General features: G+C 35.6%; 2 long non-coding RNA genes across 2 annotated transcripts; both read left to right on the top strand.

Annotated features, from left to right (window-relative positions):
• Positions 1-24,760: 24,760 nt before the first annotated feature.
• On the top strand, positions 24,761-28,508 carry LOC102803084 (uncharacterized). Its single transcript, XR_438561.3, has 6 exons — positions 24,761-24,868; positions 26,926-27,014; positions 27,308-27,335; positions 27,430-27,461; positions 27,642-27,663; positions 28,332-28,508. It is a non-coding gene; the product is annotated as an uncharacterized LOC102803084 (long non-coding RNA).
• Positions 28,509-44,208: 15,700 nt separating this feature from the next.
• Positions 44,209-48,834, top strand: LOC144363054 (uncharacterized). The gene is made up of 6 exons (XR_013422661.2): positions 44,209-44,505; positions 46,053-46,087; positions 46,354-46,381; positions 46,470-46,501; positions 46,682-46,703; positions 48,621-48,834. It is a non-coding gene; the product is annotated as an uncharacterized LOC144363054 (long non-coding RNA).
• Positions 48,835-65,745: the final 16,911 nt, after the last annotated feature.

Here is a 65,745-nt window from a genome sequence, read left to right as displayed (position 1 = left end):
AACAATTCGCTAGTAATCAGCTAATTAAGTCGATCTACAGATACGGGCAAACAAATTCATCATACTTACATGAAATTCGAACACGTGCTGAGCGACGACCACCGCCCTTTAAAAATCAACTTGTGCCGACGACCGACTTGTAATTGCGGATAGCTAAAAGTTGTGTCTGTCAGATCGACCTTTGTGAGCGTTGTTGTGTTAAGTACTTGGCATGACTATCATTCGAGAAAAATATTATCACACTATCGTAGTGTTCTTAAATTGTGTGTTGTAGTGTCTTTACATATTTTTTATGCGCATGATTTCTTTGTTTTCAAACCACGTCTATAAATAGACATGTTGTTGACATAAGTGCTAACGCAATAGAAAACAACACTTCATTGCGTAGCTTCTACAATGTTAACCTTCGACTACTTTCGATTTGTAGGCCTAGCCTAGCATTTATTACTTATTTTGTCCAGTCACGAATCGTAACCCCACACACGTTCCAAACCCAACTTTTGTGTGTTATTTTCTTAGCACAGGTAACTTATTCAGTGTAACATGTTTGATGCCTCGTGATCTGTATAAAAGTCTAGAGCATTGACCGAGGCAAAGTCAGGCCTTGGCCTTGTTTAATATTTCTATAATATTCCCCAATCTGTAAAACCTTATTATCGTCAGTAGCACTCATTAGATAAATACGTTTCTGTTCTTTTGTTTTGTTTTAATCTTAGAGCAATTTAAATCATTTTTTTTATTTTAAATCACACAGCATCACTGTCGAATAAGTACATGTTACCATGGTTACGCGATATCACAGACTATTCCACCATAGATGAAGTATTCAATGTACTTGATGACAATTAAATTAATTGATATTGCAATGCCGGCACAATATAGACGTCAAAGTTGTATCTGTATGGCACTATCCTTGACTATTATATACAATATCGGTTATGAAGTTAGTTTTAGTCAGTAAAACCATAGGACTCATCTGAGAATCTCACCTTTCTGAATCATTCAGCCCAGAATTCGTTTTATGGATGTTTTTGTTCGGTCCATCTCGTTTTAACTTGCTGTGTTTAACACGCTAGTACAGTCTGTGACTTATAGTTTCTACTTCTACTTCTGTATTTTGCTAGTACGACCAAATGACGGGTTATGTATATTTTTGTCATTGCTCCAACCATGTACTTCAAATGTTCCAGCAATCCTTGTTCACAAAATATGATTTATTAATTTATTATTTTGTTCATTTTCATTGAGATGTCAAACTACTTGGCAATAATTGTGTGAAATGCAATCTCGATTCAGTACGGGATTTCGTTATACCAGTTACCACCGTCGTCCATACTTTATTTTCCCTTGTTCACGCTAGGCTGACCACGTTTACGACAGTCGTACACTTACAAGTGAGATCATGTATTTACAGCAAATATGAGGCGCTATTACATGGTTGCTGTAACTATGGTCCTTTTTCTTCTCGAATAATCTTTGGCAAGACGTCAATTCCTTTCTTCGCTTTACCGATTATGCCGCGTTCATTATCGCTCGTGAGTAGGCGCTGGTTGAAGTTATATGATTCCTTGCGCTGAAGAGATTCAAAGTTTAAAATATTTGTATTTAGAATATTAGCATTAGCGCTGCTAGTCCATGTCAGGCTAAATATCAATCTTATGGCGTTGTTATAAGCCACTCGCACTGTATTCACATTTTGTGTACGATAACCACATCAAACATTCAAACAATAGATATTGTATAAATAGGATCTAGATAACATACACTTAACGTAATCTGAACTTTTTATACATTTTGGTAAAGTAAATATTTTATAAATATTTTATTTGCCCCAGCATAAATATACCTCAACTGTCACCTAATATCCGCTTCATTATTGCCATCTTAAGACACCATAACCAGATACTGAGACAAAAACGAGAGGATTACCATACAATTATACACTTGGAACCCTTCTCTGTCTCCACGTTTTTGGAAAGAATGACATGCGTTCTGCTTTGCTGGTGTGGATAAGAATGCCAAACTCCTCATCATAACACATAACGTAGATCTAACTAACACTAATAAAATATTAGCATAATAAAGATGATTCATTATTTTACCAGCTAAATGACATCCAACACCTGCTTTTTGTAGCCTAGTACCGAGTAACTCAATAAAAATTGGAAACACCGTCGGAGAAAATGCGTTCTTGTCGAATTCCGTGAAATGGGCGCCGAATCACTTGCAGACGACTTGGGTGTGCATCGGGGTGTCGTACTCAGCAAAGCAGCCGATTCACTGCCATCTATTGAAAGTAAGCCTCGAAGACAAGATTGGATTCGTTTTTTTTATATGACTTCAATGGCAATGCATTATGCAACGCACAATAAATAAAGGTATTCTATATTTAAGTAATTTTTTGAATAACTTAAAATGGTTTACCCTGTCAAACGCTTTTGTTACGTTCATAAAAACAAGCAATAATAATATGTAATATTACAAAATTATTTAATATTCTATTTTAATTTCAACAATAGAAGTGATTTTCTGGCTGGAAAACGGCACATCGCGGAAACGATGCTGCGGCTAGACACAAAGTCTTATAGGTGCTGTTTCATTCAGTTTAGAGGTTAGGGGATTGTAATGCATAACTATTCTAAGGCATAGTTGATGTTCGCTTATTGCCACTTATTATCTGTTGTTTACATATTGATACGATTCTATTAGAAAGATCGCATGTTAGATATCCTTTCGAATATTACATTTTTTATTCAGTTTATTGTAACAAAGTAATAATTTAATGTGTTAATGATTTCAATATTTTTTTACTGTTATTGTTACTTTTGTCATTGTATAAAAGTTCGTTCCCATATTTTTTTTGTTAATACACTTTGTGACGGTGTCTCAAAATACATACATTGTACCACTACGCATGCGTTATTACGAATGAGCCCCAGATTGTAATATGAAAGGACATAGACAATGGAAATGCGTGTATAATCCAATAAAATAATGGAAGAGAACAGTAGTCGAAAAAGTTAGTACCTCGCTATGCCTGAGGGTGCCCTCCCCCAAAGTTTAACTCTCACTGATACCAGAATAAACTCTGTTTTTAAGCGATCTTGTTATTACTAAATTACACCTGAACAACTGGTGTTTTGCCCAGTGGTTGATGCGTAGAATCCTCCAGTCTACCCCAACTTTCAAATTGAGAGAATCCAACGCACGAGCCGAGCTAGGGCCTTACAGCAACGTTATTCATTCAGTAAGGTAAATGTGGGATAATATATCTAGTATGATTTTTATTTTGGGGACAATAAACTGAGGAAAAGTATTATTTAAATACACACGAGAACGATACGGAATACGTTTCATCAACAGCTATTATAGTTTTTACAAGCATCTGCAGTCCAAATGTATGTAGAGATACAGGTAGCAACGTTACCGTACAACGGCATAACCGCACTATTCAGTCAGCATGTTTTGGTCGGACAATAAACTTTTCACCGGATTATACAACCACTACTATACACTCTAAGAATTCGACTGGTATGTGTTGTCTTGACAATATACACAAATAGTAATTACCAAGAAAACTCATAGAGCCTGTCAATCACACCACTCTGCCTGAAACTATCGAAGATTTAAATGTATAAATTATTTACTACCATTCTTTTCACATCTCGTATCCAATTGAATAAGGTAATGTATAATTATATTGCACATGACACGATCGTTCGTGAATTACGTGTCCACATTAGAAAACAAACTGAATTAATGTTTACTAATTTTTCTATCTTTTATAATTGTAGCCATTACAGCAAGCATGCGACCTGCAATGATTTTAGCTTTATTATTCTTACTGGTTATCAATATTAGGGGTAAAGAACCGTAATTGCAAGTAGTCTTGCCTTGCCCATAATTTATATTTCATTATGCAAGGCGATAAACTCTCTAGTTAGAACCAACATCTATTGCACTATTTCAACATGTTTTATTTCACTTCGTGTAACTGGTTTTCGTTCGAATTCGAACACCACGATTGCTGTCCGTTTACTTCAAAAGCTTGATATTACAGTATTGTTGTCTCGTGGCAATATATATTTTCAAATATATGAATGATGATAAATATAATTACTACCAACCAATTTATTATTTTCAACAGAATTTAAAAGGTGAAGCTGTCGGACAAGGTTTGATACATTAAATTTACACATTTTTCAATTCTCATTTCGTAGTTAATTAAACATTTCACTTATCCTGATCTACAATTATTTTCAGACATAAATGATGTTCGAGCAGCTAATTTGCCGGTAAGTCAATAATCATAATAGTAATAATCTTATATTTACTTACTACTTCATAATTTACTTTGTGTATATTTTCCACACACCCGAATGTATTTACGTAATAAAGCGCAGAATTAATATTCATTCCATTGTGTAATGCATCTGTGTTTCTTTCTTAGGATGACGTGACACAGGAAGAAAAGATTGATGACTGGAGTAAAAAGTTTATCGACCATTTGTTGGGAAAGGAATGATACAGTGTTGTATGTTGGCGTAATGAGCAGTAACGTGACATGAGTTTTAACACTTATTTCAACAAATACTAGCCTTCAAATAACTATTTATTTTGAATTGAGTTGAGTTGAGTTTATTCTTTAATTATTTGCATATTCACTGGACGTGTTTGATCTGCAGATTTCATTTGATTTGAGATCGTCTGATTTTTACTTCATTAATTTAAATGTGGAATTAGTGGCATACTAAATGGATTTAATACTTTTAGAAATTTGTTCACTTCTGAAAACCAAATTTTTCTGTGGCTTTGCCAAGAATACATGTGATATAGTTACAAATGTGGGTGGTTGTTATTTTTGCATTGCTTGTTAAAGTTCTTGTACTCATTGTTTTTTCCTGCTTAATTTTTGATATCAGGTGTTATTATGGTGGTTTAGTGCCTAGTGCATAGTATGTTACTAAGCTCTGGCTTTCACCTATTTGTAATCTGTCCAATAATGCCTCCAAGAATTCACATAAACTCGTACAAAATTGATTGTAGAGATTTTTCCTTTTGAGAAGCCGGATACATTGCATAATTATTATATTATGACAGAACCCCACATCCTTCTCGTGGCTTTCGTTTCGTATGCAAGTTATTTTCTTGAGTGATACAGTGTATCCTGTGGTCGTATTTTCACGGGCGATGCGAGGATACACCGCATCACGAGTGAAAATAACTTCCATAGGCAACGAACGGGGAGGCTGTGGAGTTCTTTTATTATTACATATGTTCTATATTTGGTTATTTCATATTAATTACAGAACGTGCAACGCACCTGGATGGAATTTAGGTCGTTCCATGACAGTGTTACGCCCAAGAAACGCTTGTCATTGCACAACGCATCTCTGTGAAAATAAAATATTCAGATGTCTTATCTGAGTCACTGTCCTATTAAACAACTCCTGGACGTTCAGTCGGGGCCTCGACGGAACCACAACTTGAACTGGACGACTGTGATACACAGTTTATGTTGAAGTTAAAAGTTCCTCCATAAATATGTGCTTTACCAAACTGCGGTACTGTCAGGATTGCTTCGTGAAAATACCGATTTTGATTTCAGGGACGAATCAAAATAAACTGCAATGCATATGTAGTAATTATTATTATTTCATATAAACCAGAGAGGGCACATTTTGGTTACAAATTAATGAAATTAATCAGTGTAAGGACATGATGTATACTCGGCTATGCAGAACAAATTTAATTCAAGAGAATCAATACATGTAAGTTCACGAATACAGTTGTTTGGTAAATGAACGAGTTTGGTTATTCAGTGTCTGATGGATGCATGTTATGAGGGTGAAATAAAATATAATAGCAAATAAATTCACTAAATAGTTATCTTGATGTGTACAGCATGTACATGTGTGATTTTCGTTATGAATACATGGTTAACAGTGTTGTCAACTTGTGTTTTCTAGGTAAGGTACCCTTTGGCATGTCCAAATAAAAGAAACAACGAATGGACCAGTCTATCTCCTATTGAAAGACATCATCAGTGAAATAATCAAAGATAATATTATAGCGTGTTCCTATTTAGTGATAGTTAATTATGAGAACAATAGAATAAATCCCATGAACATTGACAGACACAAGCTTAGTTCATATTTGCTTATAAAGTTAACCAAAATATCATCAAAGGTATATTTTTGCCTACAATAGTATTGTGACACAAGCTTCGGGAAGGGCCATTGTCGGGCTATTCCGAATTCAGGAGCTGGGATCTTATCTTCAATGCAGGTCAAATAATAGACGTCTCTGGTGGCGTGCTTATCTTATAAGTATTCTCCCTTCAGTTCGTCCGCTGTCACGGGGTAGAGATCGATTGGTGAAAAATATATCACTTCAACTGAGACAGTGCAGGAAAAGAAATATACCGGATTGGTTGTCTAGAAATAGTGAACAAATCGGTTTATAGAGAATGCCAATTTATTGGAATAAACTACTTTTATTCAAGCTCTACCAATTTAAAATAGGAGAATCGGGCCAATAATATAAAATGTATTTTCATTGTCAACAGCCCTTGCCTTAGCACAATCACCACGCAACTGCTCGAAGCATACTATTATGCCACAACACAAACCAGTGAATGTACTTTAACACCTGCAATTGGTTTTGCTAATTATTCAAACATGTGTGCTTTTCATTCACATACCAAGGTCTCTGTTTTCTAAAAGTACTTACTTTACACATTATGTCCAATTACCCCCCCCCCGAGTTGAATACATCAAGGTTAATTACATAGCATTTTAAACAGTCGTTTAGAATTCGTGATGCATTGGGTGGTAATTATTAACTGAAGCGTATTATCTCAATTAAAAAGATACACACAATCAAGGACACACGTCACAGTTCAAGTTGAAACTGGCTGCCATTTTATTTATCCATTCTCCCAAAATTGCCAATGCTGGTTGCAGCTTAGCAGTAGAAATGGAGTTTTAGAATAGCATGGCAACAAATAAAATAATGACTATATTTTAAGAATACAACAAAAATAAAGAAATAAGGAAAAATAAATATTAATTTTATTTATCAAGGACAATTCATTCCATTGGTTGCTGCTTCATTTGAGAAACCAAATTCCTCTATCCATTAGGTAAAATTATCACCAACCACCAGGATAACTGTATTTCTCTTTGGGTCTCTGGCTATGTTTCCATTATGGTCCAAAGGACATTTCTTTCCATTGGGTACCATGCCTTATACTGCTGTTGATACTCTATGCCTTCAGAGTAAAACACTATTTTTGCACAAAAAGTACACTGCTGACACTGCACACCAGTCTCAAAATCATTTCAATGATATTTCTGCTTTACTCTCTCTGCAGTCCTTGTGATATGCATATGAACTGCAGTTACATCATTATGTAAAGCCTGCAATACCATGTATTTCTGTTTTGGGACAATCAATAACAACCCGATTTTCCATCTTCTGACTCTTCATTTATATATGTAAGCTTTCACGGCGTGCGCCAACCGTGACATCTCCTCCTATTTTGTTCTTATTCTGCATTCCTTTGCCGTCTTTACTGAACCCTTTTCCCATCAGCACCACATGCTTCCTTTATCTGATCACCGCTCATGTCTGGTTGAATGCTAACCACCAGTGCCAGGGTCTCCCATTTCGTGACCTTCACCCTGTTATCCACTATTCATTTCTGTTTTCGTGTTTTCATATACTTTTTTGTGTCCTTCGTGAAAATGGGAATATGCAACTAACTGCCATACTCTCGACCCGGAAGTCACAGCGCTATGTTTCCCCTGCCAACCACATTGCCCACATTGTATCATTGATAATCCGTCAGCATTCCCACGGATTTTCCCTGGCCTGTGATTTACATTATAGTTGTATTCCCCAAGGACTTCAACCCATTTGACGAGTTGCTCTTCTGCAAACTTAAAACTTTTCATCCAACTTAGAGATGTATGATGTAGCTGCCATGATGGTGAATTTCTTACTCTACAGGTACTGAATGTAGTATCTTACACAATTCACAAATGCCAGTAATTATTTCCTTGTGACGCAATAGTTCTTTTTCGCTTAACTAAGCGACCTGCTGCCATGCACAATTTAAATAATAATAATAATTGTGAGGGTTATATCACCCTTTGTTGCCTGCCCAAGGGATGGTGGTCATGACCATAGTATAGATGATGACAGAGCCTGAAGGCAGACAACAAATCGTGATATTGCCCAAAATGACCGTGTTTTATTTATTTTATGACATCGAATAGACATTCAGCATGCACATTTACATGTAAGCGCACCGAATTAGAACTCCACTGGATTGAGTTGCCAGAGCAATATATAAAAAAAATACTATAAACAGAGATAAAAAACGGTTCATAGAGCACGTCAATCGCACCACTCTGTTTAAAACTATCGAACGATTATGATTAAATGCACAGATACATATTATTTGTTGACACTGATCACGGAATTGGCACATCTCATAGCCTACTATATTTTAAACGCACCAAGGGATGTGTTTAAACTTCCAAACACAATTTCCTGTGCTATACCACACACTAATGTTAAGCTTGACAATTGTTGGGTTGAGAGTATAAGCTTCCTACCACAATAACCACTTAAATCACTCACACAATAATCTATACCTATAATGGCTACTCGTATCGCGACAAAACGCGTCACATGACTCATAATGTTTACGACCAGACTGCACAGAATGTATCGACGGCTTAACTAGAATTACATATTCTGCGCAGATGTGCGTGTTCTATAAATGTCTGAATAATCTTCATGAGAAATGAGAAACATATTTGTACAATAAACATTACACCTAAAATATGTTCCCATGTTACAATCATTGTTTGCCCCGTCCCATCTTACCGGTATGTATTTTATGCTTGTCAGGCCCGTAGTTTGAGGGAGTTCGGGGGGTTCAGTCGAACCCTCTAAATTTTGGTAGTGAATATTATTATGGTCGTAAATTAGTACATATTAAAACAAACAGTAATAATTAAAACAATTATCATCGTTTAAATCACTTGACCAACATCAGACTCGGTCGAAATTGCATAGTAATAAGCATTTTGATGGCAACGAGCTTCAATCGTGAAGTTATACCGGCTTTGATTGGCTGTTGCTGAGTTGGGAGGCTAAACATTTGTCAATGCAAAAAAAGTTGTTATAAATGGGCAAGCTGTTATAAATCAGCCAAATGTAGTCAACTTATTGTATTAGTGCGTGTAGCCTGTGTTATTGGAAAATAGTGTACAGCTACGGGTTGAAAAAATAATTGAAAAAAATACCGAAGATTTATAATCAGCAAAATAGTTCGATCATGGGTTGTATAGGTCTAAGAGCCAACAATTTACTCCACATGAATTATACTTTTCAAACATATTTTATGAATAATATTTGTGACCATTTCCATGACAAGCTGCGAGTGTGAGCGCAATTTCTCCACATTGAGAAGATTGAATACATATATGGGGCAAGCTCTAGCTTTGCTCCACATTCATCAACAAATCGTTTTTTAATTTATCGTGTTGGGGATACGTTCGCAAAGTTACATCCAATGAGGATATATTATGTAATGTATTGTGTGATATGCCAAAGTCTGTGTTATCAGAGTAGTGTGCTACACAAACTATTGTCAGTTTTATTTTTACATAAATGAAATATCATGTAAAACAAATTATGTTACAAGAAAATGAAATAAAAACAAGGGGCCACCGTAACCGCTCAATACAATACAGTGAAGCTAGATTGTTTTGTCTGTTTTAGGACATATTACTATTTTTTATGGCAAGCATATATCCCAATATCTTATTTTTTTTCGGTAACATATGATGAAAAAGATGATGAAAAAACAGATTTACAGTGAACCAAAACATTTATATACTGTAAAAAAAAACTTGGTGATATGCCATTGGATAGAGCATTTAATTTGTTTGATGCAATCATTGTGACAGCTATTTGTTATGGTAGCGAGATATAGGGGTACGAATATTCGGAGATCATCGAGAGGTTACGAACTGATAGTTCTACGAATGTTGGATGAATGTTGAAGGCTGCCATTATTCTGTGTTTATTTCAAGCGTTGTATCTCATTTTGGTTGAAATTATTTTAAGTAAAAAAAGAGCCGGTACCAGAAAACATGTCATATAATGTTTAAACAATTAGAGTAGACCGGAAGACTTACTTGGGCAACCCACATACAAAAATCTCCTGTTCAAATTTGGTTTCGACGTTGTCTGATTTAAATAACAAGTTGGGGATACTGCAAATTTCTTAGAGATATTTACTCAATGAATATTGTTGTCAGTAGGAATAGCATGCTAAATTTCACAATCATACAGGCTGTGTACTTACGGAAAAATCTAAGTAGTATTAGAACCTGGGAGATACTTAAATTGACTAGTTTTTGTAATAATACGTTTGAATTCAGAGTGGTAGAAAACGAAACTCACATTGTCTAAGGGCCGATCTTTTGCCAATAACACTATGCAATTATGCAAATAATACTGACAGTCACGAAAGAGTATCACGGCTATGTGCGCTAACACCTGCAAAAAGCGAAAAACCTTAAAATGCATAGACAATAATGCTAAGATACGTACAATCTTGTCGTTTTTTATGTATAGCATTGCCAGAAATGGACAATAGAATCTGGTCAAGTAGGGATTTCCTGTTTATACCATTGCAGTGACTATAATTACATGCAAAATTATTCAAGACAACGAATGATGTAATAGACTTTAAAGATCTATTGTTTAGTAAGTGAGGTAATCTTTTGTTATCTTTGTTCTGTGCCCACTTGTATTTGTTAGCTGATCATATGAAGCCATGTAATAAATGGTGTTAGTTGCCAGAGAACGAGATACCATTAGGTACACTCTTATGGTGGCATTGAAGACAGTCACCCGTTATATACTTAATACAAAAATATGTGAACAGACCAATCTTGTAAATAGCATTGTTTTCGTCAATGGCGATTGGTATGCAAATTACATTTGTCTGACGCATTACAAAACAAAAGTAGAGACTCTCGTGGAACAATACACAACTCACGGACAGACAGTGGGCTGAAACGCCTCTTTTATAAAAAGGGAAAAGGACCGATACAATACTAAGTATATCGATATTTCGGTCTGACCTTCAGCATCAAAAGCAGTATGGCGATAGTGGTTTGCGCTCGAAAAGTGGGGTGATTTAACATGGACTAACCATGCTCTTTTTAACTACATGGACTAACGAACATAAAAGAAATCTTGATTCAGGTTACTTCCTGTTGTTAATTGGATTAAAACAGTTATATTTGCTAACAACTGAATCGTATATCTGTGTAAAAAATGCATGAATTTCAACTCTAATTTGGGCAGCGAATACTGCGTCTACAACTGCGTCAGCTGCGTCGTCGAGTTCATTGAACCAGAGAGTATCCAGAACGAAGCAAACAAACTTGAACAGTCACCTGCGTTAGTGCATTTTCCTATTTTTAAAAATAGAGTCTGGCACACAAATACACATCGTCCATTGGTAATACACTGGACCAGTGTAGGATTTATCATCAGGTTTTACGGCAAGTTGGGCATTTATTGGTGGAGTTTTGATGAAAACGTCTATAACATATCGAAAGCTTGGAACGTCACCTGTCTATTACGAAGCACACAAAAGTGAAAAAATGAAAAATATAAACTCAAAATTAAATTTTGTTTTAATATATGTTTATGCAATGCATTCTCTATGGCACATTCTGTGATGTTTATTTGACTGGGGAACACTGGTCAGGGCGGAAGTCGGCCATCTTGTCCACTCATTTCTGGTGATGCAATTTACCGCATTGGATCTATGGTGTGCGTGTGTTTGTCTGTGGGTGGGGTGGAAGGGGGTAGTGGTTCAGGAACCCCCTCTCTAAGAACGGTGAAATAGTTCAAAAATGTTATGTGAAATAACTTAACAACGTAACACAAAGTAAGCCAAGAATAACAAATTTCTTCAACAGACCTCTAAGATACCAAAGAATTCGCTCTGTTTCCTTTCAAAAATTAAAAGAATGACGTTTCACATCAAATATAATATTGTTGCTTTCGAACCCCTATTAAAAAGTGCTGGCTACGGGCCTACCTGTCTACAATCAGGTTTGTAAATCTATGTGTTCACAGAGTTTACTGAAACCATACGTTGATGAGAGAGTGATGACAGGTAAACTCGTCGCAGATGGCGCTATACGAAACGTGAACATTATTGTTTTCTCTCAGGCCACGAAAGGACTCAGAACAGATTGTGGTCTGAAGTTCGTTACCCGTGTAGTAAAGTTTGGCAGAATTACTGCAAAAAGCACATTTGAAAAATCTTATATTTACGTTTGATCGGAGATATAAGAGGAAAGCGAACACTCGCTAACTTGAAACAATAACTAGTTTTAAATTAACTTCCCAAATACACCGGATAATCTCAATATACGACCCAACATACAACACACAGCAGGCGTTTTAGAAGTGCGTCCTCTCACGTCGAGTTATGGAGATGAAATCACAATGACTGGTAAAGCATACTTGATACGAATCAAAGGCAAACTTTGGCCGAAGATGATAGGTTATTTGTTGATGTAAAATATTGAGTTCGTCGGGCAGACAAACATATTAGCACGGATAACTATTTTTCTTCCCTCAAAGGAAAGCCTTAATATGTGGATAACGATGAAACTGCAGTTTTGCAGGATATACCTTGAATTGAGCGCCACCACACTTATTGCACAAGCTTTGATACACGTATACGTTACATATTGTCGCAAACCCATTTCGAAGGCCTTTAGTTAGTCCTGTAAACTAGTTGCTGAGGCTGGTTCACTTAAAGGGCAGTGGTCGTCGCGCTGCGTCGTGTTCGATATATGAGTCACAGTGACTTACACACGCGTGTAAAATACATTGGTAGTTTACATGAAATTCGAACACGTGCTGAGCGACGATCTGTATAAAAGTCCAGACACTTTATCAGACATTAAAAGTTTAAAATATTTCTAGCCTTTTATGGCTAAAGATCAATCTTATGGCGTTATTGTAAGTCACTCGCACTATATTCACAATTTGTGTACAATAATCACACCAAACATTCAAACAATATATACTGTATAAATACGTTCTAAATAACATACACTTAACGTAATCTGAACTTTTTATAAATTTTCGTAAAATAAAATTTGCCCTAGCATAAATACATGTCGCTTCATATCAGCTTCATCCTTGCAATCTGATGACACCATATAGACCAGGTACTGGGACGAAAATGAATTACCACCCCATTACACGCGTGGCACCCTTCTCTGTCCTCACGTTTTTGGCCATGCATTTTTTTTTGTGGTGTGGATAATAATGTCAAACTCTTTACTATTATTACTTTACTATTACTTTACTAACACTCGTAGATCTAAACAAGCTTTTTCAACGATTTGACAGAAGGTGACACTAACAAAATATCATCAGCATAAAAAAGATTATTCATTGTTTTACCATCTAAATGACATCCATCACCTGCTTTTGCAGCCTAGTACTGAGATAATCAATATATATATATTAGAAATAACGTCGGCGAAAAAAATGTTTCCTTGTCGAACTCCATTGATCACTATAGAGAACGCACATGTTTCTGAAGTAAAAATGTTTGACCACGATACTAATACAAAAGGCAACGCACACTAAATAAAAACATTCTACTTTTGATTATGTTTTGGAATAACCTTAAATGGTTTGACTTGCGTTCATGAAACAAGCAAACACGGGCGAGTTTTGACTTTTATAGAAGTCGAATTTTTTTTTTACCATGCACATCTCTGTTGAATTCTGACGTTTAAACCCAAACTGGTAAACACTATTCCGAATGAACTATTTGATTGAAATACAAATAATTTCGATAAAAGTTACTATAACAACAGTTTATTCACTCTTGTGATACTTCAGTTTTATTTTTAACATTGGGACAAGCATTTCATCCATAAAATAGTCACACAGTATTTCATCAGCAAAAATGGTATGTTTCAAGCACAGTCTGTATTCTCCGAAAAAAATTCCTTTTCCAATTTATTAACCGCCGCTTTGATTTTATTACAGGTGACCAACATATTTTCGTGGTAATTCTCGTCATTCACAGCCGATATCACATGATTCTTGTTTTGGCGATTTGTTAGAGACTGAAGAAGCGATTCATAATCTATTTTCCACATATTGCAAATGCTTGTTTGCCCATCACAACCCTCCATAGTAGATGGTATGGGGCCAACATTGTTAGTCATACTATTAACTGAATTCCAAAAGTTCTTTGATTTCCCCTGCGATAACTTATAAGCTAACGCTAACGTCGTTTCTTCTACACATTTTTTTACATATTGACCGCGTTTTACGCATCAATTCATAAATGTGTCCAGTACGTGGTCTTTCATTAAATACCCTCACATTAAATGCATCCGTAACAGTGTTATGATGGAAGTCATGAACTGTGTCATTCCATCCTGTAATCTCGTGACATCGTTTAGAGTTCACAGTTGGTATAGTATCTTTAGCCGCTACAAACAATGATTGAACAATGTCAGCATAGTAACAGTTAAGAGCGATCATACGGCCTCAATTCTCAAAATTAGGATCTCGACAACTCAGTACGTTATTTGGAGTATTAATGTCACGCAAAAGCTGAGCAGTTTTAGATTTGTATTAAACTCACCCAGAATAATTGCATTTGTAGCGTTGTATTCTTGAACAGTACAATAAATGGTTGCAAAATTAATAGCCAGATATGAGTATATGGGGTGTAATGCCTAGTAAATAGCGGCCTCACTTAACAATAATTAGAATGAGTGGTTGGTCAAAAGTTTGATATCTCGCGTGTATCTATTGGCTAATCTTGTTGTACATACATTCAAATGAGTATAGGAATCAATAATGCTGTAGTGTGAATTAGGAGGTGTGCGGCTATCTTGTTTTGAGAATGCAGCCTGATATTTGCTATTTTTGTTGTTCAATTTTTGTGAAGATGTGTCGATTGGATGTTGGGTCATTCTTTAGCCACCCTGAAATGGTATGGTCCCAATAACAATTATTAGCGGTGTCTTCTAAAAACATTAAAATAATTTATGTTTACTGTTGTGGATTCTGAGAACTAGCATTTCAATATGATATCGGGTATACATGGTATGCTGAACAAGTTTTATTAATTATTGCTGGCAATATTCCAATATAAATTAGGAGCAAACTGTGACACCAAATCAAGTCCTTGAATTGTTATGCTTCTAAAATTATTTTTTAAAATATCTTGAAACAGATTCGAATATACGGATATGGATTGAAAAAGATTAAGTTGAAATAGTGTCCAACAATTAATTTATATGTTGACTTAGTTGTAAAGAATTTCGTGAAAATTTTATAGAATAAAATAGACTAAATGAAAATAGTAAATATATTTATGTATGTAAAAACTTGGCGGGCCCACTCAAAAATATAACAATGTGAGGCCAGCATTTTTCAAATGTTTTTATTTGTGAAAAAAACACAGTGTTTTAAAGACTGCAAACACTCACAGTACAAGTTCAACAACATGTCTCTTCTTTTGCTTGAGCGTGAAAGTACATGGTATAGCGACTAACTAACTAACACTGGATGTGATATACTGGCTGGAAAATGGTACATCGCAGAGGTGTTGCTGTAGCTGGACTTGAAGACCTATGAGTGCAAGTTCTGGGTACTGTTTCATTCAGTTAGAGGTAAAGATGCTGCAATACATAATTAATCCAAGGCATCGTTTGATGTTCGCTACTTGTATTATTAATAAATTAATTTTAATATTTTATTTTAATTTCAACACTAGATATGATTTTCTGGCTGTTATAGGTACTGTTTCATTCAGTTAAAGATATAAGGGGATTGCATTGCATAATTATTCTAAGGCATAATTGATGTTCACTTAATGCCACTTATTATCTGTTTTTTACATATTGATACGGTTCCATAATTTCGACCAAAAGGTATAATGCTCAAAAGAACACATCTTGTTTTTTATTAAAAAGATCGCATCTTAGATATCCTTTAGAATATTACATTTTTTATTCAGTTTATTGTAACAAATAAATAATATTTGTCTTCTTATTCTAGTTGTTACTATGTGACGGTGTCTCAAAATACGTACATTATCCTAACTACGCATGCGTCATTATGCATGAGCCCTTTCTAATTTAGAATACGCAAACCCAGATTGTAACATGAATAGACATAGACAAACGAAATGCGTGAATAATCAGATAAAATAATGGAAGAGAACAGTAGTCGAAAAAGTTGGTACCTCGCGATGCTTGAGAGCTCCCGCCCCAAAGTTTAACTCTCACTGATACCGTGGTTAACTCTGTTAACTCTGTTATTAAGCGACCTTGTTATTAGGTGTTTTACACTGTGAACGATGCGTAGATTCTCCCAGTTTACCCCAAACTGCCAAGCTAAGAGAATCCAACGCCCGAACTGAGTTAGAGTCTGACAGCAATATTATTACATCCAGTTACATTTGGGATAATATATCTTCTATGAATTCTTTGGGGGGACAATTTGCTGAGGAAAAGTATTATTCAAATACACACGGAAACGATACGGAGTATGTTTCATCAACAGAAATTATATGTTAAAATGCATCTGCAGTCCAAATGTATGTAGAGATATAGGTAGCAACGTAACCATATAAGTACATAACCATACTTGTAGACATTTGTCTTCAGTCACCATGTTTTGGTCGGACAATGACAAGACTAAGAATTGACACTACCAGCCAGACAGTAACATTTTTTGTGGCATTTATTATTTGTATGAATTAATATTTGAGACGATTCACTATTCACAAGTACTTGTTTTTTAAATACAACAACGAATATAATACATTACGTAAATACGGTCAGGCAGTATATTTATTGGTGGCATTTACGATTTTACGTGTTGTAAAATTGATTTGAATTCACCCAGGACAACATTTTCATCGGATTATACAATCACCCAATTATACAGTTTAAGCTCACTGGTTAAGAATTCCACTGGTATGTGTTGTCATGACAATATACAAAAATACTGAAAAAATAAAACAGCTCATAGAGCCTGTCAATCACATCACTCTGCCTGAAACCAATGAATATTTAACTGTATAGATTATTTATTACCATTCACTGACACGGATCGCAGTTTTTTCACATCTCGTATCCAATTGAATAAGGTAATGTATTTTGTTATTGCACCGTACACGGTCGTTGTTGAATTACGTGTCCACATTTAAAACACACAGAACTAATGCATAATAATTTGTCTATCATTTATAATTGTTTTTACACCACATAAATCAGAGATGTATACAGTACCAATGCAATAAAAGTGTTTGAAATATATATATATCTGCCTTGAATGTTAATATATCGGTTGTACAAAACGGTCAGGCAGTATGTTTATTATTGGCATTTACGATTTTTTGTATTTGTTGAACGTGTTGAGAAAAAGATTCGTATTCACCCAGGCTTGGATAATATTTTTTTACCGGATTATACAATCACCCAATTATACAGTCTAAGCTCACTGGTTAATAGTTCCACTGGTATACTAAATAAAAAACATACAGCTTATACAGCCTGTCAATCATCCAACTCTGCCTGAAACCATCGAATATTTAACTGCATAAAGTATTAACTACCATTCATTGACACGAATCGCAGTGTTTTCACATCTCGTAGCTAATCGAATAAGATAATGTATTATTTTATTGTACATTATACGTTCGTTGATGAATTGCGTGTCCACATTTAAAAACACACTAATGCATACCACATTTAAAAACACACTAATGCATACCAATTTGTCTATCATTTATAATTGTAGACTTTACAGCAATAATGCAACCTGTAATGATTTTTGCTTTATTATTCTTACTGTTCGTCAATATTACAGGTGAAAAACAGCAATTGTCAGTAAGTAGACTTGCGTTGCGTATAATTTCCATTTCATTATGCAAGGCGATGAAAAGTTTTTGAATCAGTAATTTTAATGAAAAAAAAGTACATTAATCTTAGTAATAGTGACACCTGTTGTTTAGTGTGATGGACCCCCACGGTTGGGTACAGGAGCATAGAAGTTTATATTTAAAATTGTTTTCCATAACAAACATGAAACCATCATACATGGCCTTATAAACAGCCTTTTACTTCATAGTGGGGTGAGTGGAGTAAAGCTGTGATTATTTTTATTACTTTCTGACCATCTAGTTTGCCATTTACCATGTCCATATAAACTAAAGCTCTAGCCAATATCAGATTTGACTACTTGTTTCAAGCTATGGCACTTGGAAATGAGTGTTGTGACATGTGGCAAATGTCCAACTGTCTTGGTTAATAAGATTGGCTATATTTCAACTAGAAACAGGTAAACCAGTATACCTGTATGTACGAAGCCTGTGAATGTTATTCAAGCCAAAGAAACTGCATCTATTTATATAAACACACATGGACAGAAAATAATTTCTTGGAGCACTAAATGTGACACTTGCCCTACTGTCTGTGATAAATATACCACACCAGCTACATAGTGCCCAACGAGGAGTTGGGTAGGTAGGGAAGAAAAACATTGACTGAAGCCTGGCAGGGGACTGAATTGTTGTCAACAGCAACAAACATACTGGGAAAGTCAAAGACAGTGAAAAAACAAACAAACAAAAAACACACAGGCATATAAATACTAACTTTCTAGGATCTTTATTGACTCCAAGTAATCCAGAGTAGAACGAGATGAATCAACGCTATACACCGCCATCTTTATTTTAATATTAGATGCAACCATTATTCTGTAGGGGACAACGGGTCATAACTTGAGGCGAGTTAACACCCATGATTTTTAAAATGCCTTGATCAATAAGAGTCTAAGTTACAGGGAACATTATTTTCATTTTTCAGTGGACCAATAAATGCATTTGACAGGAAAATAGAAAAACTCTACCACAACAGCAATTAGAACAGCTTGCTGCATTATAAGTATCACTTCCCTGTCAAATTAGTGGTTCATGCTTATTTGAATCTGACAACAGGCCAATTCTATCACACTTTGCTAGGATTGAACTTCCATCCGATCAGAGCATTCCAAATGAACATGATTCTCCACAATACTAGAGGGCGCTCTGACCAAAAAATTGCCATTATCTAATAAAAAAGAACTGATATATATATATATATATATATATACAGGTGTAACTATTACTAAGAAAAATGTACATTTTTATATTAAAACTACTCCGCATCTGGCTGTGCTTGTCAGGTTCTAGTTTTATTTCTCTTCCTTCACATGCGTTCTCATATGCTTGTTTCATCACGTCCATATATTTTCCTTTCCACTTAATCACCGGATGCTTCCTCGGCGACGCTATTTCTTCTCAATCCTTACCCTTCATTCACCCTCTGACACTGGAGAAATTCCGCAACCATCCCAGAGAGGTCTTGATTCAGGAAATAGTATAATTGTGCAGTTTCTTGGTATCAGCCACTCCCACCCATATCGAAGATGCAGCTGCTTTCCTCACGTTTCGTTTTCGTCTTGTTCAGTAATGTCTGTATCACCTTCACGGTTGTTATTATTTCATGGTGCCGCGTCACGCGGTCTTTCACTCGCCTTTCCGACCTGAAGACAGGATCACATTTCACACATTTCTCGCTATTTTGGGTTCACTGTCTGTCAGCAAATAGTTTAATTTTTTATTTTATCAAATTGTATTTTTAAACAACATTTGACGGTTTTTAGACTATTATGAAGGGACTATGTTATCTTTGTAGCAACTTAGGGGATCGCCGTTTTCGTTTCTTTGCAGAAAAAAATACAAAATCGCATCTTTGCAACTGCTTCCCAACAAGTCTTTAGCCATACTGTCGTTTCAGGCGTGTTGCACTATCTTGCAATTTAACATGTATCCATTGCAAAATATTGTTCAGCTTTTTTCCACATAATCTGTTATTATCTCTTCTCCCCCAGGTACATCCGTTTCGCCATGTCATTAGGAAGTGTAATCGCCTTTCCCAGCATCAGCAAGTTTTGTGTAAATGAGATAGATTCCTGTATTCCATTCCTATAGGATACTGTCGAAATATAATAATCCCAATCAGACTGACCTACCTTAATATATTTTCCAATTAAATCTATCAACTTTTTGTTATAACGCTCAATATAACCATCATATTTAGTGAGTCATTTTCTCAGCTAATCACTATGCTAACACATAGATAATACATTTCTTCAAATAACCTAGATTAACAATTTCGTTCTTGATCAGAGTGTATTTCTATGGGAACACCATCACGTGAAAATAAACTGTGTTACCAATGTATGTATCACGGTAAATTGGTTGCTTCTCTATTTTGAAGCCCGAACGTCCATTAAGTAAAATAATGACCAACCACCAGGATAACTTTATTCCTCCTAGGAGTCACTGCCTATGGTCCCATTATATCAAGGACAATTCTTTTCAGTGGGGCTCCTACCTTATACTGTTGCAGTGTTGATCAACGCCTCCAAGATAAAACACTATGTTTTGCACAAACAGTACGCTGTTTCATATTACTGCATATCAGTCCCCAATTATGTAATTTTTCTGGTTTACTCTCTCTCTCTCTCTCTCTCTCTCTTTGCAGTCCTTATCATGTGTCCTACAGTTATAATGTACCTACACCATTATGTAAAGCTGCAAAACCATGTATTTCAGTTGTAGGACATTCGGTAACAACCCGGTTTTCCAGGTTCTTACTCTCCATAATTATATAAAATGTCTGCTTCTGAGTTGCTTCAAATTTCTCCAGTAAGCTTTCACGGTGTACGCCAACCGTGACATTTTTTCCAATTTCGATCCGCATTCCTTTGCCGTCTTTACTGGACCTATTTTCACATCAGAAATATAGGCTTATTTTATCTGATCACCGCCCATGTCTGGGTGAATGCTGACAGCTCGTGCCTGGGTCACCATTTTCGTGTCCGTCTTCCCGGTATCTACTATCCATTGTTTCCATTCCTGATTCTATATTCACATTTTTGTGTCCCTCATTCAAGTGGGAATATCATGCAATTCGCTGCACACTCTCGGTCCTGGAAGTCGCAGCGCCATGTTTCCCCTTCCATCATTCCCGTAGATTTCCCATGTCCTGTGTATTAATTTATATTTTTATTCTACTAAGATTTCAACTTACCTGTCGAGTTGACCTTCTGCACACTTAAAACTCAACAACCAGCTTAGAGCTGTATGACAGTCATGATGGTGAATTGCCTACTGTACAGTTACTGCCTGTAGCATCTAACAGAATTCACCAATGCCAGTATTTATTTTCGTTGTGATGCGATAGTTCCATTCCACTTTACTAAGCAACATGCTGCCATGTGCTATCACCCTTTCATTTCCATCCTGGACCTGTGATATGACAGCACACATACCAGTTTCACTTTCATTCATATTCAATACATATTCCTCATTTTCTTGTGGATACGCTAGTATCGGAGTGGACATCAGACACTTCTTTGATTCTTGAAAAGCAATATCATACTTTGTTTCCTTTGTCAAACACTCTGTTACTCTATGCAAAGGTGCTGCTATCTTGGCAAATCCTTCTACATGATGATGATAGTCGAATTCCCAAGAAACCTCATACATCCTTCACGCTCTTTAGCATTGACCTCACTTTATGGCCCTCACTTTGTCTGGATCCGTTGCTACTCGTCGATTGTTCGGTTTGCTGTTGTGATAATCTACTTATATATGAGGCATTTTCTAGACGTTCACTCAATGTTTTCGACATCAAACTGCGGGGATGTCATGATTATGACACAGGTTAAATACACAATTAACTCTGACAACATTTCAATAGCTTTTTCCAATTTTGCACACTGTTTTCTAATATTTTACAGTCAGCTCATGTGAACATCTGCTAATATAGGCTGCTTTCAACTGGCTTCCATTACAATCATTGACTTTTAAACTGCGTCGTTCTACAACGATCCTGCATTCGTTGTTACTGTTACGTCAATCACTTATCGTAGATAATCGTAAAAGGTTTGTATTTTTTAAACTAATGGAAATCTTTCGAATTCCTAATAATCTTCAAAGAAACAAATTGTTGATGCCGTCGGTACGTACTGAGATTGAAGCTGTTAACGCACTTTGAAAAGTTGTGCAAAGTGACTGCAAAGTTGTGCAAAGGGATTGCAAGAATGGTAGATGTATTTGTATATAAGAGCTAAGTTGTTGGCATATAGAACCGTGCAGTTTTCAAGTCGATAAATTTAATAAAAGCCAGTTAGAGGATGTTCACATGAACTGACCGCAAGATTTTAGAAAACAACGTGCAATTAATGGCAAGTGTTCAAATTCCTAGTAATTTTCAAAAAACAAATTGTTGATGCCGTCGGCAAATAGTGAGATTTAAACTGTTAACGCATCGTGCAAAGTTGTGCAAAGGGATTGTAAAGTTGTGAAAATTGATTGCAAGGACGGTAGATGTATTTGTATATCTGACCTAATTGTTGGCATATAGAACCGCGCAGTTTAAAAGTCCATAAATTTAATAAAAGCCAGTTGAAAGTAGCCTATATTATCAAATGTTCACATGAGCTGACCGTAAAATGTTAGAAAACAAGGTGCAAAGCTGGAAAAAGCGATTGAAATGTCGGCGGAGTTGTTTGTATATTTAACCTAAGTCATAGCCATGACAACTCCGCAGTTAAATATCGAAAACAATAAATAACCGTCTCGAAAATGCCTTATATTTCAGCAGAATATCACAACAGCGAACCAAAATAACGGCGACAAACTGCTTACAAAGTTGTGAAAAACGATTGCAAAGTTGGTAGGTTCATTTGCGATTCTTACCTGTGATATCATATTAACATGTCCCATAATTAAAAGGTTCGAAAATGTGAATAAATATTTCGTGAATTGGCGTTAAATTAGCGTAGTTTTACACGAAACATGTAGAGGTTATCGGTCAATTTTGGAAGATGCCTGTGCAAGCGATACCAATGTTAATACATTCCAAAACATGAAATAGCCGTCAATTTGACTGATTTTCAAATAACTCATGAAGCTGTGGGGTTAGGTGATCGACCGGTGTTTGAATACAGCACAATCAGTCGAGGTTACTAGTACTTGCGACTGCAAATTTGTGCAAAGTGATTGCATGATTGGTAGATGTATTTGTATATATGAGCTGAGTTTTTGGCATATAGAACCGCGCATTTTTAAAGTCGATAAATTCAATACAAGCCTGTTGAAAGCAGCCTGTATTAGCAGATGTTCACATGAGCTGACAGTAAAATGTTAGAAAACAACGTGTGAAGTTGGAAAAAGTGAATGAAATGTCGGCGGAGTTGCTTGTATATTTAACCTAAGTCATTGTCATGACAACTACGCAGTTAAATGTCCAAAACAATAAATAACCGTCTCGAAAATGCATCAGATATTAGTAGATTATCACAACATCGAACGGAGAAATCGACGACAAACTGCTTACAAAGTTTTGAAAAGGAATGGTAATGTTAGTAGATTCATTTGCGACTGTTACCTGTGATATAATATTAACATGTCCCTGGGTTAAATGTTCGAAAATGTGAATAAATATTTCGTAAATTTGCGTTAAATTAGCGTAGTGTTACTCGGAACATGTAGAGGTCATAGATCAATTTTAGAATGTGCTTGTGCAAACGATACCAATGCTAAAACATTCTAAAACATAAAATATCCGCCAATTCGACTAAATTGTGGATAACGCATGCAGCTGTGTGGCTAGGTAATCGACCATTGTAAAGCACAAGTAAAGAACAATCAAGCGTGGTTAGTACTTGCATGGGAGACTCCATGACTCAACAAGGTGTTGGATTTGTTTTCTTTTTGCTTCAACAGACACATGGCAAAAATATAAAAAAAAATTTCAGCATTCGTTGTTACTGTTATGTCAATCGCTTATCGTAAATAATCGTAGAATTTTTATAATTTCCTAAATTAATGGAATGTTTTCAAATTCATAATAAGCTTCAAAGAAACAAATTGTTGATGCCGTCGGCACGTACTGAGATTTAAGCTTTTAACGCACCATGCAAAGTTGTGCAAAGTGACTGCAAGATTGGTAGATGTATTTGTATATATGAGCTTGTTGGCATATAAAATCGCGCAGTTTTGAAGTTGATAAATTTAATAAAAGCCAGTAGAAATCCGCCTATATTAGCGGTTGTTCACATGAGCTGGCGGTAAAATGTTAGTAGACGATGTGCAAAGCTGTAAAAAGTGATTGAATGTCGGCGGAGTTGCTTGTATATTTTACCTAAGTCATTGTCATGACAACCCAAACCGTAAAATCGACGACAAACTGCTTACAAAGTTGTGAAAAGCGATTGCAAAGTTGCTAGATTCATTTGCCATTGTTTCCTGTGATATCATATTAACATGTCTCATGATTAAACGTTCTGAAATGTAACATTAAACTAGCGTAGTGTTACTCGAAACATGTAGAGGTCACCGCGTAATTCTAGAAGGTACTTGTGCAAGCGATACCAATGTTCAAACATCCCAAAATATGAAAGAGGCGCCATCTTGATAAAGTTTTAAATAACTCGTTTAGCTGTGTGGTTTATGTGATCGACCATTCCACTGGTATGTGTTGTCATGACAATATACAAAATTACTAAATAAAAAAATAAAGCAGCTCATACAATCTGTCCATCACACCACTCTGCCTGAAACCATCGAATATTTAACTGTATAAATTATTTACGACCATTCTTTGACACGGATTGCAGTGTTTTCACATCTCGTATCCAATTGAATAAGGTAATGTATTGTTTCATTGCACATTACACATTGTTGGTCCACATTTAAACACACACTGAACTAATGCATACTAATTTATAATTTTATTATTTACATCATATACATCAGTAATACCAATAACATAAATTTCTTTGAAAAATACATATCTGCCTTGAATGTTAATATATCGCTTATTTTAAATAATTCCACTGTCATTAATTCGTTACTTATAATTTCTGACCAAGCGTTCGACACGTGTTCGGGGAAAATGAGTGTCGATTACATAATTAACAACAGAATAAAAGCGTACCCCACCAAATGACGCAAGATAGCTGTTAAAAATGTGTTCGATGTGTGTTCCATGGGTGTTATTTTTGTCGAAATAACTCATAACCAATTTGCCTTTCGCACTGTATAAATACTTAGTATATTGCTCACTGCTGTCTTTCCTGAAATCATATGAGAACAATTCATCGGGAAGTTAAAATGAGATTATCAGTAGAGTGGAATTAGATACAGCTATGGAATTGAAAGTATATGTGAATTCGGACATTACCAATGACGTGGTATTATTTAGTTTGCCAAATAACGTCAGTTTAGAGTAACTCGAATAGTTCAAGAGTTGTTTTATTGACAGTATATATTTTCACAGTTCATACATGCAGCTAAATAGGTGTTTATAAGAAAAATAAAACCGATACGCTGCTTTCGCAGCTAGTTCCACGCGTATTCCATCGTTCGGCACAAACACGAATAATATTTTAAAATGGTAGACGCTTGATTATTTCGGAATTGCAAATAATGATAAAAGATATGGATGTTTTTTAAATCGTCGGTCTTTTGATTATTACCCACTTAATGTTAGTTTACAGAAGGCGCTTAGTCGGGGCCTCTAGACACGTATATTGTAAATGAATCTGAGCCTGCTAATAATCGAAGAAATGTACTCGGTTGCAAGGACCGTCTGTACAAACGCTCGTATGATTATGTAAAACATATCATCGAATTTTTGATTGAATGTTTTAAGCCTGTCCATACTGCAACGAGGAATTTGTAGAAAGCGCAATTTACGTTCACATCACATTCCCTGGATCAGTGAATTATAGTCCTTCAATTACAAGAACTTACAAGAACTTGTTTTAACCACATTCCATATAAACACAAATCAACGATTACATATATTTGAATATTTTAAATCACTTATTGCCACATATTTCTTTTTTTTCAAATCAATACGGTTTCATAAATTTCGGGTTAAAAATGTATAATTTTCATATATAATTTGATTCAGTTTATTGTAACATAATAATTATTTTAATGTGTTAATGATTTTATTATTTTTTTATTCTTAGTGTTATAATTATCACTGTATAAACGTCCATATTGAAATCAGTTTGATATTCCCATATTTTTTTTTACTTGAGGCCAATTCACCTATTCGAGGAGTTCTTAATATGTCACTATGTGACGGTGTCTCAAAATACATACATTGTGCCACCGCGCATGCGTCACTACGCATGATCCCTTTTTAATTCAGCAAATCAAGACTGTACTATGAATGGACATAGACAAAGGAAATGCGTGAATATTCAAATAAAATGAGAGAAGAGGGTAGTAGTCGAAAAAGTTGGTACCTCGCCATTCCTGATTCTGACCTCTTCTATTGTTAGATAGACTGATATTTCACGATGTTATGTTCCGATATATTTGTTGAACGTGTTAGGAAAATTATTCGAATTCACCCAGGACTAGAACACATTTTCACCCGATTATACAACAACTCAATTATACAGTCTAAGCTTCCTGGTTAAGAATGCCACTTGTATGTGTTGTCATGACAATATACAAAAATACTAAATGAACAAATAAAAAAAGTTCATAGACCCAGTCAACCACACCAGTCTGCCTGAAACCATCGAATATTTAATGTATGCATTATTTACTACAAACCATTGATACGAATCGCAGTGTATGTATAATTTTATTGCATATTACACGATCGTTGTTGAATTACGTGTCCACGTTTGAAGACACGCTGAACTATTGTTTACTAATTGTTCTATCATTTATAATTGCAGCCTTTACAGCAAGCATGCGATCTGTAATGATTTTTGCTTTATTATTCTTACTGGTCATCAATATTAGTGGTGAAGAACAGCAATTGTCAGTAAGTAGACTTGCGTTGCCTTTAATTTCCATTTCATTATGCGAGGCGACAAAATGTCAAGTTAGAAATTTTGGAACTAACATTTATTGCACTATTTTACGATCTAAATTAACATTTGTTCATTCAGTTCGTGTAACGGGTTTCCGTTCGAATACGAACACTGCGATTGCTGACCGTTTACTTCAAGGACTTGATAATACAGTATTGTTTTCTTGTGGCATTATATATATATTTATATATCTATGAATGATCATAAATATAATTATTACAAGCCAATTTATTATTTTCAACAGGATTTAGAAGGTGAAGCTGTCGGACAAGGTTTGATACATTCAATTTATAATTTTTTCAATTCTCGTTTCTAATTTAATGAAACATTTCAGATATCCTGATTTACAATCACTTTCAATTTCAGACGTAAATGATGTTCGAGCAGCAAATTTGCCGGTAAGTCAATAATCACAATGATAAAGATTAATAGTAATAATATTATATTTACTTACTACTTCATAATTTACAGTGTGTGTATTTTCCACACACCCGAATGTATTTACGTAATAAAGCGCAGAACTAATATTCATTCCTTTGAGTAATGCATATGTGTGTTTTTTACATGGCATGATGCAGGGACGACAATTTGTAGATAGGAGTAAGTAGATTATCTCTTTATTAAGTAGTTTTAATTGGTGGCATACTAAACAGATTTCATATTTTTAAGAAATGTGTTCATTTCTGTTTTATCAGTGGCTTGGTCAATAATCCATGTATCATAGTTGCAAATATTTTGTGGGTGGTTGTTATTTTGGCATTGCTTGTGTTAAAGTTCTTGTACTCATTGTTTTGTCCTGCTTAATTTTCGATATCTTATTTGAGTTTTAGTGCTTAGTGTGTCGAGTATGTCACTAAGCCTTGGCTTTCACCTATTTAAAAATACTTTTTAAAAAACCTGACCAATATTGCATCAAAAATTCTGATATACAATATTGATTGTAGCTATTTTCATTTTGAGACGCCGGATAACATTGCATAATTAGTATATTTATTTCTTATAAAGCAAAGATGACACATATTGTGTGCAGAATAATCAAATTAATCGGTGTAAGATTCACTAAATGTAAATTCACGAAAGCAGTTGTTGAATGAACGAGTTTGATTATTCAGTGTCTGATGGATTCGTGTTATGAGGGTGAAATAAAAACAAATGGGAAATAAATTCATTTAATAATTCCCTTGATGTGTACAGTATGTACGTATGTGATTTTGTGAATACATGGAATGCAACAGTTTTGTCAACTTGTTTTTTGTTTTGTCTTCAAGTGGGCCATCTCTTTGGCAGGTGAACATAAACTAAACAACGAATGGATCAGTCTATCTCCTGTTGGAAGACATCATCAGTGAAATAGTCAAAGATAATATAATAGTGTGTTATGTGCTTCTATTTAGTTATAATTTAATTATGAGATCAATAGAATAAATCCTATGAACATTGACAAACACATGCGTAGTGCATATTTTCTGATGAAATTAACCAAAATATCATCAAAGGTATTTTGTGCATGTATTAGTATTGTGGCATAAAATACGGGAAGGGCATTTGTATGGCTACTCCGTATTCAGGAGCTATCAGCTAATTTTCAATGCAGGTCTAATAGAAGACGATGGTTTGTTTATCTTATTTGTTTGTTGTCTGACATCAGCTTGTCTGCTGTCATGGGATAGGATCTATTTGTGAAAGTATATTACTCAAATTGAGGCAATGCAGGGACGAAAATATTCCGGATTGGTTATCTATAAATAACAAACATATCAGTGCATAGAGAATGCCAATATACTGGAATAATCCACTTTTTATTCAAGCTCAACCAATGTAAAATAGAAGACTCAGGTCAATGATATCATATTTATTGTTATTGCCAACAGCACTTCCCTCAACACATTCCAACCACAATTACCATGCAACTGTCCGAAACATACCATTATGCCACAACACAAACCAGTGACTGTACTCGTACAATGGGTTGTTAATACGTATCTAAACACGCGTGCTTTTCATTCACACACCAAGGTATCATCTGTGTTCTAAGAGTAATTACGTTAAAATGTATGTCCCTTTACCGCCAACCCCCGCCCCCACCCCGAGTTGAGTACATCAGGGTTGATTGCATTTTAAACAGACAACAATTATGGTGGGGAATTGAAATTCGTTATACATTGTATGGTAATTAATATCTGAAGCGTATTATCTCAACCGCAATGGTACATGCAATCAAGTTGACTCTGGCTGCCATTTTATTTATCGGTTCTTCCAAACTTCCAATGCTGGTCTGCGGCTCAGCAGTTTTGAATGTGGTTTGAGATTATTCTGGCAACAAATAAAATAATGATTATATTTCATGAATACAACACAAAATGAAAAAAATATAAAAAAAATAAATAGTACTTTTGTTAATTAGTTTCGCACAAGTAGAGGTTTAGTTACACAAAAATTAAAATATATGTGTCATATAAATATAGTTAAATAGTATACTTGCTAATTTCTCGTACTAGTTTGCTCACTCACATTTTATAGTGCAGTTCTTTTTCGTGTCCTCCTCAACTGATTCACTAAAATGCACCGCCTCTGGAATTACTTAAGGAATTAAGGAATTACTTGTATATGACAACCCCGTAGTTAAATGTTGAAAACAAGAAGTAAAAGTCTCGAAATATATAGGCAGATTATCACATCAGTGAACCGAAAAATCGACGACAAACTGCTTACAAAGCTGTGAAAAGTGATTATTTTTGAGTGTTACCTGTGACATTATATTAACATGTCCCATAGACAAAAGTTCGAAAATGTGAATAAATACTTCGTAAATTGGCGACAAATTAGCGATGTGTTACACGGAGCATGTAGAGGACATAGGTAAATTCTAGAAGGTAAGTGTGCAAGCGATACCAATGGTGAAACATTCCAAAACATGAAATAGCCGTCAATTCGACTAAATTTCGAATAACTTATGCAGCAGTGTGGTTAGGTGATCGACCAACATTTAAAGTTAAGCATGGGTAGCGGATAGTACTTGCATGAGAGGCTCCCTGACTAAACAAGGTGTAAGATTTTTTTTTTATTTTTTGCTTCTCACACACATGGAAAAAATATGAGGCGACGTTCTTGCATTCCCTTTACTGTGATGACAATCATTTATCGCAGAGAAACGTAGAATTGTTGTCACTTTAAAAAAAATAATGGCAAGTGTTCAAATTCCTAGTAATTTTCAAAAAACAAATTGTTGATGCCGTCGGCAAATAGTGAGATTTAAACTGTTAACGCATCGTGCAAAGTTGTGCAAAGGGATTGCAAAGTTGTGCAAAGGGATTGCAAGGACGGTAGATGTATTTGTATATATGACCTAATTGTTGGCATATAGAACCGCGCAGTTTAAAAGTCCATAAATTTAATAAAAGCCAGTTGAAAGTAGCCTATATTATCAGATGTTCACATGAGCTGACCGTTAATTGTTAGACAACAACGTGCAGTGTTGGAAAACGCGATTTAAATGTCGGCGGAGTTGCTTGTATATTTAATCTATGGCATTGTCATGACAACCCCGCAGCTAAATGTTGAAAACAATAAGTAAACGTCTCGAAAATTATCACAGCAGTGAACCAAAAATCGATGTCAAACTGCTTACAAAGTTTTGACATGCGATTAAAAAGTAGGTAGATTCATTTGCGAGTGTTAAATGTGATATTATATTAACAAGTCCAATAGTTAAATGTTCGAAAATGTGAATAAATATTTCGTAAATTGGCGTTAAATTAGCGTAGTGTTACTCGGAATATGAAGATGTTATAAGTAAATCTTGGAAGGTATTTGTGCAAACAATACCAATGTTAAAACATTCCAAAACATGAAATAGCCGTCAATTCGACTAAATGTCGGATAACTCATGCACCTGTGTGGTTATGTGATCTACCATTGTTTAAAGTAAAACACAATCGGGCGTGGATAATACTTGCATGGGAGACTCCCTGAGTGAACAAGGTCTTGGGTTTTTACTTTTTGCCTCATCACACACATGGAAAAGATATGAGTCAACGTTCCTGCTTTCATTTTACTGTGATGACAATCATTTATCGCAGAAAATCTTAGAATTGTTGTAATTTTTTAAATTAATGAAAAGTTTTCAAATTCCTAATATTTTTCAACAACGAATTGTTGACGCCATCGGCACGCACTGAGATTTAAACTGTTAACACACCGTGCAAAGTTGTGCAAAGTGATTGCAAGGTTGGAATTTGTATATATGTATTTGTGTATATGAGCTAAGATTTTGGCATAGAGAAGCACGCGGTTTATAAGTCTAGAAACCGTAAAATGTTAGAAAACAGCATGCAAAGTTGGAAAAAGCGATTGAAATTTCGACGGAGTTGCTTGTATATTTAACCTTAGTCATTGTCATGACAACCTCGCAGTTAAATGTCGAAAACAATAAATGACCGTCTCAAAAATGTCTCATATATTAGCAGATTATCACAACAGCGAAACAAAAAATCGACGACAAACTGCTTGCAAAGTTGTGCAAAGCGATTGAAAAGATGGTGGATTCATTTGCGATTGTTACCTATGATATTATTTTCACATGTCCCATGGTTAAAAGTTCTAAAATATGAATAACTATTCCGTATATTAGTGCTCAAATAGCGTAGTGTTACTCGGAGCATGTAGAGGTCATGGGTAAATTCTAGAAGGTACCTGTGCAAGCAATACAAATGTTTAAACATTCCAAACATTAATAAGCTGCCAATTCGACTAAATAATGCAGCTGTGTCCTTAGGCCAATGTTTAAAGTAAAGTACGATCGTGCCTGGTTAGTACTAGGATCAGATAATCTCTGAGTAAACAATGTGTGTGACTCTTTCCTTTTGCTTCATAACACACATGGAAAAATATGAGGCAACTTTCCTGTATTCATTTTAACTATCATGTCACTTATCGCAGTGAATCGTATAATTGTTGTCTTTTTTTAAATTAATGGCAAGTTTTCAAATTCCTAATAATTTTCAAGGAAAAAAATTGTTGATGCCGTCAGCAAGTACTAAGATTTAAGCTGTTAACGCACGGTGCAAAGTGACTGCAAAGTTGTGCAAAATGATTTCAAGTTCGGTAGATGTATTTGGATATATAAGCTAAGTAAATATACGGTATCGAGAGTTTCTATGATCTTATCCAATATGACGGCATACCATGTGTTTGGTTGTGGTGGTATATTATTCAGTTAACTTGTTGAAATTGTTAAGAGTAAACTGATCGGTGTTTCCGTAGAATAAAATATGCACATTCTATACGGGTGAATGTAAAATATTGCTGTGACTAAAGTCTCCAAAATACGATTTACAAATCAAATTCAAACCTAGTAATCAAATATCACAAATGTTAAAACAATAATTATTATTGGATCATCAAGAATAGATCTTTGATAACATCGTAATGGTAAAATTTCGTCCTCTAGCGATATAGTGCCTGTATGACGTAAAATCGGTAGGCAAGGCCGTCAAATAGCAAACCTCCAAAAAATAGCGGGCGACAGATCTCAACCGAATTTTGCATGCATTTACGTTGCAGAAAGCACCATCGCTGGCGGGCCCACTTAGAGAGAAGACGTGCGTATTTCTGATGAAATCTGAAACTGAAGCAACCAACACAACCATAAGAGATGATTTAGATGACAGGGAAATTCTAGAAAGAGAGCCTGTAATTTTGAGATACTCGTCTGGTGGGTCATTTACATTAGAGGACATCCTTGAATCATGAACCTATTGATTTTCTGGGACTTCTGTATTAATTCAAAAAACGAATAAACACGTTCTCGCTCTCGCAATCTAGCGATTGAATGGTATATAAAGATTTTGCTAATAGAATTGTATAGCAGTAACGTGGTCAGTTGCTGGAACAGTTCATCAAATATTACTAAATTCTTGAACGACATTTAAATAGTGAGAACGGGTGGGTACTCAATGTAAATATGTGAATCGTCGGGATAGCTGAAACCTTTATTATAATTAACGTGATGTTGGTATCGAAGTTCCTTCAAACCCGCATCCTTTAAGGGAGAGCAGTCATACGGTTCTAATCGGTATACTATGATTATGGAGATTAAAAATATACGGAACAAATAAAACCAGCACCGTGTTCGTGTGATATATACAACGGCATGTTGTGTTTTACGTGGATTTCATGTGACGCATACAGCGTGTCATGTTTGATATTGTCGTGAACAACGCGTGTATACACATATTGTAATGACGTTGGTAACTTATAATTGCATTCTGGGTTGTATTCGTGCGTTTACTATACGATGACATGAGTTCAATCCCTTTTCTACTTTTTACGTATTACTACCAGTCATGGTTGGGTATACATTGCATACACTGCTACAATTTCAAAGACGGTTAACACACGTGTGCTACGTCTATCGCGAATTGTCGAGACGAGTTTCAGCCAATCAGATTGTTGTAGTTAATACGAGTAACCTAATTTCTTGTAAATTAGCCAATTTAAAACAGTCGTGGTGCAAATCATATTTTGAAATAGATCCTGAATATATATTCATCATTATGCAACCAATATATCGTCCACCTGCCGCAATTCCTCGGCGTGGAATTCTTGTAAGGATGTTTAGATGACTCGTTCAATGTCTACATAAATTTGGATTTTTTTTAAATATACACCACTTGATGACAAAATGTAGATAATGCGAAGAACGAGACAAAACTCTATGGCGATTCCAGCAACAAACACCCAATAAAATAGAAACAGGGATATGTTTCAACTAACAAACACAATTCCTCGTGTTATAATAATACATACTTTAAGTTAAGCTTGTCAATTGATAGATTGAGATTGTGGGCTTCACACCACAATACACACTTCATATCATTCACATCATAATCTATACATCAAAAGGTTACACGTATCGTGACTAAACGCATCACATGATCGCATAATGTTTACGACCAGTATGCACACAATGTATCGACTGCTTAACTAGAATTATATATTCTGTGCAGATGTTCATGTTCTATATATATGTCTTAATAATCTTCACGAGAAATCATAAACATATATTTCTAATAGAATCTAAACCTAAAATATGTTCTATGTTTACTATCATTGTTTGCCCCGTCCCATCTTACCGGTATGTATTTTATTCCTGTCTATAGTCATGTTTGTACATCAATGTGTCCACAGATTTTACTGAAACCATACGTTGATGGGAGAGTGATTTATTTAAACACTGTAAAGTATGATTGCATTAAGGGAAGGTAATATGAATAATTTAAGGGACGTAATATGAATGATTTAACTGCATATTGTAAGGACGTTTTTTGAACAGAAATGGAGGACTCCGAAAAAAAAACTTTCAAAGGGAAAGTGACCATGAAAAACAATTTTTTTTGCAATGGATTACAATCTTTGCCTAAAAGAAGCATACAAAAAGAATTGTTGACACAAAGTGACGTCATTCTATAAATATACAGAAACAACTAGATGAAGCAGACAATAATTGTCGTATTACCTCGCACATATTGTTTTTAACTTCTAATCCATAATTGTATATAGCGCGTAATCAATAACATAAAATTCGAACAATTCAATTATACTAGTTTTAATTTTCATATTTCAGATGAAAGCAGAACTCAATTGATCTTGGTCGTCGTTGATTGAAAGGATTTCCAATTATAGTACATGTTATTATTTGATTGAAAAATATTAATGTTAACGTACACAAGTGAATATATACTGACATATGCTAACAGTAGCATTTACATGAATTGTACCCAACGTCATTTTCCTTGTACAATAAACCCATTTAAAACGTGTATGGGGAAAGGAGTAGAATCTATTAAATTTCTTTGGACATATTCAAATTTGTCAAGAGTACACAAAATAATGAAGTAAAAATGCGCATGTTGCACGTAGTATGTAATAATACAAACACGGGCATTGACATGCATTTACACTATAAAAGTGTGTAATGTGATATCAGAAAGCTGTCAATAAAAAAATAACAATCTCACGTAAATATAAATACGCGTATGTAAATTTTGTATATTTCATTTATTTATCACTCAGAACAATGTCACATGGCCCAGCTTTGGACTATGGAATTCCCTGTTCTTAGGAAGGCTCTCATGAGGGAATGTGATCATCGTTTCGCGTAATACCAAAAACTTGAAACCAAATTGAACGCCGATGACGTGACGTGAGCCAAAACGTGAACCACCGTTTTGAAATATTTGATAACATGAAAAGAAAACATACCATTTCAAAACAAGTGTGTTACGAGTGAATCAAATCGTGTGCCTCGCTGCTCAGTGATTTTCAAAATGATGGGTACAGTCGTCGATGATGGCGCTATTGATGTACTAAAGTGAACGTTTTTGTTTGCTCTCAGACCGCGAAAGGAACAGATTGTGGACTGAGGTTTGCTACCCATGTATTAACGTTTGGCAAAATTACTGCAAAGAGCACAATTCACAATTCTTACTTTTTATTTCATTGGTGATATACGAGGGAAAAGCATCACCCCCGTTAACAATCACTTTTAGAAGTATCAAGTTGACAACTTCCCAAATACACCGGATAAATATTGTTAACCGAGTTTCGCAGTATAGCGGGTAACTATTGTCTGTTCGAGATGGCAAACAGACGGGTACGGTATGTGGGATCGTGTGACAAGTGGTATTTAAGTGGAGGACAGAAGGTTGAATGTCAATCTAGGCCAGTCTCGCTACAGTGCAGTTTTCGGCGGTTTCCTTTTTAGTCACACTTTGTTCATTCCTGTGCTTCTCGTGTGAATCATCATGGATCAGGCAGTGCGGCACTATCAGCCCAGCAGTAAACCTTTAACATCACGACTATGTTTTTTTCAAGTGCAAGTAGAAAAGACGGTTGATAGAACTAGCAGATCCCGTAGTGTCGGGAATGCACGAAAACGTTCACTTTGGTTAGCCGATTGGGAAGACCGTGGACGAGATGTCAAAACATACAAGACGTACATTTCGGCCTATGTTTTGGGCGGCTAAAAAGCAGGCAAGAAACATTCTGAAGCCGAGAAGAAACATACTGCAATATTAATTTTATTTACTATGCAGCCTCGTTGGCATCATATCCGGCAGGCACCACAGCAAGATTGCTTACAAATGGCATCGAGTACTGTTTCGAGAGCGGAGAATTCAAAGAAACCATGAGCATCTTTCACGTGCCGTATTCGTTACGTGTTCTCCAATCCAAAGATGTCGAACATTAAGTTAAGTAACTCTTAATGTAACTATTTTATCACCAATGCCGATCTTGATTGTTCGTTTTTTGTGAGGTAGCATCCCTAATTTATGGGGTGTCAATTGTCGCGGCAAAAAAAAAAAATTCCTGTATGCTTTGAGTTGTACGATGTGAGTGGTGTTACAGTCACTCCACTATTTGGCTGACTTACTATTTTGAGATTTGCGTCCCTTTGCCAGGGACTCTTGTGAGCAGGTTTAGAGTTTGGTAATTTGTTTGTAAAGTGACAACCACTTGGTCTAAAGTGTTGGACGTGTATGCCAGTTATGGCTACTTCTCCACGGTATGTATTTGTGTCAACCGAAATTGATAATTCGATCTTGGAGTACTGAAGAAATATGTATTCTCCCACGTTATTAGTTGATTGTCGATATAATAAGGCAGGTAAACGTTGACTGGTGTTAGATTGTAGGAACGTTATTTTTTTGTTCTTGTTCAAATGCAACTGTCCTTGTTAAGACGCGTCTCTCGCTTGACAATTATTCGTTCGTGTGGAAAAATCAGGGCTATTTTGGATTCTCCCAAGATTCTAGTTACGGTCGTAGGTATCGTGTGTCCAAGGCGTTTTACTTTGGAATTTGGCATTTCCATCGCGCCATGTTTATTCACTAAAATATCAAAGCGAAGGTAAGTTGTTGGTCAGTTGCGTGTGTGTGACTTGGTTATTGGTGAGCTTGCATCAACGTATCGATGAAATCATAGCTGGTAACCATTTATTTAAATCTAGAGCTCTTTCAAACCGTGCATGTTTGAAGGAATCAGTAAAACATTGCAATTCCACAATAGGTATATTTGTGCCTGTTTTCATCATGTTAGATAAGCGAGTTAGGAATTTAATGCGCATGAATGGGACTACGCCATGCTTCCGTACATGTCGGCCATGACGGCCATAGTGTTTATAATGTTAAACAAGAAGGTAAGAGTGTATGTTGTAAGTGTTCTGTATAGCATGGTTGAAAGTTCAACCTGGCGAGCACTCGTTGAAGCTCACTGTTTGTAATTAGGAAAGATTTGAGCGGATAACCAGGAAGTGGTGAGGATTGCATGTAACAGTAAATACTTAGAAGGTCATACAAAGGGTGTGTTTTTTATACTGACACGTCCTCAATTGGCTATGGCAGATGTATTGATCAAGAAGGTAAGTGGTCTCTATAAGGACACATTGGAAGTTCAACCTAGAAAGAACTCGTTGCAGTTCACCGTATATTATTATGAAACAGTAAAAGTGTTGAAGGCTTAAACGTGCAATTGTGCACAAATAACTAGATCGTGGCGAAGATTGCGAGAGTCTAAAGTTATGCAATTTGATTTACGCGATAGCATATACGCTGCTATGCCCAAGGTGTGCGCCTCTGGGGCAGAATGCTTTAGCCAATGGGCTTAGTAAACATGCTGTTTACAACGATTGTAGTATTTGGTTTTGATGCTTTCAATGAGCTTGATGCCCAGTGGGATCCACATTTCAATGGATATGTTTTTTTTACAGCAACAGTAAATTACGGAAGCAGTATCAGTAATGATGTTTTTCAGGAGCTTTGATGCCCTGTGGGATCCACATTTCAGTGAATATGCGGATAACCAGGAAGTAGTGAGGATTGTATGTAACAGTAAATACTTTGAAGGTGTTTTTTCATACACCGTATGTGTTTTTTATACTGGCACGTCCTCAATTGGCTATGGCAGGTATATTGATCAAGAAGGTAAGTGGTCTCCATAAGGACACGTTGGAAGTTCAACCTGGAAGGAACTCGTTGCAGTTCACCGTATGTTATTATGAAACAGTAAAAGTTTTGAAGGCTTAAACGTGCAATTGTGCACAAATAACTAGATCGTGGCGAAGATTGCGAGAGTCGTAAGTAGAGTGCCTGAGTTAAGGGATATAGTGTTATGCAATTTGATTTATGCAATAGCATATACGCTGGAGCAACAGTAGTGATGCTGTCCTTGAGCTTGATCCTCTGTGAGTTCTACATTTCGGTGGATGGGGTTGCTTTTGACAGCAACAGTCAACGACGACAAGATCATCAATATTTATGCTTTTCCAGGAGCTTAAGCTATGTGAGATCTACATTTCAGTGAATGGGGTCGCGTTTGACAGCAACAGTAATTTACGACTGGAGCATCAGTAGTGATGCTGCCCAGAAGCTGGATGCTCCGAGATCTACATTCTAGTGGATAAGGATGCTTTTGACAGCGAGTACATTATGCGAGGTTCAACCCTAGCTGAAAATGTCCCAATACTGAGACAATTAATGTTCTTTCCCAAAGTTGGGATGGGAAACAAGCACTCAAAAATGGCTTTACAAAATTAATGAACAAGGTATGTGCGAAGTTGAGATGAGACCAAGCTCTTGGCACATTATTCATTCCCATGTGGCAGTCGGCCTCTTTCGGACAGTGATATGCCCGGCTGACAATATATATGCAATTAAAGTGGAACGAATGGTAAGATTAATACTTGTATGCCACAATGGTGTATTTAATGAAACTTTCAATTTCTATCTGGTGGCGTTACACATTAGTTTTGTTTAAACGTTTTGGCATGAGAAGCCATGATGTAAGAGTTATTAACAGAGTGTTTTTTTGTTTCAGGTCTGAGCCTGGACGACGTCCTATTAGGCTGACGAAGTATTACTTTGGGAATCGGGCAGCGAAAATACTACGGTAACAATCAAGAACTTCGCGTATATAAATAATGGAAAGACTATTATCGGCAAGGAAGGGTCACTTTTGTATTTTTTTTCTTATTTGTTTGAATGTTTGCTTAGTCTCCGACAGTTATGTTTACACAATTACCTATTACAGCTGGTTACGGTTATCCAACCATCCATCTTTTCACTGATAGTCTATCCCAGCATATTTTTTGTTGAATTCAGAGAAGACTCTGTATCTGCAGAAATATTTTGAAGTCGCTTTGTATGAAATACTCGTTATGTACAGTTTTGTTAATTTGAAGAGTTTGTATTTTGCTATGTTATTTACGAAAACCACAAGTCATTTTTTTATTTTCTCAGTTAAAGCTGAGCAGTGCAAACAGGGTAATACAGTCGTTATTTCTAGACTCGATTGAGTTGTGTGCCGTTATGTTACACCAGAGCGAAGGAGACGATTGTCAAACGTCTTGGGCAGTGCATGGTGATGATGCTTTAGATTTGGCGTTCATTCTTTTGCGGGCAGGAGGTGCAACTGCCGCATCTAATGCACGTTTACGGCCAGGGCCAATCAGATACCGCCAAGATGGCAACGCTGTTGACTCGCTGGCTTGTCAATTTCGCAAACTTTGTAGGCGTACATACGGGCCCGTTCTTTTTGTAATCTACGTGGCCGAACCTGGCATGAACCTTACCTTATGTAAGTGTGTGTTGTACATTGTCGGATGTGACGAGTCTAGTAAAGACATATTGTTAACCGCGTTTCGCAGTATAGCGGGTTACTATTGTCTGTTCGAGATGGCAAACAGACGGGTATGGTATGTGGGGTCATGTGACAAGGGGTATTTAAGTGGATGACAGAAGGTTGAATGCCAATCTAGGCCAGTCTCGCTACAGTGCAGTTTTCAACTTGTTGTTTTGTAAGTTTGTTGTATAATACAGGGCGACACCCGCCACCTTCCCCTGGGCACGATCGACAGTGCGACGGGTACAGGTTTCCAGGTTTTTTTTTATTCCTGGTTTTTCCTGGGCGGTCGGCGTGCCAGTAACGGGGGTAACTATTTTGTTGATGTTTTTTGTCTGTTATTTTAAATGTTTCTTTAACCGAGTAATGTTGATTTCGAGAATCAATAGTCGATCTCTTTTGCAGTTCATGTAAGTTATTTTTTCTCTCATTTAGTTTATTTCAATTTGAACACTACATGCAATGTAATGGCAGTCGTTTTTAGTCGGCTTTATTAGTATGTTTTGTTAAATAAATGGTTCGCCGGACCGACTGCACATACGTGGCCGAACCTGGCATGAACCTTACCTTATGTAAGTGACGAGTCTAGTAAAGACTCTCAATATACGATCCGACATACAACACGACTCATAGCAACTTACACACGCATGTAAAATACAGTTGTTGTTTACATGAAATTCGAACACGTGCTGAGCGACGACGACCACCGCCCTTTACTAGTCAACTTGTACATGTCCTTCATTTACCACGAACAAACACGAACAACGATCGACATGTAATTGCAGATAGCTCAAACCATTGTGTCTGTCAGATCGATCTTTGTGTGCGTTGTTGTGTTAAACCGCGGTAATCGTCGCGCTGCGCATGTGCGATATATATGGGTCTCATATAGACATATTATTTCTATAATATTTTCTAATCTGTAAAACTTGTTATCTTCAGTAGCACTTGTTAGATAAATACGTTTCTGGTCTTTTTTAGTTTTAATCTTTGAAACACTAGAAATCATTTTTTATTTTATTTTAAATCACACAGCATCGCTGTCGGATAAGTATACGTTACCATGGTTACGCGATATCACAGACTATTCCATCATAGATGAAATATTCGATGTACTCGATGACGATTAAATTAATTTATATTGCAATGCCACAATATAGACGTCAAAGTTGAATCTGTATGACACTACCCACTGACCATTATGTGCAATGTTAATTGTTTTTAGTGAGTAATTGAAAATTTAACTGTATTCAAGTGGTTCTCTTGAATTAAGTTCGATTTGTAAACAATATACACAAAGTTAGGAGGCCATGTTGTCTTCGGAGGTCAGTTAAATTGCAGATTTTTAAGAACCACCAGTACTCTCCAAATAAAACGTTTGAAAATGTTATCGTAGTGTACCTTTTTTAATAATTTACATGTGTTGAATACGTGTTTTTGTGACGTTACGCAAATTTACAAAAAGTTAATTCAACTTCATGTAACAAGTTCTACTGATTTTTTGATATTCTAGACACTTATTTAAACAGATTTCCTTAAGGGTATTTAGTTTATGTATTTTCAGTAATTTAACTTATTTATTATTATAAAATTGGCTCACAAAGGACACACAATGAGTGACAATGGAATCAGTTGCATACTTCCATGAGACTTAGCGTGATTGATTGACTAATTCATTCTTTTGCTCATTTTCATTGGGATTTTAAACTTCTTAGCAATATTTGTGGGAATTCCAATCTCGATTCGAACTGTCATTATTTTTCCAATGTAATTTATTGTATTGATTGTATTTTCACATCGTTTTAGGTTTTATGTTCCTGTAATTTTGTTGTGGACTTTACACTCTCCTCTCCCATGTAAACACGACACGATATAATTGAGTAATAAGCTCAGTACGGAATTTCGTTACCACCGTCGTCCATACTTCATACTTTTCCCTTGTTCACACTAGGATGATCACGTTTGCGATGGTCATATACTTACAGGGGCGATCATTTATTCACCGGAATATGTGGGCGGTATCACGTGGTTGTTGTTAGCTGTAACTATCCTGTTCCTCTCGAATACTCTTCAGCAACATTTTCATTTTGGCGTCAATTCCTTTCTTCGCTTTACTGAATATGTCTTGTTTGTTATTTGTGTTTGTATATGACAGAACACAACATCTTCACCGTTATTTTCACGAGTGATGCGGTGTATCCTGCGGCCCTACATTCACGAGCGTTGTTATAAGCCACTCGCACTGTATTTACTGTATCACTTCAAACATTTAAAAAATAGATATTGTATAAATAAAATCTAAATAACATGCACTTATCGTAATCTGATCTTTTAAAAAAATAATAATATTCAATTTGCCCTAGCATAAATACACCTCGACTGTCGCTTCATATCAGGTTCATCTTTGCCATCTGACACCATATAGCTAGGTACTTAGACGACAAAGAGAGTATTAACATATAATTACACGCTTGGAACACCTTAGAACCCCACGTGTTTGGAAAGTATGATGATATGAATGTCAAACTCTATATCATAACACTCGCAGAACCCAACGAGCTTTTTCAATGATTTGACAGAAGGTGACAAATTACCATCAGCATAAAAAAGATGATCCATTATTTTTCCAACTAAATGACACCCAACACCTGCTTTGCAGCCTAGTAGCTAAGATCGTCAATATAAATATGAAATAACGTCGGCGAAAACAATTCTTCCTCGTCAAACTCCATTGGTCACTCTAAAGAACGCAGATATTTCTGAAGTAAAATAAGTATGACCCCGACAGCAATACAATAGGCAACGCACAATAAATAAAGGTATTCCACTTTTAAGTATTTTTTTGAATAACTTCAAATGGTTTACCTTGTCAAACGCTTTTGTTGCATTCATGAAACAAGAAGAAACGGGCGAGTTTTGACTTTTATAGAAGTCGACAATTTTCTTCATCATATCATATCTTCAGGGTAATTCTTTTCATTCACAGCCAATATCACATGATTATTGTTTGTGCAATTTGTTACAGACTGAAGAAGAGATTCATAATGTTTTTCCACATATTACAAATGCCCATCCCAACCCCTATTTTAGGTGGTATAGGGTGAAAATTGTTCCAACATTTCCGCGATTACCTCTGTAATAACTTATAAATGCCCGCGCGTTTTACGCGTCAATTCATATATTAGTCCTGTACGTGGTCTTCCATTAATTAACCACACCATAAATGCATACCCAGCAATGTTATGAAAGTTACGAACTGGTCATTACATCCTTGAATCTCGTGACATCGTTTAGTGTTGACAGTTGGTATAGTATCCTTAACCACTACATGCAATGATTGAACAATGTCAGCATAGTAGGTCTCGATTTTCACAATTAGGATCACGACAGCTCAGTACGTTATTTGGTGTATTAATGTCACACAGAAGCTGAGCAGTTCTAGATTGGTATCTTGTAGCCTCATGTTGAGTCACCTTAGACCATTTCAGCATGGTTTTATGGCAATTTCCGAATCGATGCTGGAATTCAAATTGTGTCAGATGTACACCCTCCATCTAAACACTGAGAGGAAAGTGATGACGACATAAAATTATTCATAATACGTATTGCGTTGTGATCAAAGGGTGTAATAAGGCAGTGATCTTACCACCCAGTACTACCATGAGCCTCGCTGTAATACGTAAAATGTTCAGTGGAAAGACCAAGGAAACGTATATCCACAACATATATATTATTTTGTACACATATTGTTAAGTTCACGCCCAAATAACGATTCTAAATTTGCATTGAAATCACCCAGAATAATAACATTTGTAGCATTGTATTCTCTCTCTCTCTCTCTCGCTCTCGCTCTCTCGCTCTCTCTCTCTCCACCTTGCAGCTTGTAATTGTATGGGACTAATACAAATATGCCGGTGACTTCTTAAAACATGGCATTGAAATGATTTCTGTTTATTTATTTCTGTTGTAGATCCTGAGAACTAGCCATTAAATATTATGTCTGGAATAAATGGTATGCTGAACAAGTTTTACTAATTATTGCTGGCAATATTCCAATATAAATTAGGAGCAAACTGTGACACCAAATCATGTTCATGTATTGTTATGCTTCTAAAATATTTTTTTTATTTCAGTGAAAATATTAAAAATAAAAGTAAATTAAATAGAAATAGTATGTGTATTTTTTATGTGGAAACATAGCTGGCCCAACTTAAAAATATAATTATGTGAAGTGCAATTGTTTAGTTTTTATTTGTGAACAAACGGGCGTTTTAAAAACTGCAAATAATAAAAAAAACTCACTTTGCAAGATTGGTTGAGTGTGAAAGTACTAGGTTTAGTGACTAACTCTATATTTTTTCAAATATCAGAATTTCTTTTATTTGGAAAGGTTCTTCTGAAAAACAGATGTAACACATTATTTATATTTTATTTTAATTTTCAGCACTAGATGTGATTTACTGGCTGGATAATGCTATATCAAAAAAGTGAAGCTGTGGCTAGACTCGAAGCCATATGGGTGCAAGTTATATGTGCTGTTTCATTTAGTTTAAAGATAAGGGGATTATTAAGCATAATTATTCTAAGGCATCACTTGATATTCCCTGCTCGTAATATTAATGAATTAATTGTAATATTCTATTTTAATTTCAACACTAGATGTGATTTACTGGCTGCAAAATGCTATATCAAAAAAGTGTTGCTGCGGCTAGACTCGAAGCCATATGGTTGCAGCCTATAGGTGCTGTTTCATTCAGTTTAAAGGTAAGGCAGCGATTGTAATGCATAATTATTTTATGGCATCACTTGATGTTCACTTATTGTCGCTGTTTTTCACATACTAATACAGATCCACAAGTTCGGGCTAAATACGTATAATGCTCAGAAGAGCATCTTTTGTTTGCATTAAAAAGATAGCATCTTAGATGTCCTTTCGAATATTACATTTTTTACTTTGATTCAGTTTATTGTAACAGAATTAGTATTTTTATGTATTTATAATTTCATTACTTTTCTTCGTATTCTTATTGTTTCTATTGCCATTGTATAAATGTAAATATTAAAATATTAAATATTTAATTGCGGCCAATTCACCTCTTTCGAAGAGGTTTTATTATGTCACTACATGACGGTGTCTCAAAATACTTACATTGTGCTACTACGCATGCGTCATTATGCATAAGCCCTTTCTAATTTAGAATATGCAAACCCAGATTGTAACATGAATGGACATAGACAAACGAAATGCGCAAATAATCAAATTAAATAGAAGAAGAGGATAGTAGTCGAACAAGTTGGTACCTCGCAATGCTTTAGAACTCCCGCCCCAAAGTTTAACTCTCACTGATACCATGGTTAACTCAGTTATTAAGCGACCTTGTTATTACTAAATTACACCTGAACAACTTGTGTTTTACCCTGTGAATGATGTGTAGAATCTCCCAGTTTACCCCAAACTGCCAAGCTAAGAGAATCCAACGCCCGAACTGAGTTAGAGTCTGACAGCAATATTATTACATTCAGTTACATTTGGGATAATATATCTTCTATGAATTCTTTGGGGGGACAATTTGCTGAGGAAAAGTATTATTCAAATACACACGGAAACGATACGGAGTATGTTTTATCAACAGCAATTATATATCAACATGCGTGTGCAGTCTAAATGTATGTAGAGATATAGGTAGCAACGTAACCATACAACTACATAACCATACTTGTAGACATTTGTGTTCAGTCACCATGTTTCGGTCGGACAATAACAAGACTAAGAATTGACATTACCAGCCAGACAGTAAACTTTTTTGTGGCATTTATTATTTGTATGAATTAATAAATACGGTCAGGCAGTATATTTATTGGTGGCATTTAAAATTGTAAAGTTGTAAAATTGATTTGAATTCACCCAGAACAACATTTTCACCGGATTATACAATCACCCAATTATACAGTCTAAGCTCACTGGTTAAGAATTCCACTGGTATGTGTTGTCATGACAATATACAAAAATACTGAAAAAATAAAACAGCTCATAGAGCCTGTCAATCACATCAATCTGCCTGAAACCAATGAATATTTAACTGTATAGATTATTTATTACCATTCACTGACACGGATCGCAGTGTTTTCACATCTCGTATCCAATTGAAGAAGGTAATGCAATTTTGCATTGCACAGTACACGGTCGTCGGTGAATTACATGTCTACATTTAAAAACACACTGAACTAATGTTTACTAATTTTTCTATCGAATACAATTGCAGCCTTTACAGCAGCATCTGTAATTATTTTTGTTTTATTATTCTTACTAGTCATTAATATTAGTGGTGAAGAACAGCAATTGCCAGTGAGTGGACTTATTTTATTATGCAAGGCGATAAACTGTCTCCTTAGAAATTTTGAACTAACATCTACTGCAATATTTCAACATGTCTTATTTCAATTCATGTAACGGGTTTCCGTTCGAATTCGAAAACCGCGATTGCTGTTCGTTTACTTCAAAGGCTTGAAAAAACAGTATTGTTGTATTGTTGTTTCGTGGCAATATATATATTCAAATCTATGAATGATTATAAATATAATTATTACCAACCAATTTATTATTTTCAACAGGATTTAGAAAGTGAAGCTGTTGGACAAGGTTTGATACATTCAATTTACACATTTTTCAATTCTCGTTAGTTAGTTAATTAAACATTTTACTTATCCTAATCTCTAATCACTTTCAGACGTAACTGATATCCGAGCAGCTAATTGTCCGGTAAGTCAATAATCACAATGATAATAATTAATAGTAATAATATTATATTTATTTACTACTCCATAATTTACTTTATGTGTATTTTCCACACATCCGAATGTATTTACATTATAAAGCGCAGAATTAATATTCATTCCATTGAGTAATGCATCTGTGTTTTTTTCACATGGCATGACACAGGGAGGACAATTTGAAGACCCGAGTAAGTAGTTTATCGACGATTTGTTGGAAAGGGAATGATACAGTGTTGTCTGTTGGCGTAATTGACAGTGATGTGATATGTATTTCAACACATTTATTTCAACACATACTAACCGTCGAATAACTACTTATTTTGAATATCTCTTCTCAGCAGAAATGCTGAAGTTGAGTTGGGCTTATTCTTTAATTATTTGCCTATTCACCGGACGTGTTTGATCGGTAGATATGATTTGATTCGAAATCTTGCGATTTGTACTTCATTAATTAAAAAAATGGTTATGGTAGATATATTCTGTTATGTGGAATTGTTGGCATACTAAACGGATTTAATATTTTTTTAGAAATTTGTCTTTCAGTTGCTTGGCCATGACACTCCATGTCATAATTACAAATGTGTTGTGAGGTGTTGTTATTTTTGCATTGCTTGTTACAGTTCTTGTACTCATTGTTTTGTTCTGCTTAATTTTCGATATCAGGTGTTATTATGGTGTTTTAGTGCCTAGTGTGATTAGTATGTTACTAAGCTCTGGTTTTCACCTATTTAAAACCTGACCAATATTGCCTCAAAAATGCTCATATACTCGTACAATATTGATTGTAGCGATTTTCTTTTGAGACGCCGGATACATTGCATAATTATTATATTATGACAGAACCCCACCCACTTATCGTGGCTTTCGTTGTCTATGGAAGTTATTGTCTTGAGTAATGCGGTGTATCCTGCGGCCGTACTTTCACGTGCGAAGCGAAGATACACCGCATCAAGAGTGAAAATAACTTCGATACGCAACGAAAGTCACTGGAAGGCCTTGGTGTTCTGTTATTATAACATATGTCTCATATTTGATTATTTCATATTAATGATATTAATATGTTCCGAGATTAATATGTTTCAAGATAGTGTTACGCTCAAAAAACGCATGTCAGTGTAGAACGTGTTTCTGTGAAAATAAAATAATCATACATCTAATTTGAATCACTGTCTAAATAAATACTTCGTGGATGTTTAGTTGGGACCACGACAGAACCAGAAATCGAACTGAACGCCTGTGTTACAGAGTTTGTGTTGAAGTTAAAAGTTCCTTCACATATCTGTGCATTGGCAAACTGCGGTACTTCACAGCCTGGATGGTTTTCGTCGACAGCGGTCGTCGCTGACCTGCATTTGGAACATCTGTTTAGACTACTGACATTCTTGTGAACCAGATAAAAATAGCAGACGAAACTTTGTTTACAAAATAAAAATAGTTCGGTTGCCAATGGAAATACGATGTTCCTTTGCATATTGACCGTGAAAATAGCGAAAACATTATTGCAATGGTGATATGCAAATTAGTTTTAGTCAAAATAAGTGACTGGCAAAAAGTACCATTACCGTTGTTCAAATTTCATTTCACTAGGCAAGTATATTCATGTACTGCAAGAAAAAAAATCGTACCTTTAAATATTGTTTACTTCTGCTATGTTTCGAAAAACGTTACTCCTGAAGGGACTAATTTGTTTGCTCTCAGACCTCATTTGCTTATGGAACGTAGATTTACCGAGTTTGATTTCAGGAACGAATCATAATAAACAGAAGTACATATGTAATAATTATTATTAACATGTCTTTCATATATAAACAAGAGAGGGCACATTTTGGCTGCAGAATAATCAAATTCGGTGTATCGGTGTAAGGACACCATGTATACTCGGCCGTGTAGAACAAATGTGATTAGTCGAGAGATTCATTACATGTAAATTCAGGAATGCAGTTGTTTGATAAATAATCGAGTTTGGTTATTCAGTGTCTCGGGATTCATGTTATGTGGGTGAAATATAAAGAAATGGTTAATTAATTCACTTAATATATCTCTTGATGTGTACAACATTTCGTCATGAATACATGGTTAACATTTTGTCAATTTGTGTTTTCTAGGTAGGGTAGCCTATGACAGGAAAAATTGAATAAGCAACGAATGGACCAGCCTATCTCCTGTTTGAAGACATCATCAGTGAAATAGTCAAATATAATATCATATCGTGTTCCTATTTAGTAATAGTGTTAATTAAGATAAAGATAAATTGAATAAATTCTATGAATATTGACAAACACATTCATTTGCTAATGAATAAAAATATCATCAAAGGTACATTTGTGCATTTATTAGTATTGTGGCATAAAATACGGGAAGGGTCTTCGTGAGGCTACTACGCATCCAGGAGCTGGGAGATTATCTTCAATGCAGGTCTATTAAAAGACGTCTCTGGTGGCGTGCTAATCTTATAAGTCTCCCCCTTCAGATTGTCCGCTGTCATGGGGTGTGAATCGATTGGTAAATGTATATCACCATAACTATACCAGATTGGTGATCTAGAAATAGTGAAAAAATCAGTTTATATAGAATGCCAATTTAGTGGAGTACACCACTTTTTATTCAAGCCCCACCAATTTGAAATAGGAGAATCAGGTCAATACTATTATATTTATTTTATTTGCCAACAGAAATCACCATGCAACTGTCCGAAACATATCATTATTCCACAACACAAACCAGTGACTGTACTCGTGCAATGGGTTGTTCCTAAGTATCCAAACACGTGTGCTTTTCATTCACACACCAATGTCTCTGTTTTCTAAATGTACTTACTTTACAACTTATGTCCTATTTCCCCACCCGAGTTGAATACATCAGGGATAATTATATATCATTTTAAACAGTCAAAAATTATCGTGGGGAATTGAAATTCGTGATGCCATGGGTGGCAATTAATATCTGAAGCGTACTATCTCAATTAAAAAGATACACACAATCCAGAACACACGTTACAGTTCAAGTTGACTCTGGCTGCCATTTTATTTTTCGATTCTCCCAAAATTGCAAATGCTGGTCTGAATCTCATCAGTGGGATTGGGGTTTGCGATTATTCTAGCAACTAATAAAATAATGAATATTTTTAATGAATAAAAAATAAAAAAAATATATAGAAAAATAATTAATAATTGTGTTTATTCGTCACGCACAAGTAGAGATTTAGTTACACAGAATTAAAATTATATTATAGCATTGTCAATACCAGCGAATTTTATGACGTCATTGCCACATTATTCGCGATAATGTATTTCATTATTTAGCATAAAGGCCCCGTAGCATGCATAGGAATAGAATGTTGATTCGGAGAACAAATAAAGAGAGGGGCACTTAATAATAAGGGGAATTATGGGGAGAAAACAATTAAAATCAAAACTTAAAATGAATAACTCTGAGCTATAAGCACAATAATTATTTGTTCTTAGTTTACATAAAAAGTTCATTCCCGCCATAACGACATACACAAATCGTCGTCTGGCCAATCCCAACTTCGCGAGAAACACCCGCTACCGACGTGCAACGCGTAAATAAATGTAGCTCACCAAAGGCAAACACGATGGCCCCTTCCTTATCGATGTCGGAGTATCCCAGTTAAATGTGCCCGAAAATGCAAGAAATGAAAAATATACTTTACAGCAGACTAAATAGGGAGCACGTGTTACGCCACACATTTGCATATGATCCCGTCGTTGAGCTCGCCGTCTTGCTGCGAGCAAGCAAGATGTGTTGCAGTACAGCAAGCCATCCCGGCCTGGTTTACCAGCTTCAACCCATATACACATCACTGGTCCTTCCTATCATAGCAAAATTAACATCATGTAGGATAGGGAGTTCCAAGTTTGTCTATTTTTTCTATAGGTGTTATGTTGAAACGACCGCTGCGTACCGTATTGTGCTTGTGTGTGTGAATGGGAATCGTTGCGTGAACGCGTTGACGTTATATACAGTATACAGATTACAAGGCTCATATAATGTAGACGCGATTCCGTTGAATGTTTTCGGTCATTTCTTCAAAATTATCTTAGTTTTAACGTGTGAAAGTTCACTGGCATTACCAATGCAACTAATTAATAATAACACATTATGTCGTGCAAAGTGTGATTTCGTTCAATATGAACCACCGGGGAGTACATTATTGTTTAAATATATATGTCAAATAATTATAGTTTAATAGTTAAAAAAATCAGGGCAGTGCGAATTTCACCCTATTCATTTATTCACTCACAGTTTATAGTGTAGTTCTATTCCGTATCCTCCTCAACCGATTCACTCTGTCTGGTTGTCATTTTAAGCCGATCTCCCCCACGGTCTTCATCACAAAACCTATGCATCTCTCCGGTCTGCTTGATGGCATCCCGATGTTCCACCTCAGCTGTATAGTTCTTACCTTCCACTGCGTCCGGGACCAAATCCAAGTCAACTTTTATTTCTTCTTCTTAACATGCGTTCACATATACGATTGTTTTATCACCACCATTTCGTTTCCTCTCGATTTGACCGGATGCTCCCTCGGCGACGATGTTTCTAATTTTTCCAATTAAAAGTTAATTCATAAGAACATTAAATTATGAAGCAAGCTGTGAATCGGTTTGTTGTCTATTGATGTAGTGTAAAACACAAATGGCACAAACAAATGGAAAGAGGTAAAAGTTAACAGGTGCTTCGAAGGAATGGGCGAAGGCTGAATAATTATATAAATCTAAATAAAAACAATAATTAATTTTAGAAAAGCATTTTATTTCGAATTAGCCTCGCAGTATACTTGAAACTATGTTTGGGCAAAAGGGATGTTAATTTGTGAGTTGTCAAAAATAGCGTTGACTTGAGTATCAGGTCGGTTAGATGTGGCGAATTTGGCCAAGGTAGTTATTAATATTGTATGCAAAATTAAACCAAACACAAATGTGTGTAGAATGGATAATGTATAAACATTCAGAATTTCAAGTTGTTTAAATAGTGGGGCAGAAAATGCATGGTAGTCAAAGTGATAAAACGAACAACTTTCTTTCTGCTCTAAACGTGATGGGATTCGATGAAGTCAAATGTGATTGTCCCAAAATTTCAATACAACAGCTAATATGTGGCAATATTAATGAATTGTACAAATATAGTAGATGGATATACTGAGGGGCATAATAACGTACTTGCGAATACCAACTTTCGGAGAAATCTGATTTTTTACCTTTTCAATGTGCGACTTCCAGTTCATATGACGATCAATGGATACTTCCAAGTAAGTAGACAAACATACGCCCTCTATTTGTCTACCATCCATGTACAGCCTGCCCTCAATACGAAATGATGTTTTGGGTGTGGTAATAAGCATATAGTTTGTTTTGTCCATATTAACGGTTAGTTTGTTGGCACTGCATTATTCACAGACTCTCTGAAGTTCAATGTTAATTAGGGGAAGATTAGTGTTAAATTATTCAAGCATGTAGTAGACTTTCGTGGTGATTTTTTTTTTTCATTTTTTTTTACTTTTGTTAAACGGTGACTTATACCTTTAGACAGCTATACGACCTTTTTTTATTAAATCACCTTTTGATTTCAAGGAAAAACGGAAGTAACGGAAATCTCGGGAATGTGCACTTCGACTAAGCCCCTTTGAGCCGAAACAATAACATTTGTTTTTAGCATAATCCCGCAAATAAACATCGCGTGTACGCGTCCGATCACATGACCGGATGTACTCACTCTTTCATCGCATCGCTTTCTCTTTACTATATATTACTGTTCATTTATTTTGTATCTACCAAGTTTATTTAGGAAAATGGCACGGAAAACAAATTGGAAAATAGTCCTCCAGTGACAATAACGAGTCGACAACAGACAAACAGTGTGAAACCCCAAATGACATTTGCTCCATCGCACCGGAGACTGAAGACACCACCGTAACTACCTTGAATGCTGACGATGGTGACACAACTACACTCACTGAAAGCTGTGTTGATACACACAGGATGAACAAGGCAAAACGAAAAATATCGCCAGTGATGTCTGCATCAGTATCTGGCAACGCTTGCAATGAACCGAATGACACGAGGCTCATCGACCTGGATATATAGAATGTGAATTTGACTGACCAATGTAAATGTTCACTGTGTAAAAGGGAAAAATATATATTCATGAATAATCTCGTTATGGCTGGGGATTTACCTTCAGTCTCCGTTGCACATGCGGTCTTTCGAACATTACACATGCACGGTGATTGGCTACGAATACAAGGTCGTCAAAAATAGACCAATCAGGTCCATTGTGCCATGTGGGACGGCAGACTGACTTTCAAATGAATTTGAGTGACGCATAAGTGGTTCGTGGAAAAAACAGTTACACGTACATTCATAGCTCTTGGAAATTAAAATTGCTTTGTGCTGGTAATAATTGTATAAAGATCGTACTGCAATGCGACAAAAATGCGGATTCAGTCAGAAAATAGAAGGCTTTTTTTATTTAAATTACGATTTTTAATTAATAATCAACAACACAAGTTTCATCGCCGGTATTTAGTAATAATGAAAAAAAAACATAGCTTAACAGAGTTTTGCTCTGATGACATTTTCGCTTGGTTCAGGTGCCGTGCCTTACGAGAAAGTTGCTGGTATATTACTCTGCCAAGTTTAACGGCCACATATCACGTTTTGTACATAAACAATTGTTTGTTGTGATATGGTATAACACTCGAAACTAAGCTTGTCAAGCAAATAAACTTAAATTGATAACGTGATTACACTGTTTAAATGTATTTGTTTATGTGGGAATAGGGCAGAAGAGATTCAGTAGCTCGGAAATAACTTTCCAACGAGGAAGTGATAAAGGTGACATAGACAAGACTACGACCATACGATAACTGCTTTATTCAGTAAAACTTAAGACTATAAATACACTAACGTCAGATGATTACATTACATATGACAGGATATGCAAATTACTAATAGATCTGGAATCTATCACTGAACTTGATCTTGTTTATTGGTGTAATTAAATTCCCTGGAAGTTACACCTCGTTTCGTAATATTTGGGATTCTCAGACTTGGTGTCTAGTGCGCCCGACATCCTCCGGACGGCCAGAAATTAAGAAGGCAAATAATAAATATTCAAATATTACGAATATATGACAGTAAATTCAACACAACATCGATATAGATATAATAAACGAAATACCAGTATATGGAAATCGATTAATAAACGATACTAAAACTACCGACAATAAATCAACAATGTTCAAAAGTCAATATTCGATGGTCATAGATGTCCCGTACTTTCTAGTCAGCAATAGCGGCGGCAGTTCTCTTTGATCTGCGTACTGACGTTGGCGGTTCTAAGACGGTGCTGTCGATTTCAGGGTGGATGTTTTTCTTTCCATGGTAGTCCCGCAAAATATCTGTTGCCGTCAGGTTTGATTTTGGTATCTCTATATTGTTCAAATGATCGTTTCACCTCGTTTTCCTGGTCGTGTGTTAAGCGTCCGTAGGGGTTTTTAACGCCGTAGGGAAATCGGCACCATTAAACAGTGTTCTAGGTAGTCTGGTTTTGGTTGTATTGAGTCAAGCTATCCACCAATAAATGCCACAAAGCAAGTCGACAATAGATAAACACAGAATTATTTATATGATAAAGTGACACATTATTGATACACCCAATTGGGAAAATAAGATTTTTGCAAGTCTATGAAATAGTTGGGGTATGTATAACTAAAAACCTGATTCCACACTGAGTATCAGATGTGTGAGATGGAACTTGTGGAATAATTTTTTTCTTTTTTTTTTCAAATTCTGGAAATGACCTTAGAAATACTGATACACATCTTAGCATGGACAACTGTTGCAAAACACTTTTCCAAAATTTTATATTGACCTTTGACCTACTTTCGCAGTTACACGCATTAACATGGATGATGCACCTCATTGAAATATTGGAAATTTTGGAAACGACCTTAGAAATACTGATACACATCTTAGCATGGACAACTGTTGAAAAACACTTTTCCAAAATTTTGTATTGACCTTTGACCTACTTTCGCAGTTACACGCATTAACATGGATGATGCACCTCATTGAAATAAACCTGTTTGCCAGATGATGCATGACTCATTAATATGCTAAATGCTGGTCTAGGGTGGAATTTGGGGGCGACAATTGTCCTACTTCAATCCAGTAAATCAGCATCTGCATCATTTACAATCAGGGTCCAGCAGAGACTTAGGCCAAGTTCATGGAGATCAATTCCATCCATACCAAATAGGTTTTGCATTAGTTCTGCTCGTTTCTATCCAATTGTTACCTTACACTAGTGGTATGTACTACATTTAAATGTAATGAAACGGCACAGGTTGGCATCAACAACTATTCCAATATTGCAAATAAAGATGTTAATTTTATTGAATCGCCATATTGGGCATGATATGGATAATCGATATTCTGCAGCTATGTTATAGAAACTACTCTGAGACACCAATAACAATAATATGAATAACTTTATTACACAGCTGTAAAAAATAACAGGAACACTCAATTAAATAGGATGCAAGGCTTTCCCATCCAACAAAATGTTTTTCATGGCATTATGTATCCTGGACACCTGGAAGACCCACTATTGACAAACAATATTACCAGTTAATATTACCAGTTTGGTACAAATGACTAATAAACTTGCAAGATTATAATCTACGAAATCCAGACAAACAAATAAAACCATATCAACCAGGGATACCAGATAATACGAGTCAAAAAACCTAATAATTGCAACCCTAAGGTGTTGCGATAATGATTGACATACATGTAACTGTCACTACCAGTTTGGTACAAATGACTTATAATGCAAGAATGTACTCTACACACAAAATAATATTGTAATTATTCCAGTACTTCCATATATATCAGGGATACAATAATAAATGAGGGCAAGCCCCTATGGCATTAAATGTAGCTCCTATGGCGTTACATATCTTATTTGTATAACTATCATTACCAGATTGGTTCAAATGACTTATACTGGAAGATTATACTTAACACACTCTTTATACACTAAATAATATTGTAATTATTCAAGTACTTCCATATATATCATGGATACCATAATAAATGAGGGCAAACCCCTATGGCGTTAAATGTAGCCCCTACGGCGTTACATATCTTATTTGTATAACTATCACTACCAGATTGGTTCAAATGACTTATAATGCAAGATTATACTTAACACACTCTTTATACACTAAATAATATTGTAATTATTCAAGTACTTCCATATATATCATGGATACCATAATAAATGAGGGCAAACCCCTATGGCGTTAAATGTAGCCCCTATGGCGTCACATATCTTATTTGTATAACTATCATTACCAGATTGGTTCAAGTGACTTACAATGCAAGATTATACTTAACACACTCTTTATACACTAAATAATATTGTAATTATTCAAGTACTTCCATATATATCATGGATACCATAATAAACGAGGGCAAACCCCTATGGCGTTAAATGCAGCCCCTACAGCGTTACATATCTTATTTGTATAACTATCATTACCAGATTGGTTCAAGTGACTTACAATGCAAGATTATACTTAACACACTCTTTATACACTAAATAATATTGTAATTATTCAAGTACTTCCATATATATATCATGGATACCATAATAAATGAGGGCAAACCCCTATGGCTTTAAATGTAGCCCCTACGGCGTTACATATCTTATTTGTACCGGAATAACTATCATTACCAGATTGGTTCAAATGACTTATACTGGAAGATTATACTTAACACACTCTTTATACACTAAATAATATTGTAATTATTCAAGTACTTCCATATATATCATGGATACCATAATAAATGAGGGCAAACCCCTATGGCGTTAAATGCAGCCCCTACGGCGTTACATATCTTATTTGTATAACTATCATTACCAGATTGGTTCAAATGACTTATAATGCAAGATTATACTTAACACACTCTTTATACACTAAATAATATTGTAATTATTCCAGTACTTCCATATATATCATGGATACCATAATAAATGAGGGCAAACCCCTATGGCTTTAAATGTAGCCCCTACGGCGTTACATATCTTATTTGTATAACTATCATTACCAGATTGGTTCAAATGACTTATACTGGAAGATTATACTTAACACACTCTTTATACACTAAATAATATTGTAATTATTCCAGTACTTCCATATATATCAAGGGTACCATAATAAATGAGGGCAAGCCCCTATGGCGTTAAATGTAGCCCCTATGGCGTTACATATCTTATTTGTATAACTATCATTACCAGATTGGTTCAAATGACTTATACTGGAAGATTATACTTAACACACTCTTTATACACTAAATAATATTGTAATTATTCCAGTACTTCCATATGTATCAAGGGTACCATAATAAATGAGGGCAAACCCCTATGGCGTTACATATCTTATTTGTATAACTATCATTACCAGATTGGTTCAAATGACTTATAATGCAAGATTATACTTAACACACTCTTTACACACTAAATAATATTGTAATTATTCAAGTACTTCCATATATATCAAGGGTACCATAATAAATGAGGGCAAGCCCCTATGGCGTTAAATGTAGCCCCTATGGCGTTACATATCTTATTTGTATAACTATCATTACCAGATTGGTTCAAATGACTTATACTGGAAGATTATACTTAACACACTCTTTATACACTAAATAATATTGTAATTATTCCAGTACTTCCATATGTATCAAGGGTACCATAATAAATGAGGGCAAACCCCTACGGTGTTACATATCTTATTTGTATAAACTATCATTACCAGATTGGTTCAAATGACTTATAATGCAAGATTATACTTAACACACTCTTTATACACTAAATAATATTGTAATTATTCAAGTACTTCCATATATATCAAGGGTACCATAATAAATGAGGGCAAGCCCCTATGGCGTTAAATGTAGCCCCTATGGCGTTACATATCTTATTTGTATAGCTATCATTACCAGATTGGTTCAAATGACTTATACTGGAAGATTATACTTAACACACTCTTTATACACTAAATAATATTGTAATTATTCCAGTACTTCCATATGTATCAAGGGTACCATAATAAATGAGGGCAAACCCCTATGGCGTTACATATCTTATTTGTATAACTATCATTACCAGATTGGTTCAAATGACTTATAATGCAAGATTATACTTAACACACTCTTTACACACTAAATAATATTGTAATTATTCAAGTACTTCCATATATATCATGGATACCATAATAAATGAGGGCAAACCCCTATGGCTTTAAATGTAGCCCCTACGGTGTTACATATCTTATTTGTATAACTATCATTACCAGATTGGTTCAAATGACTTATAATGCAAGATTATACTTAACACACTCTTTACACACTAAATAATATTGTAATTATTCAAGTACTTCCATATGTATCAAGGGTACCATAATAAATGAGGGCAAACCCCTATGGCGTTAAATGCAGCCCCTATGGCGTTACATATCTTATTTGTATAACTATCATTACCAGATTGGTTCAAATGACTTATACTGGAAGATTATACTTAACACACTCTTTATACACTAAATAATATTGTAATTATTCAAGTACTTCCATATATATCATGGATACCATAATAAATGAGGGCAAACCCCTATGGCGTTAAATGTAGCCCCTACGGCGTTACATATCTTATTTGTATAACTATCACTACCAGATTGGTTCAAATGACTTATAATGCAAGATTATACTTAACACACTCTTTATACACTAAATAATATTGTAATTATTCAAGTACTTCCATATATATCATGGATACCATAATAAATGAGGGCAAACCCCTATGGCGTTAAATGTAGCCCCTATGGCGTCACATATCTTATTTGTATAACTATCATTACCAGATTGGTTCAAGTGACTTACAATGCAAGATTATACTTAACACACTCTTTATACACTAAATAATATTGTAATTATTCAAGTACTTCCATATATATCATGGATACCATAATAAACGAGGGCAAACCCCTATGGCGTTAAATGTAGCCCCTATGGCGTTACATATCTTATTTGTATAACTATCATTACCAGATTGGTTCAAATGACTTATACTGGAAGATTATACTTAACACACTCTTTATACACTAAATAATATTGTAATTATTCCAGTACTTCCATATGTATCAAGGGTACCATAATAAATGAGGGCAAACCCCTATGGCGTTACATATCTTATTTGTATAACTATCATTACCAGATTGGTTCAAATGACTTATAATGCAAGATTATACTTAACACACTCTTTACACACTAAATAATATTGTAATTATTCAAGTACTTCCATATATATCAAGGGTACCATAATAAATGAGGGCAAGCCCCTATGGCGTTAAATGTAGCCCCTATGGCGTTACATATCTTATTTGTATAACTATCATTACCAGATTGGTTCAAATGACTTATACTGGAAGATTATACTTAACACACTCTTTATACACTAAATAATATTGTAATTATTCCAGTACTTCCATATGTATCAAGGGTACCATAATAAATGAGGGCAAACCCCTATGGCGTTACATATCTTATTTGTATAACTATCATTACCAGATTGGTTCAAATGACTTATAATGCAAGATTATACTTAACACACTCTTTATACACTAAATAATATTGTAATTATTCAAGTACTTCCATATATATCAAGGGTACCATAATAAATGAGGGCAAGCCCCTATGGCGTTAAATGTAGCCCCTATGGCGTTACATATCTTATTTGTATAGCTATCATTACCAGATTGGTTGAAATGACTTATACTGGAAGATTATACTTAACACACTCTTTATACACTAAATAATATTGTAATTATTCCAGTACTTCCATATGTATCAAGGGTACCATAATAAATGAGGGCAAACCCCTATGGCGTTACATATCTTATTTGTATAACTATCATTACCAGATTGGTTCAAATGACTTATAATGCAAGATTATACTTAACACACTCTTTACACACTAAATAATATTGTAATTATTCAAGTACTTCCATATATATCATGGATACCATAATAAATGAGGGCAAACCCCTATGGCTTTAAATGTAGCCCCTACGGTGTTACATATCTTATTTGTATAACTATCATTACCAGATTGGTTCAAATGACTTATAATGCAAGATTATACTTAACACACTCTTTACACACTAAATAATATTGTAATTATTCAAGTACTTCCATATGTATCAAGGGTACCATAATAAATGAGGGCAAACCCCTATGGCGTTAAATGCAGCCCCTATGGCGTTACATATCTTATTTGTATAACTATCATTACCAGATTGGTTCAAATGACTTATACTGGAAGATTATACTTAACACACTCTTTATACACTAAATAATATTGTAATTATTCAAGTACTTCCATATATATCATGGATACCATAATAAATGAGGGCAAACCCCTATGGCGTTAAATGTAGCCCCTACGGCGTTACATATCTTATTTGTATAACTATCACTACCAGATTGGTTCAAATGACTTATAATGCAAGATTATACTTAACACACTCTTTATACACTAAATAATATTGTAATTATTCAAGTACTTCCATATATATCATGGATACCATAATAAATGAGGGCAAACCCCTATGGCGTTAAATGTAGCCCCTATGGCGTCACATATCTTATTTGTATAACTATCATTACCAGATTGGTTCAAGTGACTTACAATGCAAGATTATACTTAACACACTCTTTATACACTAAATAATATTGTAATTATTCAAGTACTTCCATATATATCATGGATACCATAATAAACGAGGGCAAACCCCTATGGCGTTAAATGTAGCCCCTATGGCGTTACATATCTTATTTGTATAACTATCATTACCAGATTGGTTCAAATGACTTATACTGGAAGATTATACTTAACACACTCTTTATACACTAAATAATATTGTAATTATTCCAGTACTTCCATATGTATCAAGGGTACCATAATAAATGAGGGCAAACCCCTATGGCGTTACATATCTTATTTGTATAACTATCATTACCAGATTGGTTCAAATGACTTATAATGCAAGATTATACTTAACACACTCTTTACACACTAAATAATATTGTAATTATTCAAGTACTTCCATATATATCAAGGGTACCATAATAAATGAGGGCAAGCCCCTATGGCGTTAAATGTAGCCCCTATGGCGTTACATATCTTATTTGTATAACTATCATTACCAGATTGGTTCAAATGACTTATACTGGAAGATTATACTTAACACACTCTTTATACACTAAATAATATTGTAATTATTCCAGTACTTCCATATGTATCAAGGGTACCATAATAAATGAGGGCAAACCCCTATGGCGTTACATATCTTATTTGTATAACTATCATTACCAGATTGGTTCAAATGACTTATAATGCAAGATTATACTTAACACACTCTTTACACACTAAATAATATTGTAATTATTCAAGTACTTCCATATATATCAAGGGTACCATAATAAATGAGGGCAAGCCCCTATGGCGTTAAATGTAGCCCCTATGGCGTTACATATCTTATTTGTATAGCTATCATTACCAGATTGGTTCAAATGACTTATACTGGAAGATTATACTTAACACACTCTTTATACACTAAATAATATTGTAATTATTCAAGTACTTCCATATGTATCAAGGGTACCATAATAAATGAGGGCAAACCCCTATGGCGTTACATATCTTATTTGTATAACTATCATTACCAGATTGGTTCAAATGACTTATAATGCAAGATTATACTTAACACACTCTTTATACACTAAATAATATTGTAATTATTCAAGTACTTCCATATATATCATGGATACCATAATAAATGAGGGCAAACCCCTATGGCGTTAAATGTAGCCCCTATGGCGTTACATATCTTATTTGTATAACTATCATTACCAGATTGGTTCAAATGACTTGTAATGCAAGATTATACTTAACACACTCTTTACACACTAAATAATATTGTAATTATTCAAGTACTTCCATAAATATCATGGATACCATAATAAATGAGGGCAAACCCCTATGGCGTTAAATGCAGCCCCTACGGCGTTACATATCTTATTTGTATAACTATCATTACCAGATTGGTTCAAGTGACTTACAATGCAAGATTATACTTAACACACTCTTTATACACTAAATAATATTGTAATTATTCAAGTACTTCCATATATATCATGGATACCATAATAAACGAGGGCAAACCCCTATGGCGTTAAATGTAGCCCCTATGGCGTTACATATCTTATTTGTATAACTATCATTACCAGATTGGTTCAAATGACTTATACTGGAAGATTATACTTAACACACTCTTTATACACTAAATAATATTGTAATTATTCCAGTACTTCCATATGTATCAAGGGTACCATAATAAATGAGGGCAAACCCCTATGGCGTTACATATCTTATTTGTATAACTATCATTACCAGATTGGTTCAAATGACTTATAATGCAAGATTATACTTAACACACTCTTTACACACTAAATAATATTGTAATTATTCAAGTACTTCCATAAATATCATGGATACCATAATAAATGAGGGCAAACCCCTATGGCGTTAAATGCAGCCCCTACGGCGTTACATATCTTATTTGTATAACTATCATTACCAGATTGGTTCAAGTGACTTACAATGCAAGATTATACTTAACACACTCTTTATACACTAAATAATATTGTAATTATTCAAGTACTTCCATATATATCATGGATACCATAATAAATGAGGGCAAACCCCTATGTCTTTAAATGTAGCCCCTACGGCGTTACATATCTTATTTGTACCGGAATAACTATCATTACCAGATTGGTTCAAATGACTTATAATGCAAGATTATACTTAACACACTCTTTACACACTAAATAATATTGTAATTATTCAAGTACTTCCATATATATCAAGGGTACCATAATAAATGAGGGCAAGCCCCTATGGCATTAAATGTAGCCCCTATGGCGTTACATATCTTATTTGTATAACTATCATTACCAGATTGGTTCAAATGACTTATAATGCAAGATTATACTTAACACACTCTTTACACACTAAATGGAGTATTATTTATTGAGTCCTATTTGGTCTGGTTTTCAGAAATATCTAATTACCTAAAAATACACTGATTAGTAGGTATATATATATAATATTCACACTGCACTGATTCATTAGTCCTGCAAAATAAAGCATACATGGTCAGTTTACAATTGCATAAATATCACCCTACCCAACACCACCCACCACCCTTGGGCCCATCCTAACAAAAAGTTCCAGCACTAATTTCTAAGCTGTCTTCTTCTTGGTCTTCCCACTCTTGGTCTTTCTTGATTTCTAGGATCTCTGCCATCCCACCTTAGTCTGGCTTCTGCCTGATCCTCTTCATTATACTGGGTCTCTTTGTACACAGTTGACTTCCCTGTAGAAATATGGTGATAGGGCAGGAAGCAGTCCCTGCAAAGGTGAATACTGCATCGGTTGCACTTGTAGCTGCTCAGGTGGTAGCCTCCACTCCTTGTCTTTCTATTTAGTTTGATACACAGCCTACAACAATGTCCACGTCCTGCCTCACGCACCAGTGTGTGCCCCTTGTAGCTGTCAATTGATGGCTGTGCAGTGACAAGCTCTTTCTTACGTGAAGAGAAACCACCAACCAGAGCTATACCAATCTTTAATTGATAAGATTTGTGTGTCAGATTGGCATTGGTTATGGTTTGATAAATTATCCAACTGTTGGTCAAGGCAGTGTCCAACAAATAGAAAAATACATATTTCCACCACTTGTGGGTTTGGCGTTGTGAGGTGTAATATGCCCTCAACTGGTTTGCTCTGTCTACACCACCCATAAACTGGTTATAATTTTCTATAACCTCAGGTGCTGGCACTGTGTAGGTCACTCTTTTATGCGATTCTTTGTTTTTTACATATCTTACAAGTCTCTCTCCCCTGGTCCTGAAACCTTCCTTGCATGTTGTCAGAGCAGTGAATAATTTTGAGTCTTTCCATACGACTACAACCAAGTCTCCTTTCTGTCTTGAGACAAATTGACCCCTCTCAAGCCGTTTTATCCTTTTACTGTCAGGATTCTTATCACTTGCCTTTAGACAAGTTGGCATTCCCTTCCTGGTTGGCCGAGTACTGCCAATAAGGAATGTGTGATGATTGTTTAGCAGAGTCATTGCCAAGTCAGGACTAGTGTAAAAACTGTCTGTATATAAAATATGATTGAACCCTTGTACATGGCTGATCATATCAACACACAGATCATGGGTTTTTCTATCCCCTTTTCTATCAGTAATGGCAGATACTGTCATGAATCTGATACAGCTTATGTAATTAGAGACTGCATCTGCAAGTACATAAACTTTAAATCCCTTGGATCTTGGTTTGCTATGAATAAATACGGTTGGGATACCTGCTTTACTCCCCTTATAACCTATGATAGCTTCATCTATTACTATCTCTTGGTGGAGATTATAAGAATTTTGGGAAGACTCCATAATTTTGTTTAGGACTGGAAGTACTTTATACATTGGTTCCCGACTTTTCTCAATTCTACGTCTCTCAGGATCACTAATATTTGCTGGATCTTTGTCAGCATCATTGCAGTGAAAATACTGAAGTATTTTTTGAAATCGATTTCTACTCATTGTTCCTGCTATAAATTCATTCCTAAGAGCAGTCTGGTTAGACCAGTAGTCCCCAATTTCCATCTTTGGATCAACACCCATCAAGATAAGGATTCCAAGAAATGCTCTAATTTCATCATCTTTGACTTCATGCCAAAATTTATCTCTCTTGCGTTTTCTGAGCTGGCTCCATTGAGCATATTTGTTTGTCTCACGGCGCAGTTTTTTAATCAGATATGTAGGAAAAATGGTATGAAATGCTTCCAGGACACTTGCATTCTCATCCAAAGGAACATTGGGGCCAGGTGGGTCACCTGTAAATTCCATTGAACCAGTGTGACGTTTCAGGTGTGATGACCACCCTTCATCATCCTCACTTTCAGAACTGTCATCAGAACCAAGGTGCATGTATTCAGTTGGCTCCTCATACCTGTGGCCTCTTTTCCATGTGTCTTCAATTCTTCTGACATTTACATTTTGTCTTATTCTCCTACGTGATCTCAAGGTAAGCCCTTCATGCGGGTCTTCATCTGACACTACATCTTCCCCAGAAGATGAGGGGAAACAATGGTCACTACTGACTTCCATATCTTCCCCTGACTCCAGGCAATCATCTGACAGGTCATTTTCTTCACTGACGGCAATCACCCTATCATGTCTCTCATCATTGGTCTGTTCATTGCTTCTCTCATCTCCCCCAATACTGGCCATGTCCTGTGGTGGTTCATTGCCAACTACTGCCATGTCCTGTAGTGGTTCATTGCCAACTACTGCCATGTCCTGTGGTGGTTCATTGCTAACTACTGCCATGTCCTGTGGTGGTTCATTGCCAATTACTGCCATGTCCTGTGGTGGTTCATTGCCACCTTCACTAGTGCCAACTACTGCCACGTACTGGGGTGGTTCACTGTTACCTTCACTCGTGTCAACTACTGCCATGTCTTGCGGTGGTTCATTGCCAACTACTGCCATGTCCTGGGGTGGTTCACTGCCAGTGCCACCTTCACTAATGCCAATTACTGCCATGTCCTGAGGTGGTTCACTGCCACCTTCACTCGTGTCAACTACTGCCATGTCCTGCGGTGGTTCACTGCCACCTTCACTAGTGCCAACTACTGCCATGTCCTGTAGTGGTTCATTGCCAACTACTGCCATGTCCTGTGGTGGTTCACTGCCAACTACTGCCATGTCCTGCAATGGTTCAATTTCCTGTGGTGTAGATGTACCACTAAAAGGAGTGGCTCTACCACTATCTGTATATCTTAAATGTACCCTGTCTTGCAGTGGGTCACTGTCACTGACATCCATTGCCATGTCCTGCGGGGGTTCACTGGCATGTTCAGGATTGCGAACCACTGGCATTTCTTCTGGTGGTTCACTAGGTGTAGATTCACCACTAGAAGGGGTGGTTCTATCTGTAAATTGTAACCTGCTGCCTCTCCTTGTCCTGCCACCAGAATTCATTATACGTGACTCCTCATTGCTGAGTTGC

The sequence above is a fragment of the Saccoglossus kowalevskii genome, chromosome 12 (assembly GCF_978046115.1).
Source record: "Saccoglossus kowalevskii chromosome 12, keSacKowa6.1, whole genome shotgun sequence".
Lineage (NCBI taxonomy): Eukaryota > Metazoa > Hemichordata > Enteropneusta > Harrimaniidae > Saccoglossus > Saccoglossus kowalevskii.
This window is presented reverse-complemented; position numbering and strand designations above follow the sequence as displayed.